This window comes from Arvicola amphibius, chromosome 7, assembly GCF_903992535.2.
Source record: "Arvicola amphibius chromosome 7, mArvAmp1.2, whole genome shotgun sequence".
In the NCBI taxonomy this organism is placed as follows: domain Eukaryota; kingdom Metazoa; phylum Chordata; class Mammalia; order Rodentia; family Cricetidae; genus Arvicola; species Arvicola amphibius.
In genome coordinates this window covers 102,138,797-102,194,939 of record NC_052053.1, presented here as the reverse complement: position 1 = coordinate 102,194,939, position 56,143 = coordinate 102,138,797, and the positions used below count along the sequence as shown (strand labels likewise).

Sequence of the window (56,143 nt, the reverse complement as noted above, 5' to 3'; positions counted from 1 at the left end):
CGGGCCGTGAACTCGCGCCTCCCGGGTAAGCACCGCGCAGCCTTCCCGCCGCGCACCGACCCAGGCGCGAGGAAAAACTCGCCTCCGCCGGACCTCGCAGTCCCCGCTCTGGAACCGCCCCATGCCCAGCCCCACGGGGGAATGGAAGACGAGAGCCGGTCCCAGCCGTTCTTTATTCCGTGCAACTGCCCCCAGAAAGAATTCGGCTCCCGGGAATTTGGTTCCGTGGCGGTACCCGGCACCGAAACACACTTAAGCCCCCGGGGAGACCAGCTCCCCATCCGCCCTGCCTCCCCTGCGCCACACCCCGGGCCCCTCCGCCGCACGCTTAGGGTTCCGCGCTGCTCATTGGGCACCTGCCCTGCCAATCTGACAGATGTCAACGAATCACACTGTACAAACGGCAGCGAGAGGGCGGGGCGGGGAAGGGGCGTATGCCCCGGTTCCCCGGGCGCGAGCCTAACGCCCCCAAGCGGCCGGAGGCGCTGGGCGGGGCCTCATTTGCATAACGGCCGCCCCTCGGTCTCCCCGCCCGGGGCCGGAGTCCCGCCCCCCAGCCAACTAGCTAACTGTTGGACCACCGGCTGGTCACTCCGACCAGGCGAGCCTGTGGGGGCGCCAGACGGGTTGGTGCGGGCGGTCCCGGGGGCGGATTGGCTCTGGGAGCTTCCAGAAGGCAGGGGGGCGTCTATAAGAGCGGAGAACCGAGGCCGGGATCCGGGAGACGCTGGTCGCGCTCGAGGAGAGCTGTGCGGGGCGACCGTTGGCTGGGGTCCGAGTTCGCCGTCTCTCTCGTCCTAACGTCGCTGTGCCTGGTTTTGTTTGTTTTTACAGTCAGCATGTCCGCCCGCGGCCCGGCCATCGGCATCGACCTGGGCACCACATACTCCTGCGTCGGGGTCTTCCAACATGGCAAGGTGGAGATCATCGCCAACGACCAGGGCAACCGCACCACCCCCAGCTACGTGGCCTTCACCGACACCGAGCGCCTCATCGGCGACGCCGCCAAGAACCAAGTGGCCATGAACCCCACGAACACCATCTTCGACGCCAAGAGGCTGATCGGGCGGAAGTTCGAGGACGCCACGGTGCAGTCGGACATGAAGCACTGGCCGTTCAGAGTGGTGAGCGAAGGTGGGAAGCCCAAAGTGCAGGTGGAATATAAGGGGGAGATGAAGACCTTCTTCCCGGAGGAGATTTCCTCCATGGTCCTCACTAAGATGAAGGAGATCGCCGAAGCCTACCTGGGGGGCAAGGTGCAAAGCGCGGTCATCACCGTCCCCGCCTATTTCAACGACTCACAGCGCCAGGCCACCAAAGACGCGGGCACCATCACGGGCCTCAATGTGCTGCGCATCATCAACGAGCCCACGGCAGCGGCCATCGCCTATGGTCTGGATAAGAAGGGCTGCGCGGGGGGCGAGAAGAACGTGCTCATCTTCGACCTGGGCGGGGGCACCTTCGACGTGTCCATCCTGACCATCGAGGATGGCATCTTCGAGGTGAAGTCCACGGCTGGCGACACCCACCTGGGTGGCGAAGACTTCGACAATCGTATGGTTAGTCACCTGGCGGAGGAGTTCAAGCGCAAACACAAGAAGGACATTGGGCCCAACAAGCGCGCGGTGCGCCGGCTGCGCACTGCCTGCGAGCGCGCCAAGCGCACCCTGAGCTCGTCCACGCAGGCCAGCATCGAGATCGACTCGCTCTACGAGGGCGTGGATTTCTACACGTCCATCACCCGCGCCCGCTTCGAGGAGCTCAACGCCGACCTCTTCCGAGGGACCCTGGAGCCGGTGGAAAAGGCTCTGCGTGATGCCAAGCTGGACAAGGGCCAGATCCAGGAGATAGTGCTGGTGGGCGGCTCCACCCGCATCCCTAAGATCCAGAAGCTCCTGCAGGATTTCTTCAATGGCAAGGAGCTGAACAAGAGCATCAACCCCGACGAGGCGGTGGCTTACGGTGCCGCTGTGCAGGCGGCTATCCTCATCGGCGACAAATCCGAGAATGTGCAGGATCTGCTGTTACTCGACGTGACTCCATTGTCGCTTGGCATCGAAACAGCTGGCGGTGTCATGACCCCGCTCATTAAGAGAAACACCACGATCCCAACCAAGCAGACGCAGACCTTCACTACCTACTCAGACAACCAGAGCAGCGTGCTGGTGCAAGTGTACGAGGGCGAACGGGCCATGACCAAGGACAATAACCTCTTGGGCAAGTTCGACCTGACTGGGATCCCCCCAGCACCCCGCGGGGTCCCCCAGATCGAGGTCACCTTCGACATCGATGCCAACGGCATCCTTAATGTCACTGCTGCCGACAAGAGCACCGGTAAGGAAAATAAAATCACCATCACCAACGACAAGGGTCGTCTGAGCAAGGACGACATTGACCGTATGGTGCAGGAGGCAGAGCGGTACAAATCGGAAGATGAAGCTAATCGCGATCGCGTGGCAGCCAAAAACGCAGTTGAGTCCTATACTTACAACATCAAGCAGACGGTGGAAGACGAGAAACTGAGGGGCAAGATTAGCGAGCAGGACAAAAACAAGATCCTCGACAAGTGTCAGGAAGTGATCAACTGGCTCGACCGAAACCAGATGGCCGAGAAAGATGAGTACGAACACAAACAGAAAGAGCTTGAGAGAGTGTGCAACCCCATCATCAGCAAACTTTACCAAGGCGGTCCCGGCGGCGGAGGCGGCGGCTCCTCTGGAGGCCCCACCATCGAGGAAGTGGACTAACTAAACTTGCACTGCAGTCCGCGTAAATCTCTTTTCCTTTCTCCCTCCCCCGCCCACTCCCCCTTCCCCTTTTGTTTTGGTTTCTTTGAAATGTCCTCGTGCCAAGAGAGATCTGTTATTGGAAGTCTTTAGCCTGGTGCGGGCGTCTGAAAGGAAAGGTGCAACACCTTAGTTTAGTTACAAAAGGTTAGTTCTAAAGTTTGGTTGGGGGGAGGGGAAATGAGGTTTCTCTTTAATGCATTTTAACATTTTAAGTGATTGCTGATTTGAGCATTTTTTCTTTTTTTTTTTCTTTTTTCTTTTCTTTTTTTGGTTAAGCTTAGTTTGTACGTGGAGAATTGCTGGAAATGGGAAACCTGATGTTTGCACACCTGTCCAATGGAAGCTTGGTACCACTGAATACAGAGGGGCTTGAATTGTTTATTTTTACTTTGAGATTAAAATAAACATTGCAGTAATTTTAAAGACAGGTATATTCTGTGAAGGCATAAATGCAAATTTATAGTAAAGCTGAACTTGATCTCAAAATTGCTGTCTGAAGTTTTCAATTTCTTCTTCCCATGTTTTACTCATATTGATCTTTACATTAGTATGATGTGAAATTTATCTAATCTAATTTTCTCTAATTCTCAGATGAAGTTCCTGCCTCAAATAACCAACAATTTAAAGGGTGAAGAATTTTGGTAAAGTAACCTCCCTTTAGTATACAGAAACCTGATGGGGTCTTCAAATGAATCTAAACTCCTCAGCCCTGGCTTTAGTATTCAAGTATACAACAACAACAACAAAACCCTCCCTGAATGTTTCAGGGAAGTGCAAGCTGTATTCCAGATCCTGTATAACACAGATTTTCTCTACATAACAAAAATGACAGCGTCTTTTCATAGTAGACACAGGGAGTATAGAAATATGCGCTCTGACATACAGGTTCCTGAAACAAGAGCCAGCAGGCAAGTGTAAAAGGGTTTGATGCTGAGGCCAAGTCTGGTCACGCTTGTTCCAGCTTCTATGAAACAGCTCAACTGCCAAACTTAGGGCAAATTCTGTAAGAACCCATTTGGCGGCTGTAATTATTTGGGAAGTGGTTCCTTTTCTTATTTGAAGATCTTAGAGCTCTTAAAATAACCTGTCTCAAACCACTACTATAGTTAATTTTTTAGTCCCATCGAGTTGGGGGTGGACACTGTATGAGTGGTTCTCCCCATCATGTGTGTCCCCGCGATTGAACTCAGGTTTTCAGGTTGGCAGCAAGTACCTCTACCGGCTGAGCCACTTAGTTTTTAGTTTCTCATGGAGTTATGTTTAAAAGTTCCTTTAAGGGGAACTTGGGAGAAATTTAGTAGTTGGTTTGAAAATGCATAGTTTCAACAGCAATAGGCATTCTAATATCTTTCTAACATGATAAAAATTTACTTCATGTTATTTTTAAAATGCTAGTGCATTTTAGAAGCTAAATTTTTAATTTAATAGTGGATCCTTCATTCACAGAGATTTATTTTTGGAATAATAGTATACGTTAACTTAAAAATTAGGAAGCAAGTTAATCTAAGGCTATTGGGTACTTTCACATTATAGCTGACCCTTGTGTTTAGCTAGATCTTTTAGCAAGCCTCACTTAGGTGGGGGCAGGGGGATAAATGGCAATTGTGAAATTGTTTCAAAATACTTAGAAAATTTTCAAAGACTACTCCATATTTCATAATGTGAAGGCAGATTAATTTATGCCAATGTAACACTAGTGAGAGTTTCCATCTGTGAGCACTAAAAGACATAGTTAAGCTAGGCTACATAGGCCATCACATACATTTTGATAGAGTACTTTGATACCAATAGTTTTAGAATGATTTTGTTTTTGAAATAGTGTCTTAAGTAGCCCAGGTTAACCTGAAGCTCAGTGTGTAGCTGAGGATGGCCTTGAAATCCTGATCCCAAATGCTGGATAACATTGTGTACCACCCCTGTCTTAAAGTTTTTTTTTTTTTTGTTTTTGTTTTTGTTTTTTCGAGACAGGGTTTCTCTGTAGCTTTGGAGCCTGTCCTGGAACTAGCTCTTGTAGACCAGGCTGGTCTCGAACTCACAGAGATCCGCCTGCCTCTGCCTCCCGAGTGCTGGGATTAAAGGCATGCGCCACCACCGCCCGGCCCACCCCTGTCTTAAAGTGACTCCCCCCTCCCAGGCAATCCCAGGTGTCCAGCAACTCATTTGTAAACAAGGCTGGTCTCACAGAGATCCACCTACCTCTGCCTTCCAGGTGCTGAGATTAAAGGCTCTAAAGTGACTTTTTACATGAGTTTTACCAGGACAGTATTCGGTATATAGCTCTTTTATTAGTCCTTTATGAATTTAGGGGTTTTGTTCGTTTGTTTTCCTGTTCTAGGGAGTGGGGTACCGGAAGGTAATACTGAACTCAGTACCTTGCTGAAAACATCCCTGCTTTAATTCCAAATAATAAGGCCAGTCTACAAGTGCAAGTTGGTATGTTGATTTCAGGCCTCACTTTAGAAGAGATTTCTAAAGTCTCAATGACCAATGCTACTGTGGTCTGATCTCCAGTCACTTGTTATTACCTCAGTATACCTCATTGTTATTTTGTAACAATATTGTTATTTTGTAAAGTAGACTAGCCTTTTTTGTAGACTTTTAAATTTTTAATTCCATCTTCTCAAATTTATCTAGATTGGAATATTACTAAGATAACGCCACTAAAAGTAGCCATTTAGTGTTTCCAAGAGGTAATTGAAACTTGTAACTCAAGAATACCTGGGAACTCCTGACCACATGCTAGACTAGCCCTGGTCAAATAACAATGGAAACAATGCCTTCTCTTAGGAGGGTTAAATTACAGTTCAAGGAATAATTAGCATCATTGGAACGTCCAAGTAGTAGCCGGAGTGTCTAAAATAAATGTGATATATTTGCAACTAGAAAGCTAAGGGCTAAAGATAATTTATTAAAACAGGCACACGTTTGTATCTGAATGATTACTTTATCCCTGTTTTGAGGTAAAAAGTAAGATATAATGTTTACAGTACTGAGATATATGACATTGAGAAACAATCTCACTTTAAATTTCTTATAGAGTTTTATATGTGTAATGGAAAGACATTAAAACCAATACCTTAGGAAATATTGCTATATAAAACTTAATAGGATTTTTGATATATCACACATTCAATATGCAACAGAGGCTTAAGAAAAAGAGAATTACTGTTAATTTTTGTTGTTTTGTTTTTAGAGACAGGATTTCTCTGTGTAACAGCCCTGACCTAACTGTCCTGGAACCAGCTCTATAGCCCAGGCTGGCCTTGAACTCACAGAGATCTGCCGACCTGCCTGCCTCTGTCTCCTGAGCACTGCTATTAAAGGCGTGTGCCACCAAAAATTTTTATTTAGGTATTTTGCCTGCATGTATATCTACACCATGTTGTGTCCGGTACCCACTGAGGCTAGAAGCGAGCACTGGATCTGGAGCTGCAGTAGAGACAGATGTGAGCTGCCACCTTGGTCCTGGGCATTGAACCTGGATCCTCTGCCAGAGCAACAAGTGATTTTAACCTGAGCCATCATTCCAGCCTCGATCTTTTTTTCAAAATGACAGTTGTGTTATGTGTGTGTGTGTTTGCATTCCTGCCATGGTGCACATGTGGAGGGCAGACGACAACTTGAGACGGTGCTCCTCCCACCGCAGGAATCCTAGGGATGGAACTCAGGCTCCTCAGTCAGCACCCTTACCCACTGAGCCATCACTCTAGCCCCCCCACTTTTTTTTTTAAACCAGGGCTTTGTGCATGCTAGGCAAGCACTCTACCAACTAAGCTACACCCTCAGCCCCATAGCTTTCAACCTTACATCTTAAGCAGGAGTACAATCTGAGTATCTGGATGAAATAAAAAGATCTTTTATGAAGCTGCGTGGACAGGCACATAAGACATTCCCACTTAAAAATGTAGGTTGTAGAAGTTGTATTGCAAAGCATATTCCTCTTGCATTTGGAAACTGGAACTTAAAAACAAACCAACCCCGAGTGCCTGAGTTCCATCCTCAGGCCCTGCATCACGGGAAATAACAAACTCCCACAAGTTGTCCTTGGTACTCCACCTGTTTATTGTAACACACACACATACATGTACACTTAAACGAATTGAGTAAAGATTTCTTTCATTTTTTTTCTCATGGTTTATTTTTTTATATTTAAAAATTTCCATCTCCTCCCCTCCTCCTCCCCCGTCCCTCCCCTTTGAGTAAAGATTTAAACTCATAACCTTATGTCAAGACCTGCTAAGGAAATATGTATGATAGGATTAAGAAAGGAGAGTAAGCGGGACAGCTGGGCACTGGTGGCACATGCCTTTAATCCCAGCACTTGTAAGGCAGAGGCAGCTGGATCTCTGTGAGTTCGAGGCCAGCCTAGTCTACAGAGTTCCAGGACAGCTAGGGCTACACAGAGAAATCCTATCTCAAAAAAAAAAAATGCAAAACAAAAGTAGAAGTGGCAGGGAGATGGCTCAGTAGTTAAGAGCACATACTGCCCTTCCTGAGGAGCTGAGTTCAATTCCCAGCACCCACATCAGGTGGATTACAAGGGCTTGTAACCTCAGCTCCAGGGTATCTGAGACCTTTGTCCTCGAGGGGCCCTTGTATTCATGTGCATATAACACACACATACGACTGAAATAATAAAAAGGAATCTTTAAAACGAAGTATGGGAATGCTCAATTGCTCCTGTATGCTTAATGCATAAATAGGCATGAAGAAATGCTCTCCATTAGAAATCATATACAAAATTTAATTCCTGAGTGAAAATTACAGTTCACTGAAAGAATCCAGTTTTGTTCTCTTTTTTTTATTTGTTTTGTTTTTGAGACAGGGTTTCTCTGTGTGGCCTTGACCATTCTGGAACTCATTGTATAGACCGGGCTGGCCTCAAACTCACAAGAGAGATCTGCCTGCCTCTGCCTCCTTTACTCCCAGTGAAGTAAAGGCCTGCGCCACCACTGCCCAGCCAGTTTTATTCTTGGTATGACTCTTGGAATGTAAATATTTCTAGAACATACACATTTCTGGTTTAGTGGGACAGTACTCAGTTTTAAAATGTCTTTTTCTTCAGAACTAATCAAGACACCATGAACACTCTGCTTTACTGCTGTCACCGCAGAGAAGCTTGGCTGTAAACTGGGGGTTGGGCAAATAAAAATGTTTATTCAATATTTGGCATCACAAACATTTTGTTCTTAGGTCTAGCTTGATATGTAGCCCAGACAGACTTTGAACTCCCAGTCTTAACTGCCCCAGTACCTCCAATGGCAGAATCACAGACACGCTCCGCAACGATCATCTCAAGTACTGTTTTTTTTTTTTTCTGAGCAGAATTACAACATCGCAAATATATCTTTATGACCTTTTCACTAAATAAGCACATAAATTTTTTTGAGTCAGTGTCTCTACATAGCCCTGACTGTTCTGGAACTCATGATGTAGACCAGGTTGACCTGGAATTCACAGAGATCTGTTTGCTTCTGCCTCCTTAGGGCTGGGACTAAAGGCGTGTGCCACCATGCCCAGCACAAGTATGTGTTTATATACAGTTAGTGCCAGGTCTAAAATTCCGAGATCAGAAACTTTGCTTTCAGTTACATGTTCTTAATTGCTTTTTTGAATTAAAAATATGTTTTATGAGTGTTGTGTATACATGTTTGTATGTACATCATATGTGTAATTGCTGCTCTTGGAAGCCAGAAGAGGAAATTTGATCCCTGAAACTAGAGACAGGGTTATAACTTAAGCCATCATGTGGGTGCTGGGAACCAAACCCAGGTCCTCTGTAAGAATGGCCTTAACTTCTTACCCATCTCATCAAACCCTGCTCCTTAGTTTCAATAAGATTTTAAGGAGTTTCTGTCTTTTTTTCTCTTCTGAGATAGGGTTTCTCATAATTTTGGAGCCTGTCCTGAAACTCACTCTGTTGACCTGCAGACCAGACTGGCCTCGAACACACAGAGATCTGCCTGCCTCTGTTTCCTGAGTGCTGGGATTAAAGGCGTGCGCCACCCCCACCCAGCTAGGAGTTTCTCTTGATTAGGCACAAACAACTCTTTCTCTCGTAGGATACTTAGGAGTATTAAATACTTAGAAGGTAACTCTATATTTCTATTTTATAACAGTATGAACTTTAAAAAGTTTGCTCCTTTCATATTGTGTGTGTTTGTGTTGGTCCGTGCTTCCCTATATATATGGATAGTGAGGGTGACTTTCTGGGGTCAGCTCTCGCTTCCTCCATGTGGGTTCCAGGCTGGCCTCCACCTCACCTCCAGAGTACCGGGATTACAGGCATGCACTACCATGCCAGGCTATGCATGGTAATTTTAAATAACGTTTTAATTTCTCAGAAACTTCCTTTTACCTTAGTTTAGTTACAAAGGGTGAGGTCTACAAAACCCTTGGTGTTCTCTCAGCACTTAAAGCATTTAGTGGGCTATCTGAAGAGGGTTATTATTCTTACCTTCTCCCCTGCTTGTGAAATAGCTAGATTCCTTGGTCTTGTTTTTTTTCTGGAACTTTATCTCATCTTCTCCTGGTTCCCTCCCCTCCAAGTTGTAGATAGTAGCTGTTAAATAATTCTCGGCATCTGGGATATTACATTCTCTTTCCCTTTCAGTAACTAAGCCCGCTTGGCCCTTCGCCTCAGACTAGCGCTGGGGGTGTATGGGTGGATCTCCATGCTGTGAAACCAGCTTGAGCAACAGGTAGAACTGACTCCGGTGAACAGGGCGGGGATTTATTGATTGCAGCCTTAGACCGCCATACCCAGTGACTGGGAGCCTGGGAGATCAGGGCAGGCAGGCAGCGACATGCAGGCTGCTGTAACCGTAAAGTTTATGAGCATGTATTCTCGGCTGTTTACTGCGCAGCTCCTACCCGTTCAGCTGTGGGAAAACAGAAGCAGACCCATTAGATATTCCTAGTCGCCCGCCTCTTCATCCAGCATTGCTCATATCAGAGGGGAAAATAACCCAAGTCTGCCTATCGATCAGCTGTGAAGAGAAGGAACAAGGTTTGTGGCCTGAAGTGAACACAAGCTCTCTTGAATATCCACCAACACTGAACAAGTTCCTGCTTTTGTTTCAAGCAACAATGATTTTGAATACTCATTAAGGCTAATGCTTTGCACACTGTACTGGCTAGGTTTTGGTTTTTGTTTGGGTTTTTTTCAAGACAGGGTCTCTCTATGTAACAGAGACTGCTCAGGTTGTCCAGGAACTTGCCTTGTAGAACAAGTTGCCCTCGAACTCACTGAGATCCACCCGCCTCTGCCGTCTGAGTGCTGGGTGTGTGCCACCACCGCCTGGCTTGTCCTGGTTAGTTTTATGTGACTTTGGCACAAGCTAGAATCATCAGAGAAGAGACTCAGTTGAGAAAATGCCTCCGTAAGATTGGGCTGTAGGCAAGCCTGCAGGGCATTTTCTTAATTAGGGTTTGATGGAGGAGGACCCAATCCATTGTGAGTGGGCCCATCCCTGGGCTGGTGGCCCTGGGTTCTATAAGAAAGCAGACTGAGCAAGCCATGAAGCACAAGCCAGTAAGTAGCACCCCTCCATGGTCTCAGCATCAGTTTCTGCCTCCAGGTCCCAGCCCTGCTGGAATTCCTGTCTTGACTTTCCTCTAATGAATCGTGATGTGGAAGTGTAAGATGAATAAACCCTTTTCTCCCCAATTTGCTTTGTTCATGGCCTTTCATCACAGCAGGCATAACCCTAACTTACACACACACACACACACACACACACACACACACACACACGCATGCACATGCGACGTTACTCAAAAATTTCTGTAACTTTTGACTTGGATATTTTCAGAAGTACGTTAAAACCAGGTTTCACTAGTTAACAAAGACAGTTTTATTTCCGTAACCTTAGTCTCTTCCACTAAACAAACTCTCCAAATCAACCCAGGTCGAACAGTGTTTCAATTTCATTGCGCTAGCCATGGCAGTTTGGAACAGGTCTTTACTATAGGGCCGTACCCAGTTAATCCAAGTAGAGCATGGGGTGATAATTTCATGTGGGCACCGCAGTGTCAAGTCCTGGATGGACCCGAGCTAGGAGGATAGGAGGGAGGGGAATGGGGAGAGCTCTCCAGGTCCTCCGTCCGGCGGAAGCCCCGCCCCTCGGGTGCCAGCCGGGTCGCGGCGTGGCCGTATCCCAGGCGACCGCAGGCGACCGCGGTGTGATGCTCAGGGTGAGACCATGCTCTCCGTGCCAGAGTTTTACTCCAGGAGGAAGCAGTTCGACGGGCAATCCTCCACCCCACTGGACGTAAGTGCAGCCTGGTCGCACTTTCTTGGGGCCGGTGACAGGAAGGCAGTGCTGACCGGACCCGCTACACCGTCTGCCGGTGTAGCAGGCACCGTGGGAGCCCAGCGGGATTCAGTGGGGAGGCCCGGGCGGCGCTTGTCCTGGTCCTGTGTTCCGCTTTCTGCTCGTCCACAGGCGGATCGTCGCCTTCGTCTTGCGCCCACGGTTCTCAAGAACAGTGGGGCATATTTGCCTCCAGATACAGAAACAGAGAGGTGTGTTGTCGGAAATGAATTCTGTCTGGCTCCGCACGCAGATGTGTAGAGAATGATGAAAGCCCACTCCTCTCTATTATGTTGTGAGATAGGTAGTCCCACTGCAAGAGAAGCAGGCCTGCTCTGGACTCAGGGAGGGGAAAGACTGGTTGTTTGTCCCCAACTACTGTGTGAAAGTCTGTCCCTGTAGGTCAGGGACAACTTTACAGCCTACTGCCCCTCCCCCCCCCCCGTTTTCTCCCCGTCACCCCTGCCCCACGACACGGTTTCTCGGTTTCTCCGTGTAGCCCTGGATGTCCTGGAATTCACGCTGTAGACCAGGCTGGCCTCGAACTCAGAGATCCTCCTGCCTATGCATCCCAAGTGCAGGGATTAAAGGTGTGCACCACCACCGCAGCCTGGCTGACTTTTTTTTCAATGGGAATTTAACTTAAAGGTCTAAATTAAAGGTTGCTGTATGCCGTCCTCTGAATAGCTGTGACTAGCCTTGAGCTAAATTGCTTTCCTCCTTTCCCCTATCTTCTCCTTCCCTGTTCCCCTACTTTCACTATTTTTATCCTTGCTCTCTATCCTTCCTTCATCCTTGCTCCCTTTCCTTATTGAAACGAAAAGGATGAAATCAAGTCAGAACACAAAGCAATGAAGGGATGGCTCAGCACTGGCTGCTCTTCCAAAAGAACCAGGTTTAATCCCCAGCACCGACAAATCCACTCATGACCTTTGGCAACTCCAACTCCAGGAGACCCGATGCCCTCTCATGACCTCTTCCAGTATCACATGCAGGTGGTATACACATAAACACATAAGCAAAACATCCATACACACAAAAGAAAACAAACAAAGGCTGGATTGGCTTAGTTGGTTGAGAGCTTGCCTGGTGTATACCCACCACTGATTTGGATACAAATCTCCCAGCATCACATAAAACAGGTATTATAGTACACGCCTGTAATCCCAATGGAGAAGTAGAGACAGGGATCAGAAACTCAAGGTTCACCTGTTTGTGGAGGTTCAGGCCATTAATCTTAGCAGAGACAGGTAGATCTCTGTAAGTTCGAAGACAGCCTGGTCTACAGATCGAATTTTTGGACAGCCAGAGCTGTTACACCAAAAAATCCTGTCTGGGAAAAAAAAGAAAAGAAAAGAAAAGAAAAGAAAAAAGAAACTCAAGTTCATCTTCAATTACATAATGACATTAATTCTGTAGAATTAACAAACAAGGGACTAGCAGAAAATAGTGAAGGTTTATGGTGAATTTCAGTTATATCTGATGCAATCATTTCATTTTACAGCAATGTGGATTACGATTAGGAATGTGGTACTGGAAAGATGAGACCAAAACTCTGGAATTTAGAAGGTAAAGTTTAACAGAAAAAATTTTAAGGTATTTCTATGTCAATTACATGTGCTGGGGCGGGGGGCGATAAGTCATACAGAGAAATCTAAAAACTAAAATCCCACTATTTGAAAAATGATTTTACTGAATAGCCTTTAATGACTTTGTCTTCTTTTTCTTTTCTTTCTTTCTTTTTTTTTTCTTTTGGTATGTGTAGCCCTGGCTGTCTTGGAACTCACAGAAATCTGCCTGCCTCAACCTCTGGGATTAAAGGTATGCGCCACCACGGCCCAGCCAACAAAATAAGTATTTAACATATGTTTATGGAGCATGTCCAGTTACCCAGCTGTTTACTGAGGACCAAAGAAAGCAGTGCCGGGGAGGGGTGGTAGACGGGGGGCAGAAGTGGGGAGAGTAGGAGTCAGGACTAACTATGCAGATACATGCAGAGCTGGGTGGAAGACATCAATCCAGCAGTGTGGATAGAATTGAAGGGCTGTAATACCCAAATGTGAAGGGAGAAGGAGGAGTTAGCGGCTGAGTGGCTAGCGTTGCCATTCCCCCACATACAGAGGAAAACAGTGCGCGTTTATGGTTGCTATGACAGGCTCTCATGAAAACATGTTTTGTTGGTGGACAGATGAGGCTGGAGGTCAGGAAAAGAGTTGTCTAAAACATGGAGTTTGTACTTAAAATTATAGAACTCTAAAGGCATTAGAGGTATTGTCAGATAATTCAAATACCACGTTAGAGTGGAAGTCAACAGTTTCTGTTTTATTTTTGTCGTACAGTACCGAGCTTGAGCCCCGGGCTTTGCACATGTCAGCAAGCATCTCCCACTAGGCTACATCCCAGCAAGCATTTACTTTCTATAGAATACACTTATTTCAGCATCTCCGACTAGCTTGCTGTTTCCAAGGCGGTCCTTTCACTCCTGCTTGTTTGTCTCTACTGAGATGTCACAACGATCCTGGCCAGTAGCTCCTGCAGCACCACCCACAGTGAGCGTGGGCTAGGTGCTGAGAACGCTTGGAGGTTAGACAGGCTAGTGCAGGAGGGCCAAATAGTTACAGCACAAGAGGATGTAGGCGGAATCTAAGGTGCCAGCCCCGATACTGAAGACCAGTGTGACCATGGTTTCCATGAACTGAATTTCTATAAATGAGGCTAATTGGCCGTACTTTTCAAACTATGTTTTAGTGTTAATCACATAATATTTCAGTTAAAATGACTAGTAAGTTTGAAAGTCAAAGTTTAATATTTAAGGTTACTAATAAGTTTAAAGTAAAGTTTATTTTTTCATATTCATGAAATACGTTAATAAACTAAAGGCTTTAGGCTTTGCCTTTCTTTCTTTCTTTCTTCCTTTCTTTCTTTCTTTCTTTCTTTCTTTTTTTTTAGACAGGGTTTCTCTGTGTGTGGCCTTGGCTGTCCTGGAACTCTTCGTGTAGACAGGTTGGCCTCAAACTCAGAGATCTGCCTGCCTCTGCCTCCTGAGTGCTGGGGTTAAAGGTGTGTACTACGACCGCCTGGCTTAAGTTTTACTTTTAATTATGTGTATGTGTGTGAGGTGCCCACGGAGGCCAGATGAGTCCAAGTTTTTATCAGCTTGCTACCAAATTGTTTGGAATCTATGGTTGGATGGAACTGACACTGGTTTTGGAGAATACTGATTGCTATGACTTCAAGTGGAGCTTGCGGAGCTTGAGACGTGGTTCAGTGGGTAGAGTGCTCGCCTCACATACGCAAATCCCGGGGTTCAGTCTCCAGCATACAACTGGGTAGTGTGGTAGATGTCAGTAATCCCAGCTCTGGGGAGGGAGAGGTGGAAAGGAGTTTCGGTGTAATGATCAAATCTGGTAACCCTGTCTCAAAATGCAAACAATGAGAAAACAAGATGGAAGGGAGAACTGACTCCCAAAAGTTGTCCTCCGACCTCACACATGTGACATGTCATGTGTGTGCCCCCCCCAAATAGAAGTAAAAAATATTGAAAGATAAAGGTAGATTATGTGACATAATAAAGGCCAAGAAAGTCCATTCGCAAAAATGTAAATTTAAAATAATTTTTAAAAGAGTTGGGTTATTGTTTTAGAAAACAAAAGTTATGATGCTAAGGATCCAAAGTAGAGGCTCCCCTTATAGGAGAGACTAACCAGTGACAGGTGAAGGGAGGTGCAGGAGCTTCCCGAGATGCTGAGAAGGGCCAACATGCTGTAGTGGCTGTTTGTTGGGTATATATATGTTAAAACGTCATCAAACTGTATCCTTAGCACAGATATGTGCAGTGTAAGTGATGCCAGTCTAAAGAGTGATCCCTACTCCCAGTCCTCAGACTGAAGAATCTGCACCCTGGAGGATAGCTGGGGACTGGGACAGTTGAGAGCTACCATGAAGACAAACATGGTAACCCTATATGCCGTTCTACTGTACCCCTTTGGCCTTTTAAGCCAACCCCAGTGTCACTTAATTTGATCTATAAATATTTCAGTATGTGCTTCAAAACTATAAGCATTTTCATAGAAAGCCTACTAAGTTACTGTTTACATGCCTAAATAAAACCTTAATATCAAATATTTAGTTGGCATTTAGCAGACTCATAGTGTCTGATACATTTATTATGCTCCAATCAGAATTCAAATAAGGCTCACACATTACAATTGATCAACTCATCTTTCTGTTGGTGTGCACATTAAAAGTTGTCAGTAAACTTCCCTACATGGTTCTCAAAAGGAAGCATGACCTTTAAGCCTATTATTAAAGACAACCCTTTAAAAAGTTATTTTTGCCTATATGTGTGTGTGTGTGCCCTGCATATGTGCCTGTTGTCCACGGAGGCCAGAAGGGGGCTCTGGATCCCCGGTAACTACTTACAGATGGTTGTGAGCCACCACGTGGGTGCTGGAAAGTGAACCTGGGTCCTCTGGAAGAGCAGCCAGTGCTCTTAGGCACTGAGCCATCTCTCCAGCCTTTAGGAGCTAACGTTTTATTACAACATGACTATTGCCAGGAAGTTGGCAAACCTAGAAGAAAGTACCAAGATAACTTTATCACTGCCATAGTGAAGTTTTTCTCAAAAAATTCCTTGTGGGATTTGAAAACGAGGTAATGGGAGTTTATAAAATTGGTCTCTGGACAGTGGTGGCGCGCTGGGGAGGCAGAGGCAGGAGGATCTCTGTAAGTTCAAGGCAGCCTGGTCTACAGAGCTAGTTCCAGAACAGTCAAGCTATGTAAAGAAACCCTGTTTCAAAACCCCAAACCAAAACAAAATAAAACAAAAATCCAGGGCTGGAGAGATGGCTCAGTGGTTAAGAGCATTGCCTGCTCTTCCAAAGGTCCTGAGTTCAATTCCCAGTAACCACATGGTGGCTCACAACCGTCTGTAATGAGGTCTGGTTCCCTCTTCTGGCCTGCAGGCAGAATATTGTATACATAATAAATAAGAAAATCTTTTTAAAAATCTTTTAAAAAACAAAAATGGTCTCCATTTTTAGAGAATGACTGACTTGGGAGAAAGTGCTTCTGCTGCTACGTGCCTAAGTTTAATAGTAAGATACATAACTTTGGGCGGAGGTGAAGCTTCTGATTGGGTGAGAAAAGTAAGTTGTAACCTACAGTAAACTACCAAACTGTTGTCTTTGACATTGTGTTCCCATGAGTCTACGTGTTGGCTCTAATCAGATACCATCTTCTTTCTGTCATGACCTTGGGGTCATGGGGAATTCCTAACATCCACACTATGTATTTGTTTACCATGGTCTATTGTTTGTTAGATTTACTACTCTCTTAGAAGTCCCGTATTATGTGGTTGGGGGAACTTGTCACTAGGAAAGAGGTTTTATTGAGTTCTAAGACTACCTTACCTCGGGAGACTGAAGCCCAGCCAATGAGGACACTAGAGGACGGGACCACACCTCACTGAGACTGCTTAGCTGTGCATGTCCTGGGCCTTCTATTAAAATTGTGGTTTCCCTTCAGGACTCTGTTCTGGACCTCTTTGTCCCTCTTCTCAATGTGATCTCTCTCTCTCTCTCTCTCTCTCTCTCTCTCTCTCTCTCTCTCTGTCTCTGTCTCTCTCTCTCTCTCTCTCTCTCACACACACACACACAGACACCCCACATACAGCCAAATGCTGAAACCTTCCAGAGCAGTGACCCCGAGGTGGCTGCTTGGGAGACAGAGCTGCCCAGTGCCTAGAGGACAGGACATCTGCTCTGGCTTTACCAGTTGCTATGTAATCTCTTAGCTTCACCTCTTCTCAGGTGGGAAAATGATGGCAATAATGCTTTTCTCATAAAGTTGTAGTGAGAACGAGATGGTGCTTAGAAGTACCTGGCCTGCCACAAGTCCCCAATAAACTCAGAAAGCCTTCCACACTTATGAGCTTCCTCTTTGTTACAATACGGCAAGATGTTCAGACAGCAATGCTTTTTTTTTTTTTTTTTTTTTTTTTTTTTTGATTTTTCGAGACAGGGTTTCCCTGTAGTTTCTGGAGCCTGTCCTGGAACTAGCTCTTGTAGACCAGGCTGGCCTCGAACTCAGAGATCTGCCTGCCTCTGCCTCCCGAGTGCTGGGATTAAAGGCGTGCGCCACCACCGCCCGGCTCAGACAGCAATGCTTTGTGCTTGGTGACTTTCTAAAGCTGAATGTGAGTCGGAGGAGCTGATCTTCCTCTTGGTCGTGGGTCTGTGTAGACATACATCCTGAGTTGAGCACTGCTAATATATGCCAATCTTCAGACTGTGTGGGCTGTGGCCCCACAGGATCCTGGGAGAAGGTCGAGTCCCTAATGAAGCCCTTCTCGTTGCAGCTTCACACCTGCGGTGGAGCTCAAGGAGAGAGGCAAGAAAGGGAAGGCGGTTCACTTCGCTGAGATGGACGGTCCCGCTTCAGAAAGGTGGCTCCACCTCGCCCACACCGTCTCTCCATGGACTGGCTTGTCTTTACAAACACGAAGAGATACCAGTCCTGTTTTCCTAGGTTGCCGTGCCAATACCCATCAAGCAGTATCTCAACTACAGCAGGAGTTCCAAACAGCCACTAAATGTTTATTCCTCCGAAAATGTGGCTACTAGTACATTTCAAGCTTGTTACAATTTTTATTAATCTGAAAATACTAGTGACATCAGATTTCATTCATATCCATCCATCCATCCATCCATCCATCATCCATCCATCCATAGTGCTGGGGATAAAAGCCTCACACATTCTAGCAAACATCCTATCACTGAACCACATCCTCAGTCCATTAAGTCATTTAAATGATCTGTTTGAAAGCTGAGCAATGGTGGCATATGCCTTCAATCCTACCACTCAGGAGGCAGAGGTAGGGAGACATTGAAAGACAGCCTGGTCTACCAAGTGAGTTCCAGAACAGCCAGAGCTACACAGTGAAACCTATCTTGAAGGAAAAACAAACAAATGAACAACAACAAAAATGATCTATTTGAATTTACACTTTCTGTCAGTATGCATGCTTCTACTCCTATAGTAAAACAATGTTCAAAAGTGCATTGTGAAATAATACTGCATTAAATGGAATCCACGCATGACACTCCAGCTCTCATTACTTTACAAGCAAACTCCTCGTGCATCCCGGGATACACTAGATACAGCTAAATCTTTTCAAATACTCTCTGAAGGATAGAGCAGTGACTTAGAGGTTGAGAGCACTGGCCGCTCCTCCTCTAAGATTTGACACAGATTTGACTCTCAGAACCAACAGGTTCACAAGTAACCGTAATTCTGCTTGGGAGATCCATCATCCTCTTCTGGCCTCCTTGCGCACCGCACAAATGTGGCGCACAGACAGACATCCCAGCAGGCAAAACACCCCATACAAATAAAACAAAAACACATCTTAAAAAAACAACAGCAGCAGGGGCTGGAGAGATGGCTCAGAGGTTAAGAGCATTGACTGCTCTTCCAGAGGTCCTGAGTTCAATTCCCAGCAACCACATGGTGGCTCATAACCATCTGTACTGAGATCTGGCGCCCTCCTCTGGCCTGCGGGCATACATCGAGGCAGAATGTTGTATACATAATAAATAAATAAATCTTAAAAAAAAAAAAAAACAGCAGCAGCAAAATCACCAGCTGAGACTGGTTCTATTTCCAAACAGGTTGACAGATAAAAGGTTTGCCTCAAGGGACGACAAGTCAGCGAAAGCCCTGGAGAAACGATATCAGCTGGGCAACGTCACGCTGGATGACGTCAAGTGTGAGCCGCTTTCTTCCTCCCGCTTGACGTCATGCTTCAGCCTCCAGCCTCCGCGGGCGCCGCTCTCGGTCTCTGTTTAAACTAACTGCCTTCTTCTCTCTGCAGTTGTTGCATTGCTTTCCCTCCAAGACACTGAAATGCAGCGGATCTGCTCTTTTACAACGTTTATGAGGTAAGGCTGGGACAACATACATCTTTCCCCTTCGTCTCCCAAGGGGAAATAAGTGAAACAGGCCTAATAAGTGGAAACAGGTCTGATTCTTACCAGAAGAGCACATGGCGCCTCTGTGCAAGCCATCCTCTCAGAGACTAGACTAGAGAGTGTGGGAGAGATACCTGAGGTCAGGGCCCCACGTCACAGGGCCCCTAAGTCCCAGAGCAAGGGGTAAGAGCAAATTGATATGGACGGCAGGGGTTCCCAAGCGGCCCCCTCTGGAGCAAGACGTTTGCAAAAGAAGGGGAGAACTTTTGCTTCGTGTATTTCTGTGCTTTTGCCTGTGTTTTGAGATAGGATTATGCTGTGGAGAAGCGTTCTCTGTCAGTTTGTTTAGCAGCCCAGGCTGGCTTGGAGCTTGAAAGCCTCCTGCTTGCAGGGGGCGGGGCCAGGTGTGAACCTCGCCCTCAGCTTGTATATTTTACAAAGAATGCAAATATATTACTTACAGAGCAAATTGTGAAATGAAAAAGTTATTAATAATACATTAATAATTTAGCATCAGAATTCCCAGAAATAAGTGTTTTTCAGGTGCTTTGTACATCTTCATCACAATGGGGAGAATTTTAAATAGTAAGTTAATTGTGTGATAGGTTTGGACCCATGTATTTCTATTTATTCTTACACTGTGTCCCCATTGTTTTTTCACAAGAAACCTAATGTTTGCAATCGGGAGTGTTGATTTCTTTTCCTCTTTTATCTTATTTCCCTGTAGAAATAAGAACCTTGACAGCTTCCTTATGGCGCTTCTATACTATCTGTCTTATTACTTGGAGAAACTCTCAATGGAAAAGAAACCCCAAAGCTACATGGTGTGAGTAAGACTTTAGAATATGCTGGAGAGTTCTTACTGTTGGCAGTGTTGCCTAGGGTGCAGGGCGATGGCATCTCTTAAATCTTCCTGGTCTAGGAAAACATTTTTTTTCCATGGGAGGATTTGCGCTGTTTTAAAGCTCACTGAGAATTCACATAGGAATTCTCATAATGAAACATTTCCAACAAGCACAGATCGGCCCAGCTCTATGATGAGATGTACTGAAAGCCATATTTGTAATTTAAATTTTTTGCCTTTAACACCTCCACCACCACCACCACCCCCATCCCCCACCCCACCCATTACCCCCCACCCCCTGCACTCAGGAGACAGAGGCGGGAGGATCTCTGTGAGTTTAGGGCCAACCTGGTCTACAAAAGCAAGTTCCAGGTCAGAGCTATTACACAGAGAAGCTCTGTCTCAAAACAAACAAATAAGCAAACAAAACAAAAACCAACCAACCAACCAAACAAACAAACAAAAACCCGTAAAAGATGGGCTGGAGAGGTGACTCAGCAGTTAGGAGCACTGGCTTCTTTCCCAGAGAACTCAGGTTCAGTTCCCAGCATCAGTATAACATACTTGTCTGTGACTCCAGTTCCAGGAGATCTGACATGCTCCCACAGACATACATGCAGGCAAAACATCAATGCATGTCAAATAAAAATAAAGAAATAAATAAGATATATTTTAAAAATTAAAGATACAGGTGATAGGTGATGTGAATTTAAATTGTTATTTTATCTAACGTAGTGACTTAAAAATATTATAATAATATCCGGGCAATGGTGGTGCATGCCTTTAATCCCAGCACTCAGGAGGCAGAAGCAGGCAGATCTCTGTGAGTTTGAGGTCAACCTGGTCTACAGAGCTAGTGCCAGGACCACTAAAGCTATTACACAGAGAAAAACAAAAACAAAACAAAACAAACAAAAAATTGCAATGATAGTACGTACTCAATACTAGGATGTTAGTACTTTAAAATAATTCTTTCTTTTAAAAATTTGTATTCTTGGGGGGGCTGGAGAGATGGTTCAGTGGTTAAGAGCACTGACTGCTCTTCCAGAGGACCTGGGTTCAGTTCCCAGCACCCACATGGCAGCTCACAATTGTCTGAAGATCCAGTTGCAGGGGATCTGACACCTTCACAACAATGCACATAAAATAAAGTTAAATAAACCATAAAAATATTTTAAAAATTTATATTCTTTGTGTGTGCTTCTGTGTTATATGCATGTGTGTGTGTGTTATACATGCATGTGTATGTTATATGCATGTGTGTGCATGCAGGCGCCTATGGTCTATTCCAGTATCTCCCTCCATCACTCTCCACCTTGTGTTTTGAGACAGGGCCTCTCAACTATTTGGAGCTTGTTGTTTTTCAGCCAGAGTGTCTGGGAATTTGCCTGTCTCATTTCTCCTCAGAGTGGAGGTCACAGGTGCCTGCCACCATGCCAAGTCTTCACTTGGGTGCTAGGGATCTAAACTTGGGTCCTTAGGTCTGAACAGCAACCATGCTATCTACTGAACCATCTGCCCAGTCCCTTAAGATGTTATTATTGGGATTGCTTTTGCTTTTTCTGTATTCTTCAGAATCTGGTGTCTCTTATGTTTGTAGTACCTCAATTCAGATGAAACCACTTGAAGTTAGTCATAGCTCGTAACGTCAGCCCTGGCCGTGCAGAGCTCTCTCCTCTAGCCCCAACTCTCTCTTCCCATGTTTTTTGTTTGTGTTTTCAGAGGCAGGAATTCTCTGTGTAACCATCCTAGATGTCCTGGAACTCACTTTGTAGACCAGGCTGGCCTCAAACTCACAGAGATCGGCCTGCCTCTGCCTCCTGAACACTGGGCTAAAGGCGTGCGCCACCACCATCCAGCTCTCCTCATGGCTTTTATGCTTACAAAATTCTTGCTGAAAGGTTTGTAAGCATCTAATAACAAAAGGCAAGGTGTTTTAAAAGGTAGATTTGGCTGAAAATAGAACATTCTCCATCAAAGGAAAATCGACGCAGTTTCTTAACCTGTCTGTAGAAAACTTGACTACGCTGTTAGGCAGTGGTGGCCTAGAGGTAAATACCCGAGCCAAAATCTGGGAACCTGGAGTTCAGAACACAACAAAGCCTCTCAGCCTTGGTGACCTTTCACAATCTGTGGAACTTTCCAAGTGCCCGGGCCGTATCCGCCGCCCCCACCCGGACGTGTGGAACCAGCTCGATGATTTAGCTGCGAGGAATTCTGTGTAGAGCCATTAATTTGTTGCTACAGAATGTTTTTAAATATAAAACTCTCGTATTTGATCAAGCAGTTGGAGAAACATTTTGTGAACTGATCGATGTCCCTCAGTAGCAGTTTTGTAAGGAACCAGATAAATCCTTCAGACACTGCTGTGCCTGTAATGCCACCAATGCAACTGAGTGTTATTTCAGGGTGGCCTTGCACAGCAGGGCAGCCAGAGCGTGAAGCGTTTCTATGGCAGCATCAAAGGCCAAAGCCAACCGCGGCTTACAAGGCTCAAGGAGGCCTCCCATTCCCAAACTGAACTCAGGAGGCTTTTGTGGCTCTTTGGCCTGTTATGTCCTTCTGATTTCTTCTAGTTCTGAGGCGTATTACTAATCCAGCAGGGACATTTGTTTTATATATTAGTTTGTAAGTAACAGAGAAGAAAGGTCTCCTGGTAAGTTTTTCTGTGTACTGAAACTAATTAAAACACAGTGGTATAGGAAAACACACCCACCCAAATCTTAAATTGTGGGTTCTAAAAATCATGGTCATCTTTCACTTCTTATGCGTCCAGTAGTCAGTTTGGTTTACTTCTTTATAACAGAGTTGGGGTGTGTGCACAGAGGAAAATATTGGATCCCAGCTGCACAAAGTTCATGGTGTCAGTCCCTTGACTCCCATCTGGCTGTATGAGTGGTATTCCTTTCATCCCTTTTGTTTATTTATTTTGAAAAATCCCCTGTTTCTTTGATTGATCAATAATAATTGTAGACTGGGCATGGTGGTGCATGCCTTTGACCCCAGCACTTAGGAGACATTGGCCGGTGGATCTCTATGAGTTTGAGGCCAGTTTCATCTACATAGTGTGTTCCAGGCCAACCAGGGCTACATAGTTAGATACCCTGTCTCAATAAATAATAATGACAACAACAATAATACATAATTTTGCATTGAATTTTTTGAAGGTTTTTTTTGGGGGGGGGGGCAAATGCTACAATACTCCGCTCAGAATTGAATATCTTCATTCACAGAATTTCTCTGTCTGATTTTGGATAATGTTTTTTTAAAAGAATTTCCAGGGCTGGAGAGATGGCTCAGAGGTTAAGAGCACTGGCTGCTCTTCCGGAGGTCCTGAGTTCAATTCCCAGCAACCACATGGTGGCTTACAACCAGATGTACTAAGGTCTGGTGCCCTCCTCTGGCATGCGGGCATACATCAAGGCAGAATGTTGTATAATAAATAAATAAATCTAAAAAAAAAAAAAAAGAATTTCCAAGAGAGATCTTATGGGACCGAAACTTATAATCACTACCATGTCTCTTTAAATTCTTTTCAAATTTTTTTTATTAAATTCAACCAATTTTATGATAGCAGCAATATATGTAATATATCACTCTCAATTAAATGGTCAGTTGCAGTTTCAATTTTTGGTGATGTTAGGAATCAAATCCAAGGTCCTGCATGTGAGCCACGTCCCTATCCCTTCATGTGCATTTTTAAAGACTGTTGGCCATGCCAGTAATGGTGGTGCAGTGACGCATGCCTTCAGTCCCAGTACTCAGGAGGCAGAGACAGCCAGATCTCTGTGAATTTGAGCCCAGCTGGATCAAATTCAACAGAGTTCCAGAACAGGCTCCAAAGCGACAGAGAAACCCTGTCTCAGGGAAAAAAAAAAGACTGTCAACTTAGATGAACCACTAACTCTGTGTGTAAACTGCTTAAGGGTTGGGGATGAAACTTAGTAGAGCACTTGCCTAACATACACAAAGCTGTGGGTTCGATCCCCAGTACTACATAAACCTAGTGTGGTGCTTGGGAGGTAGAGGCAGAAAGATCAGAAGTTCATATTCTCGGTTACACAGTGAGCTCAAGTCCAGCCTGGATTACATGATATTCAGTCAGTTCCCCCACCCGCCACAAACCCCTGAGGCAATGTCGCAGGAGTGAAAACACCTAAATGTTGAGGGGAAGGACTCAGACACCGAGTATTGGTGTGAGTGGACCAGAGCTGCCTAGAAGTTTGTACTGAGGTTATTTTTCCTTAGGCTTTGGTTACATAGCTTACCCTCCTCTTTCCACTTCAACAGGGCTTTAAAACCATGTATTGGTTTTAACTGTGTGTAGCTGTGTGTGTCCGCATGTCAGTGTGCACATGTGAGAGCAGGCACCCTGGGAGAGCAGAGGAGTCGGGTCCTCTGGAGTTACAGGTCAGAGGCCATATGGCTGCAGGGAACTGAACTTAGGTCCTTCGGTAGAGCAGTGTGCAGTGTGCTCTTAACTGCTGATTCGTCCCTCCAGCCATGGGTTCTTTTTTATTTTTGTTAATTTTTTAAAAATTACATTTATTTATTTATTTAGTGTGTGTGTGCGTGTGTGTGCATGCGTGCGTGCGTGCATGCGTGCGTGCGTGTGTGTGTGTGTGTGTGTAAAGGTTAGAGGACAATTTGCTGGAGTCTGTTCTCCAACCACGTAGATCCCAGGAATTGAACTAACGTCATCAGGTTTCATGACAAGCACCTGTTTCTGCTGAGCCATTTTGAAAGTCCAACACGCAGGTTACTTATGTACATCCCTAAGTGAGTTCCCAGCCTCATATTCAATGGGAGTGATTGTGTTAATTTTCCTGGACTCTCTCCGGAATCTGGAGATGGGGTCACATCGGGACTCTGTATCTGGAGCAAGTACTCAGGATAGTTCTCCTTCATAATTGAGTGAAACCTGAGAACCACTGTCGAGATGTTGGAGAGCAATCCTTGTCGACTGTTTGGCTGGGTTTTTATAGCAAAAGGAAAGGATTAGCTAGTGGCACCTCTGGCAAATGAAGGTGAGGGCCATCTGAAGGAGGCCTATGTAGCCTGCAGGCTGCATGTAGAGGATGTGTTTGGACTGTACAACATCTGGGACTGTACAACATCTGGGATCTTAATTCTCTATCAGTCCTGGCTGTCCTGGAACTTGCTCTGTAGACCAGGCTGGCCTCGAACTCACTTCTTGCTTTTTAAAGGTTCTTAACCTTGCCCCTCTCTACTCACAGCATGACTTCATATAAGTTTTTGTTTTGTTTTGTTCTTTGTTTTTTGTTTTTCTAGATAGGGTTTTCTGTGTAGCCTAGATCTCCCTCTCTGTAGACCAGGCCGATCTTGAACTCTCAGTGATTCGCCTGCTTCTGCCTCCTGAGTGCTGGGATTAAAGGCGTGCATCACCTCCGCCCAGATTCACTTCAGATCCATCACTATTGAGAACGCATTTCTCTCACCTTCCAGTGACCCTTGGCAGTATTGCCAACAGCACTTTTTCCTGCCATGTTGTACTGCAAACACTTAAAATCAGACTTCAGACCTGCTGTAACTGAAGAACAAGTGGCTTTTGCAAAGTTCATTTGCAATTCAATCAGAACTGGGCTGTGTTATAGGGATGTGACGTTCTCACACTCTATGCCAAAATCCACTGAGTCACCGGTGGCCAGTGAATGGTTTCCTACCAAACAGAGCTGAGCTCAGAACAGGGAGCAGCTTGCATTCGGACACAGAATGCCTGAACTTAACAGCAACACCAGGGCCTCGGGGAAAACTGCTTACGGTGGCAGAATCTCCACAAGTGTTTTAGCAACAGCAGGGACGAGAGCAGGCAGCCGCACAGCAATCGGGGCCGATAACTTGTTACTGGGGTGTTCTATAGAGATTAGGATTTGCTGGGAATATAGTTGGAGATTATAAAGAGCGTCAAGTTTAAGGGATCTATACAAGTGACACTGACCCTAAGCTTGAGATGCTAACTCCAGTGACTAAGAGCCCTAAGAGACTTTGAGGGGCTGGAGAGATGGCTTGGCAGTTAAGAGCACTGGCTGCTTTTCCAGAGGTCCAGAGTTCAGGTCGAGCCCCCACATGGTGGCTCCCAACCATATGTAACTCCTGTTCTAGAGCCCTCTTCTGCTTGTGTGGGCACCAGGCACCTACACAGTACACTTAACATACACGCGGGCAAAACATGCAAATAAAATAAAAGCAAATCTACCTTTTTCAAAAGAGAGAGAGATTTTAAGGAGTTTCTCAATGCCAAAACTCAAGGAAGTCAAATTGGTGAGCGAAGTTTGTTGACTCACTATTTCTTTCAAAATAGCCTATAATTCTGATTTCTTGCTCATTAACACAGACTTACACCAGAATTAATCTACCTTGTCTCTTTCTCTGCCCCCAGAGGCCTGGTAGAGAAAAAAGAGATAGAGCTGGTTATGAGCAAGTTAGAAGATGCCCAGAAGTACCTGGCACAGAAGTACTGCATCCTCGTGCTGGGCGTGGGCATGGCGGATAAGCATCACATGAACTGTGGAAAGTACGCATGCGCTTCCGCTGCCCTAGGTCGGCATGTCCTTATTACCTGGTACCCTTGAGAAAGTGTTCCCTCTAATGTGGCTCCGGTGAGAATCTGCCCCAAGTACCAATGATAACTCTGTTGAGAGAGCCAAGTAAGTACGGAAGGTATTCCGGCAGCTCGGCCGGCATTTTATAGACTGCTCCACCGTGGGACAACATCACTTGTCCTCTCTGTGGAATCCTCCTCATCCTGACGACCTGGGCGGCTTGGCTGTCTCAGGAGGAGACCAAGTGATGACCAGTGTTGCAGGAGAGTGAGTGTCTGCGTCTCTTAGCAGCTGTGAGGACCACCATCCATCGAGACAGCACTGTCTGTGAGAAACTGGTAGGGGGTTTTGTTTTGTTTTGACCTCAGGATGACAATGCCTACATACTGTACCTAAAACTTAAACGAGGCTCGCAGCACAGGAAAGTTTGGACTTACAGGATGGGGAGCTTTGGTTGTGGACTCTGAAGTGCCTGAGTAGTTAGTTTCACAGTGGCCCAAGAGCCACAGCTTGAGTACAGGAAAAGAACGGAGTATAAGACATCCCTTGTCTTCCGAGGAATCTCTGTCAATCCAGGTGCCCTGAATGCGTACATTTCCTGTATGCTTTCTTTGATTTTTTTTTTTTTTGGTACACAGTCTCAGTAGCAGCTGGAGGTGTGCTGTTGTGTGTGGGAACCCATTCAATCCACTATTCTTTACACATATGCTCTATTCATATATGTGTGTGTGTGTGTGTGTGTGTGTACACACACTTTGTATGTAGTCTCAATAGCAGTTATAGGGGTTCTGTTGTGTGTGCTAGTCCACTTGATTCACTCTTCTTTCTGTGAATATGTAATATGTGAATGATTTGAGCTTCTTTGTTTTATTTTTTGCTTTGAACATCTTTATCCGAATTGCATTTGGGCTAGTTCCTTATGACTTATAACCCAGAACATGTTTAACTAGAAAGTGCAAACTGCTAAATGTTCATGTTATCTGCTACTGAATAACGGCAGGCACGGGGTGTCGGTGAAGCACGCCTATAGATGAAGCACCAGAGGCGGAGGCAGGTGGGTCACTTGCGGACCTACCTGGACAGCACAGCGATGCTCATCTCGAAAGATAAGCAAACACACAAACAAAAAAGCAGAAGATTGCAGAGCTCTCTCCAGACCTCCCACACATAGGACCAGGAACCTTAGTTCATGAAGGTTTAGAAATCTTCTTTGGCCAGCTGGTGGTGGCGCACGCCTTTAATCCCAGCACTCGGGAGGCAGAGGCAGGCGGATCTCCGAGTTTGAGGTCAGCCTGATCTACAGAGCAAGTTGCAGGACAGCCAGGGCTACACAGAGAAACCCTGTCTTGAAAAAATAATCTATTACCAACCACTCTAAGTTTACTTGGCTATCTTGGGGTTTATGACAAATTCTTTTGAAAGTTTAAAGTTAAGATATATAAAGCTTCAAGGTGTCTTATCTGGTTATATACTTACTTAGTTTTAGTCTTGACCAAGGAAGAGATGGGAATTTGTAGAGATTTTATGTGTCCCATAGCAAGCATTGGTCTTGTGTTCTGCTTCATTCTTTTCTGCAATTGATATACGTTAGGAAAACAGTTTGCATTTTTATCCATATGAATTTGTCCAGCTTATTTCTGATACATTTGACAATAATATAAGTTTATCCTGAGTTAAACTATTCATCTTTCTTTCTTAGTTTTAAAAAAAATCTTAAAAATGCTGCATTTTGATCCATTTGAAATGTGTCAAATATATCAGGTGAACTATGAATTTAAGATAATTTTTCTTTACTAATATTCCATTTCCAATACTACTTATTAGTGATTTTTTTCTCATGTACAGCATTTTTTGTTTATAAGATGTTGAATTTTTCTAGTATTCTAATCCAACCTAGGGAGTTTATATTGAATTTTATTGATCGGTGTTTCTGTTTTAAACAGAACTCTACAATTTGCTTTTTGTATTTTTAATAGTTAACATTTTTATTGAAAACATTTTTTATACAATATATTTTGATCATGTTACCACTCCCCCAATTCCTTCCTGATCCTTCCTACCTCCCTACCCATCCAACTTTGTTTTCTGTCTGTCTCTCTCTGTGTCTCTCTCTTTCTCTTTAAGACAGGGTTTTTCTGTCCTGGCTGTCCTGGAACTCACGCTGTAGACCAGGCTGTCCTTGAACTTACAGAGATTCACCTGCCTCTGCTCCCAAGTGTTGGGATTAAAGGCGTGCACCACTACTGCCCAGCTCTTCTCTCTCTCTCTTTAAATACAAACTACAACAAAGCACACACACACACACACACACACACACACACACAAATCTGATGTATTTAACACACACTCAGTGCTCATCCAGCAAAAGAGGTGATGCCAAATACAAGTGCAAAGAAAACAGTACGAGGAGTATGTGGGGTAGGGGTGACCATCAGTGGAAAGCTGAGAGGTCCCTGGCCAGCGCCATGGAAATACAGAGAGAGAACCGAACTTGAATCTCAACATCAGCTTCCTCAATGTAATGTAGAAATCACAGTGCTGACTCCCTCGCGGGTACAGTAGAAGGATGAAATATAACCAATGTGAAGGTCTTAGTATGTTCTGGGCCTGTGGTGAGGAAGAGCGTCGTGGCCGGAGGGCATGATAGGAGAAAACTGCTTATGTCCTAGCATCTAGGAAGTGGAGAGAAAGGAAGAACCCAGAGACAGGGCCGCCTGGCAGGGCACATTCCCAGTGACCTACTTCCTCCGCCTGGGCCCCACCACCTCCTAATAACCAAACCTATGGCCTCAGGACTTTCCAGGTCCAAATTCTAATAGAACCACCAGTTATAATCCCATGTTTTGTGTGTGATAAACTTATCACCTACAGCTGTAATTTGTTATTTTTCAGGGATAAAGTCTCAGACACGCAAAAAGACTGGAAATTCTTTGAGGTAAGCCCCTTGCTTTGGGGACTTTTCGTTTTCTATGAAAACAATAACACACAATAATGACTAGTAGCCATTTGGCAGGCATGCCTTTTAAACAGATATCCTTTTAAAAAAGGATGATAACATATTGTTTGTTATGCCCTAGAATTTTGGCCTGCCTTTTCACCCATAAGTGTGAGTACACAGGTAAATCCACACAGCTTCCAGGGATGTCAAGCCGTTGGGTCATCCGGGTTTGTGGCTACCTAATGATACTATGGGGAATTTTTCATAGCATTTCTGGGTTTTGTGATTCTTCTGTTTTCTCTTTCAGTCCTTTTATACTTTCTGTACATGCATAGCTTGGATTGTCTTCCGACGTCAGTACCTGACAGAGATTGAGGAAGAAGTAGGGAGGCTTTTTCGTACCAATATGTTCAACATTCCCCGAAGGAAACGCGAGGATGAAGAATCAGGAGGAGAGAAGAAGCGCATGACATTGGTACAGTTTCGGTATGACCTCTCGCTTATTTTCTGTTTCATTTTTAAGAGAAGTCTCTCTGTGTAGCTCAGACTGGCCCCAAACTTGTAATCCTAAGTAGCTGGGCCACAAACTTGCCCATGGCATCTGACTCAGCTACGATGATCGGACCTTTCCTCCGCTCAAGGACGTTTGTAAGAAGCAGGACAACGTAACTAACGTGACTGCCTCCCTCCCTCCCACAGGAAAATGATGGCAAAACGTCCAGCAATTAAAAAGGCGGTCGACATGCGCTCCCCAGTCTTGTCTACACTGCTGCCATCTCTCAGAGAAAAAGCTCAAAATATCGTTGAAAAAAAGTATGTGGCAGGCATCAAACTGCCACCCCGAATGCAGAAGGACACAGCAAGTCTGGAGTCTGTGGTCATGCCCGTGTGAGTGGCCCAAGGAAGATCTCAGCAGAGTCGTGGGCGGTGCCTCCTGGTGGGGCTGGGAGGGCCAGGGGCTCAGGTACTGAGAAAGCTTCTGTTCCCCTGCCAACCCCTGACTCCCTAACCAGAGCTGCTCCACTGAGGCCCATCTGGACTGAGAAAAAAATTTTAATCCTAGAAGTTGTGCTAGACTCTCAATAGTTGTAGCCTGAAGAGTGACGGCCAGACTTGCTAGGGCTGAGGGTCTATTCTAAGTATTCATCTTGGGGAGATGTGGGTACAGCCAGGTCAGAATCTTGCTAAGATTCAGTTTTAGGCTAGTATGTAAGACCACAATGGTGGCATGGAAACAGGTCTGTTTTTTTTTTTTTAAATAAATGTATGTCTTAGCTTTAATGTGTGTGTGGTTATCACAGAACTGGGAGAACTGGGAATCACAGTCACAAACAAGTGGGAATCACAGTCTATTAACTATAGCAATAATTCTCTTTACAGAGTTGGCATCTTGGGAGAGCCTCGACATCTGTTCAACCCTCATACTCTCCTCCCCCTTGAATCAGAAGAAAATGGGAAACAGAGTGGAAGAAATTCCACCATAATAGAGAGGAATAGCATAATGACTGAGGACACGCTGGACTTGGTCATGACAACCCTATCATCACAAAACACCTTCCCTAAATAATCCAGTGCGTTCCAGTTCTTTATTCAGGTCCCTATATTTGAAGTAAACTACTTTGACTTAACACGTTATGTAGGATTGGTATTTGTTGTCCTAAAATAGCTGATTAACATGCTCAGGACTCCTTGGCTTCAGTTGTTCTTTTAAAAGTTAATGACTGCTCATTAAAGAATTTTAGAAAGATCTTAAATAGCACATTTTCCTATTTTTACTCGTTTTTCTTTGTGTGCGTGTGTGTGTGTGTTCGTGTGGGGGAGCACTTGTGTGTGCAGGTGTTATATGGCACTTGTGTGCCTGTGCAGTGGAGGCCAGAGGATGACCCTGATTCTTATTCCTTAGATGCCATTCACCTCATTAACATGCTAATATTTCAATTATATATACATATATATATAATTTTTAAGTTATTTGCTATGCGTGTGAGAGACAGAGGCACAGAGAGACAGCGTATGTGGAGGTCAGAGGCAGCTTTTGGGAGCCAGTGCTTTCCTTCCACTGTGTGTGGGATCTGGGTACTGAGCTCAAGTTGTCAGGATTCTGCAGCGAAGGCCTTTACCTGCATGAACCCTCTTGTCAGCCTTCACCACCCACTTTTTTTTGAGACAAGGAGGTAAAGATCGTTGAGGTCACCTTAGAATGTCAGCCTGTTGTGCTGGCAGAGGAAGCCATGGGCTGGAAGCAGAATCCCCTGCAACTGGCTGAGATGGGGTTGCCCTGGCTAGGCTGCAGAGAATAGACAAGAGCCCCACTGTGGGGGCCTCTAGAAGCGTGGGAATACATAGAGGAATAGTGGGTGTCGCACAGTGGAATCATGTACTTTGTGTCTGGCACAGAGGTATAAGCCAAGTGTCGGTGAGTGGATCTCAGTCTGGTTCTAGATCTTTCCAGAGAGGGATACTTTTTTATGACTCAGTTCATAGACAGGTGTGTGTGTGTGTGTGTGTGTGTCCATGCTCAGACATGCAAGCACACACAAGTGTGTGCAGGCCTGAAGGCCCGAGGTCAGTGTCGCTGTCTTCCTCCATGGTCTCCCACTAGCCCTGGAGCTCGCCATTTCAGTGAGGCTGCCTGGCCAGAATCCCCGTGCTCCTTCTGTCTTCATCTCGACTCCCACCAGTGCTGGGTTCAGGCACAGGCAGCAGCACCCGGCTTTTCCATGGGTGCTGGGAACCAAACTCCAGTTATCATGGCTGCACAGCAGACACTTTGCCCTCTGAGCCTGCTCCCAGCCCTTGTAATCATATTAAAGCAGGTGAGTCATTAAAGCTTATTATATGTATTTTGTCATTGTTGTTTATTTGGTTTGGTTTTTTTTGTATGTGCATGTGTGTTTGTATGTGCAGGGGCTGTGGGGGGCACATATATGTGCATGCACACGGAGGCTGGAGGTGCTATACTTCAGGAGCCACATGCTTTGGTTTTTACTTTGGAGACAGCGTCTTTCACTGGTCTAGAGCTAGCTAAGTAGCCTAGGCTAGCTCCAGTGAGTCCTAAGGATTATGAGCACCAGCCACCATGTCTGGCATTTTTATGTGCATTCTGGAGATCAAACTCAAGTCCTTGTATGGCAAGTACTTTATTGGCAAAGCCATTGTCTCCCCAGTCCCTTAAAGTTGACTAAGTTCCTAAGGATCAAAATATTCAGCAGTTATAAGAATAAAAATGAAAGCCTCAAGATTAGCGAAAATATTTACAAAAGATCTAATAAAGAGTTTATGTGAAAAGTATTCAAAAACTTAAAACTCAACAATGTGAAAACAACCCAATAATGCCCAAAAGATGTGACTAGGCACCTTACTAAAGACATGTAAATGACATACATGTGGAAACATGTTCAGCATCACCTGTCATTAATGAATGCAAGTTGAAGCAACCTAATGCCACTACACTCTTCTTAGAATGATTAAAATCTAATACAGTAATTCTGAATGCTGATGAAGATGCTAAATGGGTTGCACCTCAGAAAGCAGGCTGACATTTCCTTCTCCTCCTACCTCCCTTCCTCCCTCTCTCCCTCCCTCCCACCCTCCCACTCTCTCTCTCTCTCCCTTCTTTCCTTTTCTCTCCTTTCCTCCTTCCCTCTCTCATTTCCTCCCTCCCTTCCTTTCTTTCTCCCTCCCTTCCTTCCTTTGTTCCAAATCAAGCTAACAAAGATAGTTCCTTCCAAAGCTACCTAAACAGCTGAGCTGAGAGGGCCGGGCCAGTTCATAAAGGCACTTGCCTTGCAAGCCTGACAACCTGTGCTCCTTCCCTGGAAATCAGCAGAAAACCTAGATGTGACAGTACACAACTCTAATCGCAGCCTCCTGCAGAAGGCAGGAAACAGAGACAGGGCCTCAGTCAGAAATGCACTAGCCAGCTGGTCTTTAATAGACAGGGCAACAGGGTGGGAGGAGGGAAAGGTGTCTTCTGACCCCATGAACATGCTGTGGCACACACACACAACCATCTCACACACACACAGCCTTCACACACACACATACTTAAATGTAACTAATTCGAAGACAAACATACCCATCCACACAAAATATTATGTTCATAGTAATTTTATTCCATAATTACTGATCACAAAGCAACTAAGATGGCATTTAATAGGCCATTTGATAAGTTGTGGTTTATCTATACAATAAAGTGTTATTAGGCAATAAGAAGAATGATCTATCAAACTATACAAAGATACAGACTAGGCAGTGGTGGTTCACACTTTTAATCCCAATTCTCAGGAGGCAGAGGCAGGTGGATCTCTGTGAGTTCGAGGCCAGCCTGGTCTACAGAGTGAGTTCCAGGACAGACAGGGCTACCCAGAGAAGCCCTGCCTCAAAAAACAACAAACAAACAAACAACAACAACAACAAAAAACCAAAAAAGCTACAAGTGAATATGAAGTAGATATTGTGGAATCAGAAAAACCTATAGACACTGTATGATTCCAAGTGTATAATATCCAGACCAAAGCAAAAAGAGAGATGATAGACAGATCAGTAAGAATAGAGAAATGGTTCTAGAGAAATGGGTTTAGGTTGAGGAAGGCTGGGTAGGTAGAGCACAGGGCTTCGGGAGCAGCAAATCACGCGACACTGTGGTGATGAGCTCACATGCATCTGCCTTAGTCAGAACCCACAAAACCTCCAGCACCGGGAGTAGGTGCTAATGTACGAACGATTCAGAAAACTGCTGGGGAAGTGGCAGAGTTCCAGGACAGGAATGCTGTAGCACGAACAAGAAAAACACAGAGACAGATACCGGGGGTTCAAGCTGAGAAGCAAAGAGGCCAACCACTAGAGAGACTTTTTATCTCTACCAAATCTTCAGACCGAAAGGGTGAGATCCTGTCTCCAGGAATCCTCAGACTCCACTCTCCCCTGAGCTCCTGTCTCTTCCCCTATACACTCCTCTCTCCGCCCTGCCATATCGCTCCTGTCTCCATCTCCCTAGTGCTGGGGCACGGGTGTTAAAAGTGTGAGCCACCCACACCTGGATCTGTTTCTGGATCTTTGTTGTGTAGCCTAGGGTGGTCTTGAACTCAGAGATCTGTCTGAGTCCTGGAATTAAAGGTGAGTGCCACCCTCCCTGGTCTGTATGGCCGCTTTGCCCTCTGATCTTCAGGCAAGCTTTATTTATTCAAACACAAATAATATACCACTATGAATGAGACAAAAGGATCCACAGAATGAAGGAACTATGAAACAGTCTCACTGGGATGGGAGAATGGAAGACCAGTCCTGAGGGTGGGCAGCACCACGATCTGGGCTGGGGGGTCCAGGATCAGTTAAAAAGAGGGGATGGAGAAACAGCTCAGAACTGACACAGCAGCTCACAGTAAGTCCCGGTTCAGGGAACCCGATGACCTCTTCCGGCCCCACAGGGACCAGGCAAATGCATGACACACAGGCATGCATGCAGGAAAAACATTCAAACATATAAAATAAATCAAAATAAAAAGATAATTGAGTACCAGAATTCTCTTTGAGTTTCCTGACTGCACATGTCATGTGACCAGCTGCCTTCTGCTCCTACTATTGTGCCTTTTCCACGAGGATACTCCATCAAGATGCTCTAGCCCAGTGCTTCTCAACCTTCCTAACGCTGTGACCTGTTAATACAGTTCCTCATGCGGTGGTGATCCCGAACCATAAAATTATTTTCATTGTTACTTTGTAACTGTAATTTTACTACTGTTACGAATTGTAATCTAAATATCTGTGTTTTCTGATGGTGTTAGGCGATCCCTGTGGAAGGGTCATTTGACCCTCCCCCCCACACACACAGGAAAACTGCTTTAGACAGATACTGTAGAGTGCTTTGGAGGACCGTTAGGATAAATGAGTAGTTTATCTCCTTGGATTATATGCAGTCACTTTTTAATAACCTGATCAGGGCTCTGCACTTTACTAGGTCCATGAGGAACTCAAGAACTTTAAAATGGGTTCCATGCTGAAGAGCTGAAGGAGGGAGTCAGGGCATAGCTGGGTCACAAGACAGGAGAGCACGCAGGGAAGGCTAAATGTGAGGCAGAGACTGGGATCTTAGCAGTGGGCTGACGGTCCTTGTGTAGCAACGAGGACAGAGGAGAGGGGGGCCTCCCATCTCATTTCCTTTGGAGAATCAGTCCCCGCGCCCAGCACCGATGCCTGGATGGCGAGCTTCCTGAGGAGCACAGCTGTTCCTCTGAGAATTGCCTCTTTTCCTGTGCTCGTTCAACCCTGACAAACCTCCAAACAGTAGGCAGCAATTTTCTTTTCAAATTGTATCTCAGGGCAACCCAAATCGCTGATGACGAAAACTTTTCTCTTTATAAACCACTGTAAGTAATAATTAGGATGAGTCCCACTAGAATACTATCATTTTTCAAAATTAAAAAAAAAATTCTCTTTATTTTATGGCTATGGATGTTTTGACTGACTGTATGTCTGTGCCTCATGTAGACACAGTTTCTGAGTGGCCATCGGCTCAGCTGGGACTGGAGTTACTGACAGCTGTCAGCTGCCATGTGGGTGCTGGGAAATAAACTCAGATTCTCTGGAAGAGCAGTCGGTGCTCTTAACTGCTGAGCCATCTTGCTGGTCCCATTTTATAAAACCTTAATAGAATAAGAGTCCCAGACAAGACCTCAGGTGCAACTGGCATCATGGGAGTGCTTGGGTCAGGATGTGAGAAGCTCTTGAGCGATGCCCCCTCTTTTCACACAACTAGTCATTCTTTGTATTAAGCGAAAAGAAAAACCATGTGTGTGTGTGTGTGTGTGTGTGTGTGTGTGTGTGTGTGTATTCTCAAGAAACCAAACTGAGTCAGCCAGTGGTGGCGCACGCCTTTAATCCCAGCACTCTAAAGGGAGAGGCTGGTGAATCTCTGTGAGTTTGAGGCCAGCCTGGTCTACAGAGCTAGTTCCAGGACAGGCTTCAAAGCTGTCTCGAAAGAAAAGAGAACCCAAGCCGGGCGGTGGTGGCGCACGCCTTTAATCCCAGCACTCGGGAGGCAGAGGCAGGCGGATCTCTGTGAGTTCGAGGCCAGCCTGGTCTACAAGAGCTAGTTCCAGGACAGGCTCTAAAAAAGCTGCAGAGAAACCCTGTCTCGAAAAACCAAAAAAAAAAAAAAAAAAAAAAAAAAAAAAAAAAAAAAAAAAAAAAAAAAAAAAAAGAAAAGAGAACCCAAACTGTAGCAGCCCTTCTGATGCCGATGTGTTCAGCATCCTCAGCATGGAGGCCTCATCTCCATGCCTACGGCAGTGGATTTACAGGCACCTTCTCCTGGCAGGGGGCAGATATGCTCTTTTGTGGGGTGTTTCTGAGCCACTGGCTGTGTAATTGTTTTGGTTCCCACCCAGGTGCTGTTGCTTCATTCTCCCCTCTCATCCCTCCCTTGTGTGGGCTGATAATTGTGCCCTGATGCAAATGTGAGCATGAGTTGGAGGACTCGAGCCTGCTGCTTGTGTCGCTTGGGTTGACTTGTGTCTCTTGTGCCTGTCCCTGCATGTGACAGAGGACAGGAGGGGGCGCCCTAAGTGTTATCCCAGGTCTTCCACGGTGACAGGTACTCATCGAAGAACTAGCAGGAAGATTCTCAAACTAGACAAGTTTTCCTCACACAAACTCGAAAGAATGGTCATCATAGAAGCTGGCTTTTCAGCCAGGCGGTGGTGACACATGCCTTTAATCCCAGCACTCAGGAGGCAGAGACAGGCGGATCTCCGTGAGTTTGAGGCCAGCGTTCTCTACAAGAGTGAGTTCCAGGACAGGCTCCCAAGCTACAGAGAAACACTGTCTTAAAAAAGCAAACAAACAAACAAACAAAAAAAAAACTTGGCTTTTCATGTTGGGACTCTGAATGGCAAAGCTGTTTTAACAAGTTGAGAACCGCAAGTTTATCCTTCTAAATCAATGGTTCTCAACCTGTGGGTCTCAACCCATTTGAGGGGGGTCAAACGACCCTTTCACAAGAGTTACCTAAGACATCACAAAACATAGATATTTGCATTATGATTTGTATCAGTAGCAGAATTACAGTTATAAAGCAGCAATGAAAATGATTTTATGGTTGGGGGTCAGCACAATATCATGAACTGTATTAAAGGGTCACAGCGTTAGGAAGGGTGAGAAGCACTTCTCTAAATCACTGCTTTATTGATTCACAGCAAGTGTTTATTGTGAACCTGCTGCATCCATCCCCAAGAATGCTCCCCCTTGAGGAGCAGGCATGGGTCATGCCTTTCTCGATGGGCGAGAGTTAACGGCGAGAGATGGTCAGGGCCTTGTAGGTTGTGGTGTTTTACACAATGTGCTGAGGAGAAGGTGAAGGGTTTTAGACCAATGAGTGACATAATCTAATCTGTGTTTGAAGGAATTTCTCTGGTTACTGTGTGGGATGTAGACTGGAGGAGAACAGGGAATGGACAGAGGAGGCATTTAGAGGCTCCATAGGTTCCTAGGAGACAAAGCAAGCAATGGATTCTAGACAGGGTGCTGGTTGAGATTTGCTGATGGAACGGCTGGCTGTTGGGCTAACAAAGTGAAGGCCAGATGATTACCTTTCCTCGTCTGAACAGTTGGGGATTCTGTGTTTCCGCAGGGGACAGCACACAAAGAGCGCCTGAGCTCTCCTTGAGCTGGGACATTTAGAATGATGACAGGTCATGGAAGTGTGGATTAGTTGGATTTGTTACAAACGCCACATTCTAGGAAACTCTCAGAGCTGGAAACAGAGGCTTGGAAGCCACTGATCATAGGACTGGGTGTGATTAGCTAAGGAGAGAATCCAGAGAGACAATAGTACCCACATGTAGGGCTCTGTACGCATCAGGAGAGGCCCAGGTGGGAAGAAAAGAGTAGATTCCTTCCATGCAAACCAACTCCAGAGCGTGTCGGTAGCCACTGGAGCAGGAGGGACACTAAGGGCAGGGGGTCATAGAAGAGAAAACTGTACTGTGGAGCAGGGAGTGGGAAGGTGAGGTGGGTCGCAGAGAAGTAACCATCACACGTGAGATCTTACAGTCAGTTAACAGTCAGTTACGCAGGCTCAAGGATGTGGAGCCCTCTGATTCAGGTTGAATAGAGACAGATGTGTGAGGAACAGAGACTGGGGTCGGTCAGAGGGGCTTGATGTGGGACAGGAGAGGGAGGGGTACATTTGCTAGGCGATGGTGTGAGGTCAGGGAGTTCGTCTTTGTGGGACTGGTTTCTTGATTGTCCATTAGTTGGGGGTTTGCCCATTTGTTAGGTTTCTTGAGACAGGGTATCATGTAGCTCAGGCTGCCAATAAATGCATTATGTTGCTGGGATTACAGGCATGTCCTGTCATGCCTAGCTGTTGGATTGTTTTGGTGTTTGGCTTCTCAGAAACAGGAGAGAACAGAACAGCAGAACCTATCTGTATTTTGTACGGGTGTTTTACCTGCATGTATGTCTGTGCCGTGTGTTTGCCTGACGGAGGCCAGAAGGCATTGGATCCCCTAGAACTGGGGTCACTGGTTGTGGGCCACCCCGTGGGTGCTGGGAATCCTGGATCTTCAGGAAGGCCAGAAAGTGCTCTTAACTTCTGAGCCATCTGTTCAGCCCTCATCTTGGTGTGGATGCAGACGATGTAGTTTGTGGGTGATGGGGATGCTGAGACTGCCTGGGAGGACCCGAGACTGCTGATGTAAGACAGTGATGAAGAGCCCAGGATGGCAAGGCATGGGGTATAATAATCTCTCCAGCATTCCTCCTGGTGCTCCTGAATGCCCCTCTGTACATCTTGGTGGCAAATGCTTTTGCCTGCTGAGTTACCTCACTGACCCCTGAGTTTCCAACGTTAGATCCCGGATAGTAAAAATGTCCCCCGTGCCGAACTTTAATGCTACACATAGGAAAGATAGCCACACGTGACAGTCTTTCTTTTCTTATTTCCCTATAGCTATTCTTCCTGGGTGGCCCTCTGCCCTGCCTGGGTGTCAGAGAAGGTCAGAAAGCTGTGTCCTTTTAAATTTTCCTTTAGGATCCAAACTAGACAAGTTGCGGATCACCAAACATTAACCCTAACACCCTCGAGCCTCATGAGGCTCAGCCATGGGGAACTCACCTTGTGCCCTGCAGTTACACTGTGAGACTAAGCCCATTTCCTTCTCAGAACTGACTGCTGGGGGAAAGAATGTCTCTTAAAAATTAATGTGCTTGTTTCAAATCAGAGAACAAGAATACATAAGCTGCCATGCCTGCCTCTTTCACGTCTGCCTCCAGGAAATACAGAAACAGAGTTACTATTTAGTCACCAGAGTGGCCACTGGCAAGCTCATGTGTTGTCACATGGGCCTTGCTTTCCTTGAGACAGCTTCTCCCACTGACCTAAAGCTCCAATGATGCTCCTGCCTCTGCCTCCCTGATGCTGGGATTACAAGTATATGCCCCCAGGCCCAGCATTTTTGTTTGTCTGGTTTTTTTTTGAGACAAGCTTGTATGTTAACTGCTTGCATCTTGCATATTGACTGAGCTATGTATCTCCACAGCCCCAATCAGTTGGTTTTTATTTCCCATCTTTATAGATGGGTTTTTATTTCCATCTTTATTTGTATCGTCTATACCTTTTCTTTCTCTCTGATTCAGTTTTTTTTTTTGGATCTAAGACATGCATCTACATAGACAGCACACACACACACACACACGCACTTGAGCATGTACAGGGGTTATTGTGGTAAACACTACTGGACTGGCTAATTTTATGTCAAATTGACACAAACTAGAGTCATCAGAGGGGAGGGAGCCTTAATTGAATAAAATGCCTCTGTAAGATCTGGCTGTAGCGGGGCAGTGGTGGCACATGCCTTTAATCCCAGCACTTGGGAGGCAGAGGCAGGTGCGTTCAAGGCCAGCCTGGTCTACAAGAGCTAGTTCCAGGACAGGCTCCAAAAAAAGCTACAGAGAAACCCTGTCTTGGGAAAAAAAAAGATCTGGCTGTAAGACATTTTCTTAATTAGTGCTTGATGGACAAGCCCATTGTGGATGGTCTCATCCCTGGGCTGGTGGTCCTGCGGTCTATAAAAACCAGCTGGGCTCTGTAAGAGCAAGCTATGGAAGCAAACCAGTAAGCAACACCTCTCTAGGGGCTCTGCGTCAGCTCCCGCCTCCAGCTTCCTGCCCTCCCTGGTGTGGATGGTGAACCTGTTGCATGGAACTGTGAGAGAAAGGAACCCTTTCCTCCCCAATGCTTTTGGTCACGGTGCTCCATCCCAGCAACAGTCACCTAACGAGGACAAACACATGGAAGCATTTCTACCCATGTGACAGATTGACGTCAAGTAGAAACTTACTAGACCTTCTGCATAGCTGATATGAGCTTTTGCCACATTAGCATATTTAGATTTAATTATTTCTAGAGCGACTGTCGGTGTTCTGCTGCATTGCTTTAACCATAATTAATGAAATTGATTTGGGGGATTTTCAAAAATAATAACCTGTTCTCACCCCTCAATAGTGCCACCGCACTGAAGATTCAACAGTCTGGGGTGTGCCAACCGGTCCCATTTACCAAAATTCTCCTGATGGTTCTAACCATTGGCCAGGTCAGAAGTTCCTTTTAAAAAGCACGGGGGCGGGGGGGGGGAGCGGGAGGTGGAGGGGGGAAGTGGAGGCTGGAAAGACAGCTCAGAGGATAAGAGCACTGGGACTTGGGTTCAATTCCCAGCATCCACATGGCAGCTCACAACTGTCTGTAACTCCAAGATCTGATACCCTCACACAGACAGACATACGTGTGGGCAAAACACTAATGCGTGTAAAATAGAAATAAAATTTGAAAACTGACTTTTCTTTTCTCGGAGACAAGGTGTGAACGAACCACTACAGAAACCCGTGTTAAAAGCATCCAGTTCTTCAGTTCATAGGGGTCCTGGCCTGCTGCCAGGTTGCAGTGTTTCTGTTTAGTCCAAAGTAAAAGCAGTGCCTGTCTGTGGGCAGCGTAGGGCGGGCCCTTTGGTAGAGGCCTCTCTGTAGCTTCCACATAGCGAGGCTGAGCCTTGGCTTCCAAAGCACACTGCTGTCTCCTGGATTTAGAATAAATTCCATGTTGGTTGTCTTCCAGGAACCAACTTGTGGCCAACACATCAGTAGTTCTTCAGATTTGGAAACAAATCGGGACTGCTTTCTTCCCAAGAGGCAAACACTTCGGATAACTGGCGGCAGTTCTTAGAAAGGATTAAAATGTGAACTCAGACCCCCACTCCCAAGCTATCTGGAAGCCAGGAAAGTATATTTATGGGGAAAGAGGTTTGTATAAATACTTTCTTCAGTGGCCTGCATGGTCCAGTTGAGTCCAAGCATTAGGTGTTCCGTGAATGATACCAAATTAGGAGCTGCTGACACCCAGACGCGCGGGCTAGCCTCCCCAGGACCTTTCAGGCTGGCTTGGATACCAGGAGATGTGTCCACACACATGTAAGTGAGAATGAACATCTCAGGGCTTTGGGTGAAAACTACCCCATGCACAGGACCAGTAAGCAGGAGAATGCTAGAAAAACGGGCTGGAGAGATGGGTTAAGAGCACTGGGTTTGATTCCCAGCATCCACATGACAGCTCATAACCATCGTTAACTCCAGTTCTAGGGGATCTGATGTCTGTAGTGAGTCTTTCTCTATCCCCCAGTCAGCTCCCAAGTAACGACACAGAGACATATTAATTATGAAAGCTTGGCCTTAGCTTAGGTTTGCCCCATTAACTCTTTATTACTTAAATTAACCCATATTTTTTTTTATTAACCTATGTTCTACCACGTGACTTTTATATCTCTCCTATTCTGTGTGTCAGGCTTGTTCTGTCTTCATGGCGTCTCTCACGTGCTTAGATTCATCTTGAGTGTCCTCTTTCTGCCTGAAAGTCCCGCCTATCTCTCCTGCTTAGCTATTGGTCATTTAGCTCTTTATTAGACCAATCAGGAGGCACCTTAGGCAGAGACACATCTTCCCAGTGTAAACAAATATTCCTGCAACAGGTGTCTGCTTCTGAACTCTGAGAATACCAGCATGTATGTGGTGCATAGACACATAAGTGAACGAAACACCCATGCACATAAAATAAAATTTAAAAATTAGGGACGAGAAAAGGAGAGAGAAAATGCTAGAGAAACAACGTGATGCTAGACTTCTATTTTAACAGGGTTGTGCCACGTACCCCGGGTTGGCCTTAAGCTTCTGAGCCAGCCTGGCTTCCACAGTGCTGGGATGGCAGGCCTGTACCTCCACAACGGGGCTGATGCTGGCATGTTAGTAAGGAAATGACAAGCAAAATTCCTGACTCCTTTTCCCATATATGGCACCATCAGGGCCTCACTGGAGAACACTCCTAAGTACTTTGGAGCTTTATAATCAAGAAAAACTATTCAAAAGAACTATGCCCCGAAAAACATGGACGAGTTAAGATATTGCAACGATTTAAACTGAAAAGTCTGAACCGACTTCAGGTACTCACAGTCAGTGGCCAAGGGCTGAGCATTTGGGGCTCTCTTCCTCAGAAGACCCAAGAAGAAGCAAGGGTGAAATATGGGAGAATCTGGATTCCCCCAGATCCAAGAACAGGCTTACCCAGGGAAGATTTGAGTCCTGACACCTTCATATACAGCCTGTGGGGGACCACAGAGCATGGATGCCTGCCGCTGCTTGAGTTCAGAACTGATCTGACCACATCTGAGGTCTGAGTTGGGTTTCTCTGCCTTAAGGTGCCTCTGCTTTCCCATCAGCACAATGGGGAGATCTTGTAAGTTTGTGGGGAGGATGGTATATACAAATCTCTGGCAATTGTGTGATTTTTTTTTTTTTGACAGAGTCTCTATGTAGCTGTGGCTGTCCCTGGTACTTGCTATGTAGACCAGGTTGGCTTTGAACTTACAGAGATCTGCCTGCAGAGTGCTGAGATTAAAGGCACACACCACCACCACTGGCCCTGTGGTAAATGGGTGGTAAAGCCTGTGGGAAAGGTCTCTAGAAGGATCCCAGCATCTTTTGACACTTAAAAGCCACCTTAAATTTAGGATTAAGTTCTTAGACACACTACTGACATAGTATTTAGTCATAATTCCAAAACTGCTTCATTTTTATCACTTAAAAAGTGCTATTTATTATTATTGTGCTTGTGTATAGGAGAGTTGTTGACAGAGGTTTCTGTCCCACCAGGTCCTGCAGTGGTTCAGTCCCAAAGAAACACACAAAGGTCTACATTAATTATAAACTGGTTGGCCTATTAGCTCAGACTTCTTATTAATTAATTCTTAGATCTTAACCCATAATTCTTGTCTGTGTTAGCCATGTGGCTTGGTACCTTTCATTAGCGAGGCATTCTCATCTGCATCCTTTACATCTGGGTGACAACTGCAGACGGCCTCCTCTTCCCAGAATTCTCCTGTTCTTGTCACCTCCCCTCACTTCCTGCCTGGTCGCCCCGCCTATACTTCCTGCCTGGTTACTGGTCAATCAGCTTTTTATTAAAATAATACAAGTGACAGGATACAGTGTCCCACAGCAGAGGGCAAGGGACAAGAGTTTGTTCACTCCTTCTATGTGGGTTCTGGGGACTGAAACCAGGTCGTCAGGCTTAGGGGCAAGTCATTTCATCAGTGAACCATCTCAACCACCCATTTTCCACCCATTTTTATATCACAAAACTATGACTGTGGAACCCAGCCACAGCTGCCATGCATACAGCACAGATATTCAACTACATGGTTTCTGTTGTTTTTAACTTCGGCACGGTGACAGCGCCTTAATCTACTGCTATTTCAGCCAGCAATTGAGACTCCCACAATTGTTGGCCTGTTTCTCTGGCCGCAGCCTGTCTGCTCAGGCGGCAGGCTGGTGGAAATTTTGTTCCCACAGGCACTGGCTATTAGGATTCAGACATTATGCTGGCCCCTGTCACCTGACAGGATGCACCCAGGCAGTATCCTGGCCAGCCCAGGGTCCTATGGCTGCTCCGTCACTACATTGTTTATACGCAGGCGCAAAAGGTACCTTTAAGAGACAAGCTCTGCCCATTTCTGCCCCTTTCCCACAAGAGGCAGAAGACCTTGCCTCTTCTTCCTCTTCCCCTTTTCTCTGTATCTCTTTCTCTCTTCCCTCCCCCACTCCCCTTTATCTCAATAAAAACTCCCACATAAGCTCTTTCTGCATGATGTGTCTGTCCCTCACTCACCGTGGGCCTTCACCCACCTGGTGGCCCCTTGACCCACCAAGGTCTCTCTCCCACCATTTTACAACAGTGTCTCTGCCACTGCCGCTAAAAGCAGCTTTAACTAAATCTTTATTGTTCTGTTTATAAATAAAACTTGAGACTCAAAGGCTGGGGTGAAAACCTGCTAGCACAGAGAGGTTAAGCAGCACCTAGCTAACCTTCTTACCTTATTGACATATCCCCAAGAGAGCATCCTTCTGCTCTGCCAAACAAACAAACAAAAACCCATGCTCTCTATCTCCTCCAGATGCCCGTTAATGCTCTATGATTACTTTCCGTCAACAAGTTGATAACTAAACCTCATGACCCAGGGCTAATTTTATTTAATTAATGCAAATGCAAACTCAGGGTTCGTAGTGTGATCGAATATTCCCCAACAGGTTTCTTCCGCAGGATCATGATGGCTGGAGATATAACTCAAGATCCTGTTTGTGCTAGGCATGTGCTTTCCCTTTGAGCTACATCTCCAGCCCTTTTATTTTTATTTTGTGATAATATTGCAATAAGTTGATCCAGGTTGGCTTAGAACTCACTATCTTCATCTAGGCTGGTCTTGAATTTGGGATTTCTGGCACCATACCCAGCAAGCACAACGTCATGGATTCCAAACCTGGATGTGGTTCAGAAAAGAAAATGTTTGTTGGTGCTTTGATATTCGAGTGATACCAATGAATAATCTTCATAACATACTGTGAAATGTATGCATACTGAATCTTGTGTTATTCTGAAGCCAGTGTAATTCAATTAAAATAAATTGCATTCAACTCAACTATCCATCATTGAGAACCTGTGGGCGGTACTTAGAAAAACAAATAACTTTTGTTCTTTGCAATTCCACATGCAATTACACAGCCTGACTAACAGGAAAGAGAAGAAACAGAAACAGTTCATTTGGATATCCTGGGGTAAACACCAGATTTTAGGTACAAACACTACAGAAGCATAGAGTTTGCTGAGGATTTTTGCCTTTGAAATCACCGGCTCTGAGAAATCCCACCCCAAATCACAGGAAGGTGTTATAAGGGGGGCTCTAGCATTAATTATGCCATGAACTATCATCTAGGGAAACTCAAGACGTTCCAAACCCCTGAAAGCAGTGACTGAGTTTTCCATGAAAGATAGGAAGACAGCGGAGACCCAGGATGTGAGGAACAGCTGCCTGCTGAGAACGCCGGTGTCCCTGACATGCAGGCTCACAGCAGATAGGGACCACCTTTAATCTGCAATTGTGATTTCCACCCAGGCGTGTTCATCCTCACAGATGTTCCTCTAAATGATGAGTGAATTCTGTAATAAACACCAGCCTCTCCTGGGGTCACAAGGAGGGGCCGTGGTGGTGCCACTGATGAGGTCAGCCCTAGCCCAGCAGCTGAAGATCTGGAGGGGACAGAGCCTATGGACGTTCCTGGGCCCCATGAGGCTCTGGAAGTAGCAAAAGCCCCAGAGTCATGAACAGGAAGTCTTTTTTTTCAGAGCTGGGCTAGGGAGAGGCAGCTGAATGAAGAGCCAGTACTCTCTTACGATATAAGGTCAAGGCTTTTGTTCCAAGCAAAAGACAGATTGTCCTTTGTCCCCTCCAGCTAAATGATACCCACGGCCCCAGGAGGAATAACTGGTACCTGTCACAAGACACCACTGCCTTGTCACATGCCGTGCCCGGCACTAGAATGAGACTGCTGACCTCTGGCCCCTCCCCGACTTTCATTCTCTCCCTTTGGTGTTGCATTTCAAGACAGTCTTGGCAAATAAAATGAAAGATTGATTGCCTGTTGCTATTACTATTATTATTATCGTTATAAGAGGAGAGTTATCCTGATTCAGATAATAGATGTGTTTTTTTTTTTTTTAAAAAAAAAAAAAAAAAAAGACTTGTTTTTCCCTGGTGGTGGATTGTCTTGTCAAGATGGATCTCCAATGACTAATGAAAATGGGAAGATTATTTGTTTAAAAACAGAACAGAAGCTGGGGAGATGGCTCCGTCTATAAGGGCTCACTGTGCAAAAGTGAAGATCTGAGTTTGAGCCCCAGACCCCAGGACCTGTGTAAAAGCCAGGCATGGTAGTCCACACCTCTCGTCCTGGTGCTGGAGGACAGATGCCCTAGACTTTCTGGCCGGTAAATCTAAGTGAATCACTGAACCTTGGGATAGCTGAGGGATCCTGAGGGCCAAGAGGGAAAACTCTGGGCTGTGTGATGAAATAACGCATTTTAACACCCAAGCATCTGCTGGGGATTAGTGGGTTTTTTGTTTTGTTTTTGTTTGTTTTGTTTTATTTTATTTTATTTCAAGACGGGCTTTCCTTATGTAGCCGTGGCTGTCCTGAAACTCACTCTGTAGACCAGGCTGGCCTTGAACTCACAGAGATCCGCTTTCCTCTGCTTCCTATGTGCTGGGATTAAAAGTGTATGCCACCACAACTAATTCCTGTTATGGGTGCTTAGTCTTGTAGGAATTTGGAAACAGAACTCAGAAGGAAGCTTGAGGACGATTTAGTCTGAAAGAAGGGTGAAGTGGGCAACCTCAGCTACACTCTAGGATGTAGGGGTCTTCGGAGGGTAAACAAAAATGTCCAGGATCAGAAAAGATACCTTTGAGATCTTGAATCTCTGAAGAGATGGAGCTGCTTGTGCCAACCCTTCCAAGAGTAACTAAAAGTCAGGAGGCCGGGCAGAAATGGTTTTCATGCATCCTCTCCCGACAGTGAATGGGTCGAGCCTTGGCATCTCCTTGTGTTCTCTTTATGCTGTGTCTCAGTCATGGCCATATTTCACCTCGAACTGGGGCATTATAAATAAAGGGCTGGGAACAGTACCCGGCCTGGCTGACAGGAATAATGGTGTTCTAATGAGACTGCGCTCCCTCCTTTGGCTCTCAGCCGACTGAATGAATCAAACCTGAGAAATTACTATTTCCTGGGGGGTCTCCAGCTGGGAAAAGAAATGGCAGGAATCCTGGGGGATTGTGGAGGAGTACAAACTTTTAAAAATTGTCTGCTGACCTTGCAGGAGAGACTGATGTACCTGAGAGACCAAGAATTGAGACAGTGGTGGACAGGGGACCACACCTGGGGGATAACTTAGTTATGGTTAGCTCTTTTTTTTTCTACTTAAATCTTACCCACGAAGGTGTATGTGGTCCCAGCACTCAAGAGGCAGAGGCAGGCAGATCTCAGTGAGTTCCAGGGCAGCCAAGGCTACACAGTGAGACCTAGCTCAAAATAAATAGATGAAAATAAATATTAAGAAACTAATGTCCAAGCCCTACCCTTAAGTCAGGACCCCCAAAATGGGCTTGGAGGTTTCATCAGATCTCTTTGTTTCTTTTCCCAGTGTGACCACATCAAATAAATCTCTCTTTTCTGCTTCCAACAATAAGGTAAAGAACTCATTGAGGAACAGCATGATGCTGAACTTTGACTTCCACACGCGTGTGCATTTACACATATGTACATACATATAAGAACATATAGATACATAATAAAGAAAGGGGGAAGAGGGGAGGAGGAGAAGGGAAGCAAAAGGGAAAGGGAAAGACATGGGAGGGAAGGAGAGAGGGAGGGAGGGAGGAAGGAAGAAGAGAAGAAAGGGAGGGAGGAAACGTGTGCACCTGAACTTGTTTAGGTACGGCTCTATGATTAGCAATGTCTGCTGGGGATGTAGGAAGGAACAGGAATGGTTGCCAATGTGCCAGCTTTGTCTCCTACATAGTACTCTAATCCCTTAAAAAACAGCTGTATAGAAAATCAATACGTAAAACAAACACAAGTAATAATAAGTATTTATTAGATTTTTGACCTATCACCAAGGTGATAAGTATTTTGAAAATCCACGGTTGGTGGGTTCCTCTGTTGATTCAATAAGCTAAATCTAGTCAAATTAATAAAACCAGATTTGATAAACAGAACAAAGCAACTCCCAGGTGATTCTTGGGGGAAGCAGGAGAGCTCCTGAGTTAAATTCCCAGCGACCACATATGGTGGCTGACAACCATGTGTAATGAGATCTGATGCCCTCTTCTGGTATGCAGGCAGAACACTATACATAGTAAATAAATAAATAAATAAAAAGATTTATTTATTTACTATGTATACAACATTCTGCCTCCATGTATGCCCACATGCCAGAAGAGGGCACCAGATATCATTACAGATGGCTGTGAGCCACCATGTGGTTGCTGGGAATTGAACTCAGGACCTCTGGAAGAGCAGCCAGTGCTCTTAACCACTGAGCCATATCTCCAGCCCCAATAAATAAATCTTAAATAAAAAAATCAAATGAGAAACTGAATCTTAAAGAGACTGACAAAGGTTACAGCCAGCTAGTGGAAAAGTCAGGTTTTAAATATAAATCTGGGTGCATCCAGAGTCCATACTCCAACCAGCAAATCATTGAAAGGGCCACTTTCTCAGCCCCCCAAATCACAAAGGCAGAAGGAGATATGGACCCCAGGGCACCACTCCTTGCTGGCATCACTGGGACAACACATTCCAAAGCAGCATCCCCAGTGGCCATCTCCTTTCCTAAGTTCTGAAACCATGATGACCACAGCTTCCTCCCCTTTGATCCCGTCCCCTCTCCACAGGTCTGCATGTGAAGGCCCCTGGTGGCTGCTATTGCTACAATCTTCCATCTTCTTCAGCTCATTTCCTGGGGGAAGGAGAGACTCCATCTCCCTCAACAGGTTACAGTGCCAAGGCTACAAGGGGAGGCTGGGGCCGGGACCCCAAGATGTGAGTGTTCGTACATGATCTGAAGCTCCTGCGTGTAGTCAGCCCAGGTATTTCCTGGTCATGTCCACATAGGTGCCTCCTCACGGGTTCCCGGAGACTGCTTTTCTCAGACCGGTTCTACCACCATCACAGGTTCTACAGCCTGGCTCCCTGTCTGTTAAAGATGGACATTCTGGGTGAAACCTAGCCCCAACGGGCTTGAGGGCGTCCGTGTAGGTAGACCCTGCCTTCTGGCTTCTAATTTGCCTACTCCCGGGGAGAAAGTTGAGCAAATTTGGCCTTCCTGCTTTGTGTAACACTGCCACCCAGCACAGGAAGTGGCCCTGGAAAACCAAACCTGCCCTCCCCACAACACGCAATTAGTGTTTTAATATTTGGATGGTTCAGTCCAGTGCCAGGTCTCTCGGAGGAGCCAGGACATAATTCCCGGTCCCTTCTTCCAAAACAAACCGAGGAGCCTTTATTCTTGAGGCCGACTTCCTCTGATGAGGTTTTCCTGGGCCTGTGGAGGCCTCTGTTGGCTCCCCTCGACCTCTAATTACAGGCCTCACTTGCCTCCTCTGTTTCGTGGTTTGAGCTGGAGATGGACGTGAGGCTGATGTTCTGGCCTCGCTTTGGAACATAGGCCTTTAAGCGGGGCCTTCCCTGTAATTTCTATTCCTCCTAGCTTCGAGTCAGCCCTGGATTTACTGAAACACCAACGTCAGGAAAGAACAGACGGAGCACGGGCTCCTTCCCAGTGTGCCACCTCTACCCTGCCTTATCAGAAAAACGAATCAGACGAAGGAGCCAATTTCCACTGTTGGCGAGCAAGCAAAGGCCTACTGCCTGGTAATGAGGACGCCAAGAGGCCATGGCTGTTCGCAGGGTGGAGGCTGCCCTCTGCTCCCAGGGCAGACCCCTCGACTGTGGTGCACTTGAAATACAGCCTCAGCATGGCCTGTAAGGAACGGGACAACACTCATCCCAGGAGGAGGCACGTGGTAAATTGAATCTGTCACATATTCAACGACTCAAGGCCACTGCAGGGGAAAAGAACGAAGAGGGCTGTTCAGCTGGCTCTGCTACCACCCCCCCATACCCCACATCTGTGTCTTTTTGTATCTCAGGCTGGCCAATCTCAACTGAGGTTCCCTCTTTGAAGATGTCTTTGGCTTGTGTCAAGTTGGCCAAAAATGACCCAATCAGTGAGGAGGTATTTAGATGGAAGGGACAGGAGACGGTGGAGCTGCTCGCGCTTCGCGCTTCGTAAAGGTGCTGGCATGCTGACCACACCCAGGCCCTGCTGCTGGCACCCCTACTTCACTTCCGGGGTTCTTCCAGACTCTCTCTCAGCTCGTTAAACCAAGGAAGACAGTCTCGTCAGGATGTAGATTTCCAAGAGCAGTTCTAGACTCCACAGGTAAAGAAGCCCTTAAATTTCATCACCGCCCTTGTTCCCACCCCAGGCATGCACGAACAGGCACGGAAGTCAGACTGTCGCTGAGTGCAGAAGTCTGAGTGGGGCGGGCACAGAGCCCAAAGCCAGTCAGAAGGGAAGGAGCAAGGTAGGCGAGACCGGGAGAGCAGCCAAGGATCGCTGATCAGTGCAGCTGGTGTGAGGGTCAGGCAAGATGCCGTTTGTCAGGCAAGGGTAGGAAGCTGGAAGGAACGAATCAGGAGCTGTAACTCACTGCTAGCTCACAGCACAGTAGCAGTGTTTGTTACAGCGAGATAACATAGAAAGAGGATTATGTTGGATTAGGCTCCCGGTTTTGGAGCATTCAGCTCTGACCCTGTGGCTTTGGTGCATGGGATAAGACCCCAGAACTGGGCATAAAAACGAGAGAGGGGTGCGAGCCCTGATAGTGTAGTTCCCTGTTCTCAATGCCTTAAATTCCCCACTACACCCCTTCCTAAATGATTCGAGTATCTTCAAATAATACCAAACCATTTTTTTTCACATTTGTATATATGCGAAACCCAAACATTTGATCGTGTGTGTGTGTGTGTGTGTGTGTGTGTGTGTATGTAAGTGGGAACATGCATGCTTTGGAGGTTACAGGACATCTAAGAGTCGTTCTCTCTTTCTACTTTCTGAGGCCCCAGTGTTGAACCTAGGTTGTCAGCTTTGGCAGCAAACCCCGATACCAGCTCAGTATCGCACTCGTCCTGAGAACCAACCTTTAACCACAGGACTTGGGACATTCTGAATCTAACTGCGGCATCCCCGGTCTGAGTTCTTTGAAGCAGCAGACTGTACCTTCCCATACCACCTCAGCAATGTGAGGTTTCATACTTAAAAACTGGAGGATGGGGGACTGGAGCGATGGCTTGTTGGTTAAGAACACATATTGCTCTTGCAGACAGAGAGTAGGATCCAAGTTTGGATTCCAGCACCCACGTGATGACTCACAATTATCCGTGACTCCAGCTTCAGGGGATCCGAAGCCCCCTTTACATCCATTCTGAACTCTGTGGGCACCGGGCATGTACAAAGCACACACCCATCCATGTAGGTGAAGCACTCACGCACATAACATGAAATAATCCAAAAAGTGGTAGCAAATTGGTAAATGGAAACAGCTCCAGGGCTTTGTGAGAGCCTGGCTTGACTCTCAGATCCGAGTTGAGGGAAGTTGACACCGTAGGAAACACAGCTCTGCTCTGTTCAGAGGGAGGGGTAAAGGATGGCAGTTGAAGGACTGGGAAGATGGCTCAGTGGTGAGGAGTGTGCACTGCTCGCCAAGAGGGCCAGAGTGCTTCCCAGACCCACGGTAGACGGCTCACTTTCCAGCTCCAGGGCATCTGGTGCCCTCACAGGTTTTGCCAGCACCTATACTCACGTGCACATATTCACATCCATCATCACCACGCCCATACCTTCTCATGCATAATTAACATAAAGTAAAAAATATTTTTAGCCTGGTGGTGGTGGCACACGCCTTTAATCCCAGCACGGGAGGCAGAGGCAGATGGATGGATCTCTGTGAGTTTGAGGCCAGCCTGGTCTACAAGAGCTAGTTCCAGGACAGGCTCCAAAGCTACAGAGAAACCCAGTTTCAAAAATATATATGTATTTTAAAAAAAAAAAGCAAATGAACAAGGTGTGATGTGTCATTACCCCTGTAATCTCAGTACATGGAAGGCAGAGGCAGGAGGATCATGAGTTCAAAACCATCATTGGTTACGTGAGACACCGTCAAGAAGCAGGGGCAGGACGCTGGAGAGATGGCTCAGATATTAAGAGTACTTGCTGTTTCTGAAGGGGACCTGGGTTTCGTTCCCAGGACCTACATGGTTGCTAACAAATTCCCGAGATTCTAGTTTCAGGGACTCGAATTCACTCTCCCGGCCTCCATAGGCTCCAGCACTGCATGCTTGTGTTGAACATAAATTCACATGGACATACACATATATACATACATGTTTTCAAATAATAAAGTAAATAAATGCTTAAGTGATGATTGAACATCCACGAGGTACCTTTAAGGGCCTTGCTATGTCGTCCAGGCTACCCTTAAACTCTCCTCCCTACCTCTGCCTCCCGAGATTACAGGCTTTGCCACTACATTACACTCAGGAACAAACTTCTGATACATGTGAAAATGTGAATCAGTATCTAAGCATTATGTTATGTAAAATAAGTCAGACCCAAAAGGAATAGCGAGTTATAATTTCGCTTATAGGAGCCGTCTCATAGCTCACAAAGTCACAAAACAGAATTGATATGAAGTTATGGGAGGCAGAAGCCAGAGAATAACAGCAGAGTTCAGGCTAGTAGGCTTTTGGTGGGTGACGGAAAGTTTGGGAAACAGAGTCGATGGCTCTCCCCTATGAATAAGTAATGCCATTTATATTGCGCCACAGTTCTTTTTTTAAAGTGTGAGTCAGGTTTAGGGGTATATTCTTGGAAGATCATAAGTTCATAAATTCCAGGCCAGCCTGGGATACCACAGTGAATTCCAGGCCAGCCTGGGCTATGATGTTATAAGACATTGTCTGAAAGAATCAAACAAGTAGAAACTAGGGGAGGGATACTTGGTGTAGTCCCCTGAGCTGCAGCCAGTTCGCTGCCCTTCACATGGGCGCAGCTATCACGTGGTGGACCTGGCACTTGCTGGCAGCACCAGAAGGGATATGTGCGAAGCATGGTGCAGGGAAGCCCCATCAGTGTAATACCGTGGTAGAGGGGAGAGCAGAACTTGAAACAAACCTTCACGCCCATGTCAGTGGATTTTGACAAGATTGTCACGGCGGTTCAGTCAGGAAGGAGTCCATACAGCCAATGAGCCAAGAAGCAACTGGATGCCAACATACAAGAGAGAGAACTTGGATTTCTACTTCACACAACACAGCAGAATACGGTCTTGGTGTCTTTCTGATCCTGTGATAAAGCACTCTCAAGTGAGCAATGGCCGGAGGAGACTGTTCATTTCCATCCCCAGCTTGAGGTATCGACTGTCTTGGCTGGAAATTCAAGGCAGCAGGCACCCAAAGCATCTGGTCACGGTATGTAGACGGGCAGGAGAGAGCAACGGGAAGCATGTCAGCACCAGTTTGCCGTCTCAGCTCTTACACAACCCAGGATCCTCTGCTGAGGGAATGGTGCCACCCACTGTGGGCAGGTCATCCCACCTCAATTAGCAAAATCAATATAATCCCCCACAGACAAGCCCAGGCCTATCTCCCGGGTGAGTCCACAGTCTGTCAAAATGACGACACTAACAACCACACGCATATTGTGAATCTAAATGCAACGTTGGAAATTAGGAATTCCCTAGAAGGAAACAGTCATAAATTTTTCTTATTTTGGTTTATGTATTAATTATTCCTATGATATGATTCTGAAGCACAAGTAACCAAAAAATAATGAATAAACAAACAAAAAAAAAACAACAAAAAACAGGCCTGATCCAAATAATTTTTTGAGGCCAGCCTGGTCTACCTAGTGAGTTCCAGGCCAGCCAGGGCTACACATCTCAAAACAAACAAACAAGCAAACAAAGTAACAACATGTGCGTGCCTGCGTGCGTGCGTGCGTGCGTGCGTGCGTGCGTGTGTGTGTGTGTGTGTGTGTGTGTGTGTTTAAAAGGGTACTGTTGGTGTCTTTGGGAGATTGCTGATGGGCAGAAAGAGAAGTGTTTGCCGCCAAGCATGAGTTGAGTTAGATCCCCAGGACCCACACGGGGGAAGGAGAGAACCCACCCCCACAGGCTGTCCTCTGACCTCATCCCTGAGCCGTGGCACAGGAATCCCACAAATACAAACAGAATCATTCGATTTAAAATGGGTATCAATAAAATTTGAAGACAGCCAATAGAAACGAAGAAAATATTTGCAAAATAAATGCAGAATGGGATTTACATTGAGATACATGAAAACCTGTAACAATGGTGGAAAGAAAAAAGTAACCAAATTTAAAATGGACAGAGACGGGGCTGAGCTTTAGCTCAGAGGTATAGGAGGTCCTTAAGACACTTGAGACCCTAGGATCAATCCCCAACACGCACACACATACACACACACAACCTGTGCATAGAAGGAAAACGGTAGAAGGGGCATGTGTAAGCTTTGTGACAGTCATTCCCAGGGTGGACCCAAGTCTCTGCTGTGTTTGCGTTTGATCTTGAGTGTCTGAGTCACTGCTGAACCTGAGCCAGCTTTTGTCTCCTCTCCCCAGCTTTCTTTGGTGATGATTTCCCTAAGCTGACATCAGCTTGCGGCACAGGCCTGCCTAGGACATTGGCTGATGAAGAAGGGACGAGAAAGAGGCACACACACACACACACACACACACACACACACATACAGGCACTAGAAAGTCCTGCTCTCTGGCATTCCCGCTGTGTCATCTAGCATGCAGGGCCCTCTGAAATGCTACAGACTCCCTAGGAGGTGCTTCAGCTATAGCTCCCACCACAGAAAATCCTCCCACAGTTAGTGACTAAACGCGACCTCTGTGAGTCATGGTGCAGCAGAGTGAAGGACCAGAGACCAGGGCAACACCGCACCAGTACCAGGCTGTGTTCTAGGCGCTTCCCTCGTGTTAACTCATTTAACAGACAGGCAACTAAGCAGGTACTTTGATCTGTCCCGTTTTATAGTTAGGAAGCAAGGGCAGCAAGAGGTCCGATGATTGTCTGAAGAGGTCCCACTGCTAGGAGGTGGTAAAGGCAGCCTGGTCCACAGTTGTTCCATCATTACCACAGTTAGAATCTTGACAAGGCGACAGGGAACACAGCACAGCTTTATTGTGTCCCTAGGTACAAAAGCCACTTAAATTTACCCTGTCAGGAGTATTGGAAACCTACCTAAAGCTGGGCCATTTAAGTTCTGGCACTGAGGAGATGGAAAGTCTGAAAACTGTCCAGAACCCTTCTCCAGAAAAGAAAATACTTGAATGTAACTCTCCGGTTTGTGGGTCCCCTGGAGTCTACAACACACTTGAGCACTTAAAGAGAAAGAACCTGCCACACCAACTCCAGTGTCATCTGTGTGACATGACATATGTCATTATGCCGGATGGGAGCTATGTGTCCTATGAGACTAGGCTTCCTGGAGGTCAATGGCAGACGGCCCGGTATTAGCCACTGCTGAGGCATAGATGGGTTTCTCGAGTAGCTGGCTTTGCAGGATATGGGTTTTGCACAATCTCTTTTATAATAATGATAGTCTTTATATATACAAGACAAGAATTATCTCTTCAGGAACAGCTCTGGGATAGGGAAGCACAGTATGGGAATGTATAAGACTACAGCAGAA

At 45.9% G+C, this 56,143-nt stretch overlaps 2 protein-coding genes across 2 annotated transcripts; both read left to right on the top strand.

Moving 5' to 3' along the window:
* Window positions 1-577: 577 nt before the first annotated feature.
* On the top strand, window positions 578-3,275 carry Hspa2 (heat shock protein family A (Hsp70) member 2). Its single transcript, XM_038337227.1, has 2 exons — window positions 578-626; window positions 835-3,275. The coding sequence occupies exon 2, from the start codon at window positions 840-842 to the stop codon at window positions 2,745-2,747; it is 1,908 nt and encodes a 635-aa protein (XP_038193155.1). The 5' UTR covers window positions 578-626; window positions 835-839; the 3' UTR covers window positions 2,748-3,275.
* Window positions 3,276-10,987: 7,712 nt separating this feature from the next.
* On the top strand, window positions 10,988-30,986 carry Ppp1r36 (protein phosphatase 1 regulatory subunit 36). Its single transcript, XM_038338193.1, has 11 exons — window positions 10,988-11,062; window positions 12,609-12,673; window positions 17,463-17,549; window positions 18,775-18,872; window positions 18,978-19,044; window positions 19,802-19,900; window positions 26,319-26,453; window positions 29,374-29,416; window positions 29,727-29,905; window positions 30,119-30,307; window positions 30,800-30,986. Exons 1-11 carry the CDS (start codon window positions 10,994-10,996, stop codon window positions 30,984-30,986), a joined length of 1,218 nt encoding a protein of 405 aa, XP_038194121.1. The 5' UTR covers window positions 10,988-10,993.
* Window positions 30,987-56,143: the final 25,157 nt, after the last annotated feature.

Coding starts and splice junctions, on each gene's coding strand:
- Ppp1r36 (XM_038338193.1), top strand. CDS start 10,994: ATGCTCTCCGTGCCAGAGTTTTACTCCAGGAGGAAGCAGTTCGACGGG. Junction 18,873..18,977: donor CACGCTGGATGACGTCAAGT/GTGAGCCGCTTT, acceptor TTCTCTCTGCAG/TTGTTGCATTGCTTTCCCTC. Junction 19,901..26,318: donor AAACCCCAAAGCTACATGGT/GTGAGTAAGACT, acceptor CTCTGCCCCCAG/AGGCCTGGTAGAGAAAAAAG.
- Hspa2 (XM_038337227.1), top strand. CDS start 840: ATGTCCGCCCGCGGCCCGGCCATCGGCATCGACCTGGGCACCACATAC.